Source organism: Balaenoptera acutorostrata, chromosome 7 (genome assembly GCF_949987535.1).
Source record: "Balaenoptera acutorostrata chromosome 7, mBalAcu1.1, whole genome shotgun sequence".
Lineage (NCBI taxonomy): Eukaryota > Metazoa > Chordata > Mammalia > Artiodactyla > Balaenopteridae > Balaenoptera > Balaenoptera acutorostrata.
In genome coordinates, this window is record NC_080070.1 from 11518834 (window position 1) to 11590045 (window position 71212).

Consider the following 71212-nt stretch of genomic DNA (forward strand, 5'->3'; position numbering starts at 1 on the left):
AACTCCATCACCAGATTTTTACCACAAGAAATGTAAAAGGAATTCCTTTAACATGGAAAATGATACCAGATGGAAATCTCTTATTTCCAAAGGAATGAATGCTTACTAATGGTAAATATGTAAGTAAATGTAAAATACTATTTTTTTATTTTTTAAATTTTTTTAAGAAATAATTGACTGTTGAAAGCAAAAATAATAACAATGTATCATGGGTTTTATAACATGTAGAAGGGAAAGGTATGACAACAATAGTACAAAGAATGGGAAGGAAAACCGAAATAAACTGTTGTAAGATTCTTATATTTTTGTGAAATGGTATGATGTCACTTGAAGGTAAATTGTGATAAATTAGACATGTATCCCAAAAGTCCTAAAGCAATCACTAAAAAAGTCAATAAACATTATAAATCAATGTTATTGTTCATAAGCCAGCAAATGAGATAAAACTGAATCATAAAAATACCTGATTACTCAAAAATAAGGCATAGGGCTTCCCTGGTGGCGCAGTGGTTGAGAATCTGCCTGCTAATGCAGGAGACACGGGTTCGAGCCCTGGTCTGGGAAGATCCCACATGCCACGGAGCAGCTGGGCCCGTGAGCCACAGCTGCTGAGCCTGCGCGTCTGGAGCCTGTGCCCCGCAACGGGAGGGGCCGCGATAGTGAAAGGCCCGCGCACCGCGATGAAGAGCGGTCCCCGCACCGCGATGAAGAGTGGCCCCCACTTGCCGCAACTAGAGAAAGCCCTCGCACGAACCGAAGACCCAGCACAGCCAAAAATAAATAAATAAATAAATAAATAAATAAATAAATAAATAAATAAATAAATAAAAATAAGGCATAAAAAGAGGAAAAGAGGAACCAAGAACATAGGTGATGAATAGAAAACAGTAGCAAGAGGATAGATTTAAACCCAACCATATCAATAATCATTACATGTGAATGATATATTATGTGTAAGTGGTCTGAACACTTAAACAATTTAAGGCAGAGACTCATATTGGATTAAAAAAACCAAGATCCACCTATATGCTGTCTACAAGAAACCCACTCTAAATATAAGGTTGTTTGTGCTCACCTCTGAAGACTGCACCAGCCCTAACAAGCTGCAGCTCTGAAAAGTCATGCTTTTCCTCTGAAAAGTCATGGCCTCTGGTGAATATGGACTTTACCAAAGAGGCATGCCAAGTTTCACTGTGTTCTTTACAGCAAGCACTAAAATGCCACATTTTATCCCTGGCTTCTGGCTTCCTCAGTTCTCAAAACGGTCAACACTTGCAGGAAGCATTCCAACTTAACGACCTTATCAAATCCTGTTAGACATCAGGTTATGAATTACCAGAAACTGTAATTTGTGCCATGAATCTGATAATCCTCTTTTTCCCCCCTTCCAACTAAAAAATCCATACTTTTATTCATTCATTCATCAGCCAAATAGTTAACATGTAAAAGGCAGCCACTTTGCCAGATCTGTATACACAGGTATATATTGGTGAAACAAACCACTGTAGTTTCAGTACCCATGGAGCTTAAAATATAGTAGAGGAGACAGTCTGTAAATGAAAATATAAGTACATGTTGTGTTAAGAGTAGTAATAAAAACAAAGAGAAAATATTAGGAGGTGGGTGTTAAGTCGAAAATGTGGCCAGAGGACTCCTCCTTGAGAAATAACACTTAAACCAAGAGCTGGGTAGGAGCTAGCCATAAGAACCACCAAGAGAGAGGTTCCGGGCACAGGAACAGCATATGTAAAGACCCTGAGGCAGAAGAACGGAATATGTTTAAGATGCTTGAAGGACAAGAACAGTCACCTGAGATGAAGCAGAAATGGTAAACTGGAACCAGATCATGCAGGGCTACGGTAAGATGTTTTCATTTTCCTCTAAGTACAATGGACAGTCATTAAAGCATATAAATAGCAGAGTGACACACATGACAATTTCCATTTTAAGACTATCTCCCTAGCCAGCCTGTGGAGAATGGATTACAATGGGACAGGAGTAGAAACAGGGAGATAAGTTTAGGAAGCTGTCACTAAAGAACAGGCAGGAGAGGAGAGGGGCTTGGGCCAGAGTGGTGATGACCGAGAGAAGTTAAAGGATTTGAGATGTATTTCGGAGGTTGAACTGGCTGGAATATTCTGGCACCTTATATGTAAGCTGTGAGGGAGAGTGCAGAATCAAGGATGATTCCAGCTGGGTGGCTGAAACAAAAAGAGGGAGGCCTGGGGGTGTTACAAGTTTTGGGGTGGGAATCAGAAGTTCAGTTTGAGAATGAGGTTAAGTTTAAAAACTCTGAAAGCCATCAGTGCTTGCCCGTGCTCATGAGCCCAAACCAACTGGGCCTTGGAGCAGCACCTCTGAGAGTTCAGATCAGAAATTATATCTCCCAACTAAAGAAGATGGATCTAATATTGCCTGGTGCGTCTCTAATTCCAAATATGGCTTTCCCCACCTCTGTTGCTTTATTCTCCCTCTCCTTGGGACTGCTCTGAATGACAGCCTCACTGAATTCAGGTGGCCCAGGCAAGGCCCACGCTTCCTTGGGTCAATTTAATAACACACATAGCGCCCCAGTTATAAGATAGAGACAATGAAAAGCCTTTTGCAAGCTGAAGACTCGTCTATCAGCCCACACGGTTGCTCCTTTGTCTTTCCAGCAAGCTGCATGACAGGTTTTGCCAGCCTAATTATTTCTCGGTTAATCAATCTAGTCTTCTATCATTTCATCTCTCTGCCCCATTTAAATGCATGCCTGATATTTCACCATCCCCTCCTGCATGCAAAGGAAGTTGCTGCTAGCTTCTAACCTGCACTACCGATCTTGCCCTTGATCGACATCAGGAGAAAGGAGACATTTCAAGACAAGGGCAGCTCACCTTCAATTCCAAAGAGCTGGAATTGTCACTCTAATGTGGGTGGACTTTAAAGTTTGGTGCCCCAAAGCACAGAGGAGCCTGCTGACCACGACATAGCCCCACCTTTCACACTATTCACTGGACCTGGAGGGGATGGTACCTGGGTCACAGGGTGCCAGACGCACAGGCTCAAAGGCTTCAAAGCCCACGAGGACATGAGTCCATGTCCTAAAAGCACCCATAGAACGGTGAGGACCACACCCTGGCCAGAAGGCAGAGCTCTCTTCCTGCACGATGAGGGCTCCTGGCAGAGCACTTTCTCCTGGGAGCCACGACCCTACACCTGAACACCAGAAAAGTCAGTCAAGCCACTGGCAGAGGTGTAGCCCCAGGCCAGCAAAGGAGGAAAAACACCTTGTTCCGGGGATCTTCTAACTCTCACTAGACCTGCCCGGTTGGCCAGTCAAGCTTAGGACCTCAGAATTTCAGGCCCCTCCTTGATGAGGCACTTTAATTGTACACTTGCCAGCCTGGCTGCCTATTTCTGTGCAATGAACAACTTCGTGGCTCCTCATGGGTTTGGGACTATAAAGAACCACAGGTCAGATCAATCACCAACTGGGAGAGAGTTTTTTTTTAAAGTCTGTAAGAGGAAAAAAAAAAAAAAAGAATTAGAAGCTTTACTTCAAATTTGCTTTTTAATTAAAAAAAAATGTAGACCTTCAAATTAAAAGTTTTTGCCAACAGGTGGAGAATAGTTAAATTACACTATGGTCACGCAATAAGTTCCTAAGATGGAAAAAAAAAATAAAGGACTCTGCTTTCCACAGTACGTTGTGCAGGGAGGAATGCTCAAAATTATATATGGAGTACAATTACAATCATGTAGAACATATATGAAACACAGTAATGGCAGAAATACTGTAAGGAAGGGTACCAAACTGTCTACAACTGATACCGTTTGATGGAAAATTGTACTGTTTTCTTTTCTAATCATTCTGTATTTACCAATATTTTCCTGATAAATCTGCATTCCTATTAAGAGAGACAGAGTTATTTTACTTTTAAAACAAATTAGACATAAATTTTTCTGCTTGCCTGTCTACAGCCCGCTTAAAGAAATAGATATAATTTAAATCTAAATGTTTTAAAATCACGGTCAACACAAGGTTAAGGGTGCTACGCTACACGAAATCTTATTTCTGTCAATTACACTTAACTGAGTCCAGGAAAACGAAACTTGTGGTCAAAACACTGGGATTTATATATATATAGATAGATATATACACACACACACACATGTCTATGTATATATGTACGTGTATGTATGTACACATGTATGTTTTTTACTTTTAATTTTGAGATAACTGTAGTTTCACGCGAAGTGTTAAGAAATCATACAGAGAGATCTCATATACGCTTCCCCCCGTGGAAACGTCTTGTATCGCACCAGGAAACTGATATTGGCACAATCCACAGACCTTATTCAGATTTCACCAGTTTGACACACACTCATTTGTGTGTGTGTACGTATATGCACTTGACCCTTGAACAACGCAGAGGTCGGGGGCACCAGCCCTCTGCACAGTCGAAAATCCATGGATAACTTACAGCTGGCCTCTGTATCTGTGGCTCTTCCCTATCTGAGGCTTCACCTCTGTGGATTCAACCAACTATGGATAATGCGGTTCTACGGTATTTACTATTTAAAAAAATCCGCACACATGTGGACCTGTGCGGTTCAAACCCATGTTGTTCAAGGGTCAACTCTGTTTAGTCCTATGCAATTTTATCTTACATGTAGACTCACGCGACCACCCCCACGGTCAAGGCTCAGAACGGCTCCATCACTGTTGCTCCCTTGTACAGGCATAGCCATAGCCACCTCCCGCCCCACGCTGCTCGCTAACTCCTGGCAATGGTGATCCACTTCCGGTCAACGCACAATCATTGATCCCCATGTGCAAACCACCATGCCAAGCCCTGGAGGATCTTTTTTTTTTTTTTTTTTACTTTTTAAAACTACTTTATTGAGTTATGACTGACATTTGAAACACCATACGTATGGAATGCATACAACTCTATGAGTTTGGGGATAAATATATGACCATGAAACCATCACTATCATCAAGGCCGTTAACATTTCCATCACCTCCCAAAGTTCCCTCGCACCCCTTTATCATTATTATTGTGTGTAGGATAAGAACACTTAATATAAGATCTACCCTGTAGCCAATTTTATATATACAATACACAGTTAGCTCCAAGCACCAGGCTGTACATTAGATCTCCAGAACTTATCCTGCATAACTGAAACTTTGTACCTTTTTCTTTTTTCACACACACACACACACACACACAGTATTTTATTTTTACAAGAGATAAATAGACCGACACCAAGCATTGTAAATGGATGACCACAACAAAAGCAACAATGATTGCAATTACCAAACACGAAACACACTCATACTATGTCATCATATTGACATTCAGTTCCCTGGAGGATCTTGATGCAAATATAAATGACATAAACAGGAAAGCCTAGTGGTTAGGAGTATGGCCGGGAACCAGACCAACCGGGTTCAGATCTTGGGTGTGCCACCTGCCAGCTGTGTGATCTCTGGCAAAGCACTTAAGCTCTCTGTGTCACAGCTTCTTCTTCGATAAAACGGGGCTAACAATAGAACCTTATAGGGTTGTCGTGAGGATTCAATGAGTTGATGTTTGTAGAGCAAGTAGAAAGTGCCTGGCGTGAACCGATGTATGTTAACACATGTAAGAGCTCACCAGCCGGTGGAGAACATACAGAGCTCTCATCAGGTCAGCCTGTGTTAGGTGATGTAGTAGCAAGGTACACACGGCACGGTGGGAGGATACGGGAAGGAGTAGTTCCTCCTGGCGGTGGAAAGCTAGGATAGGCTTCACAGGAGAGAGATTATTGGGGTTGGGCTTTCAACTATGAGTAAGACTTTAACAGAAATAAAAGGGAAGGGATGATGTTCCGGGCCTACAAAACGATGTGCTCTGTGGTCCTGAGGCATGAGAAGGTGAGGGCCATTCTGAGAGAGGACCACAAGATTAGGACGAGAGGAGACCATGAGGAGACCAGACGAGGGTGTGTGAGTTGGGTGAGAGGAGGAGGAGGAACAGCAGCCCCAGATGAAGAATGAGGGAAGGCCGGGCTGGGTTTTGAGGGGGTCTTGAATGCCGGGCTATAGTTAGCATTACAGCTTTGCAATCCTGGAGAAGACCAGAACAGAGCAGAAAGAAGATAGTCTGTCTCCAGAGCATAGGTACATCAGGAGGGGATTTGAATGGAAGGGAAAGTACTTTGTAAATTACAAAACACAAGCAAGAGTGATTTATTAGGAGGACGGCCTGATTAAAAACTAGCAGCAGCAACTACGTTGCTTAGACACGGTCACTATTCTTGTTAGATGCATAAAATCTCGGGAGTCTGGGGCACGGGGATTAGAAGTGACCAGGCTCACGCATGCCAGAACCTGTTTTCTCCCCGCCAGGGCAGCTTCTGCTCTAGCCAGGTGTTCTCAATGCCCGTCACCTCCAACCAGCCTTTCCCGGGGTTTCCAAACGAAGCAGCTCTGCAGAAACTTTGGCAACTCCCCGTGTCTCCCCTGTCACTGGCACCCTCAGCTCTGTCACGGTGAGCCCACGGCGTTTATCTGATCATCCGGCCAAGGGCCTCCTTCGGGCTCAGGACATCCTGGTCCCCGAACCTGTGATGAGCTCCGGTTTCCCTTTGCCCTCCCCTGCCTTGGAGGGTGCTTCTCCTCCTGGTTGTTTCCCGGGGCCTTTACCTCCCGTGTTTGCTGGGAAGGTGATCTCCCGACCCAGGGCCCATTCAGATTTCTGCCTTTCACAACCATATTCTTGCCTCTGGTCCCAGGATTTCCAAATTTATTAAAAAAAAATATTAATTATACCCTTTAGTAGTATCAGACCTGTTCTTTTTTGTTGTCATTCTCCTATCCATGAGAAGAAAAAGATGTTGGAATAAATGGCTCTTGCTAAGAGGGTGGAAGTGGTGGTTTATAGTTTGGCTCTGAAAACTAAGGACAAGCTCCTCCCCTCCATGCACCAACCCCCCCCAAAAAAATCCTTCCCTCTAAACAAGGTTGGTATATGAACATGCCTGAAGATCATGAAGATGCCATGTACCAAGTCTTAGAAATAAATATTTCCAAGTACCCCTAAAACAGTATCTTTTTACCCTCCCGGTAAGAGCAGCCTCCCTTCCCTATCTGAAAGACAGCACTCTCCACAGCTATATCCTAAGTACAATCCCTTTTCAACCGAACGCGTCAAGACACTATCCCAAGCCTTCTTGGACCAAATTCACTTGCAGCCATTAAATCAAATTTTCATGTAAATAAAGAAAACGATATCATTTGTAAAAAAAAAAAAAAAACCCACAAAACAACAAGGCAAGAATATCAAGACTGAGGAAGGGAGGAAAGAAAGAGAGAGAGAAAGAAAAAGAAAGCTTCGATTTCCCTAATGTCATAGCCCACGCCCAACAAATTCAATTATTTATGTGTTTAGAAAATGCCAACATCTTCAATTCCTTAAGTCTCAGAGCAAACTCTTTTATACGGTTAGACTCTGTATCTTTCAAAGTTTTGTGTAAGGGTGGTGTCCAGTCTATGGGTGATTTGAGTCTTTGCTTTTCTGACCTTCACCCAGGCAGAGGGCAAAGAGACGGTGAGAGGAAATACAACATAAGTGATGGCAGGGAAGGATGATTTATTCTTAATTTAATGAGATAGGATAACCTATTAAGAAATTAATTGTGACCCGCTTTCACTGCAGCAGACACCTCAGTAAAGGACAACAGGTCATCTCCTTCCCCCACCATCCACTGTCCCTATTTCCATCCCCCGGGATGGTTCTAGTTGACTTTGTTTTTGCAGGTCTACGAGTGTCTCCAACTCTAACGTGAATAAAAATCACCTGAGGGGCTTGTTACACTTTCAGGATGCTTCTCTGGACATACTAATTAAAATTTCTGGGAATGGGGCCTGGAAGCCACATTTTAAACAAATTCCCTAGGAAATTCTGATCCAGGGGAAAAACACTAGGTCAAAAGAGACATTAAAATTGGAATACTTGGGTGTGGGAAGCAGGCGAGCTGAGGCTTCAGAGGAAAGGACCAGACCTCAGAAGGCTCCTCTCCTGGTTAGGGAGCTTGGTTTTTATCACACAGGCAGGCAAGGGCCACTTCAGGGTTTAAGCAGGGCTGTGACAAGGTAAGAATGCCTCTCCCTTAAACTTCAGCTCAAAGCTCATGTGTCACCCTCTCCAAGAAGGCCTTTCCTGCCCCACCCCCAATCCGAGCCCAGCAGAGCTTCCTACTCCTCCGTGCATCCTTCTAACTCACCACCGACCTCCTTGTACGGACACTGTCCATTTACTTGTGTCACTGTTCTAATCCCCTCTCTGCCAGTAAGCTTCTGCAGGCAGGAAGTGACTCTCGCACAGTGCCTGGCACACGGCAGGTGTCCTGTAAATGTTTAATCAAGCGGACCGTTGCATTCCATTTACCACCATGTCACCACCAAACGACGGTTTCACAAAGAAAGCGACTTCACTGCCCCCCATTCCTTGCTCACATGGCCTAGAATGCTTCCTTTCTAGCTGAAACTGGGCCCTATTTTTAAATCCCTCATTTATTAGAGGATATTAGTCTTATAGGAGTCAGAATGAAACACCAGATGCCTGGAATTTTGGTCATGTTGTCACGGAGTTAACTCGTTTATAATTTTTATATTTCAGAAAGAACTCGTAATTCTCCAAAGTTCACGTGTGTAGGCCAAACCCCTGAAAGGAATTTAAGGCACAGGAAAACGTACCAGTAGGTGATTACAGCACGAAAGCACGTGGTGTCCAGAGTCTTTTAAATCCTAAAAGCAAAACACCTGATTTCTATTCTGGACCACCCCCCCTCCCCCCAAACCTCCAGCACCAAGCATCTGTTTCAATCCGGCCAGCACCTCCCACTCAAGGGCAGATGGAAGAAAGAGGCCATGAGATTTTAAATCCTGAAATTATGTTATAAAGCAGACAAGAAACATTCCAGGAACTGGGAGTCGTAAAGGTCACACCTGTGAGATCTCCCTTACGAGACGCCCCTTCATTCTCAGCCAGAAAAATTGATATCAAGTGGGTGGAAACATGAGACAAAACTTTGACGAGCTAGTACTTTCTCCCGGCTTACCTGCGGCCTCCCGTGCGCGTGCAACGGTGTCGCATTCAAGAGGTGTCCACTTCACCCTGCAGCCTGGGTTCTTCCAGCTCGCTTTCATCCTCGAGGACAGCTCCGTGCTCCACGGACCTTCCCATCGGCACGGGGGGGTCTTGAGGGCTCAGTAATCCTGAAGCTTGGGGAAACCTCAATGATGCAGCTGGGAGACGGGCAACCCTTGTTAAGGGTTTGGGGCTCCCTTGATAAGTGGCTCCCCAAGTCGCCTTCCACAGTTCACAAGGAAGGACTCCGTCTCCAAGGCCAAAGGCGCCACCAAGCCCATTGCCCAGTCCGGCCCAGGGAGCTGCCCCCCCTCCCCCAGCCGAACGCCCTGGCCCTCCAGGCCGAGCCTCCCGACCGCGACCCCGGAGGCGGGCTCTCGCCCACGCCCCGCGTGCAGCCCCCACCCACCGGGGAGGGGCCGCCTACGCGGAGCCCGCACCTGCCCCGGCTCGGGCCTCGGCGGGGGCGGGAAGCGGCGTGGCCCCCGGGCCTCGCCAGCCGCAGCTGCCCCACGCACCGCCCTCCCGAGTGGGCCTCGCCGGCGGCGGGGTGGGGACGCGGGCCCCCCCCACCCCCACCCCGGCTCGCAGCTCCGCACACCTGTCCGCGCGCGAGGCTTCATTAGGCGGCGCGCAAGCAGCCCGGCGGCCGCGTGCCGGAGTCCAGGCCATGGAGCCCAGCCCGGAGCCGCGGGGTGAGTGCGCGGGGGCCTGAGGGGCTGGGGCCCAGCGGCAGGCCGAGGGTGGGTGCTGGAGGGGAGCTGAGAGGGGCTGGAGGGGGCAGGGGGCCAGGGAGCCCACGACGCCGCGGCCCCCGTCCTTGGCGTTCGGATCTCCAAGAATGAAGAGAAGAAAAGCAGGGCCGCGATTCTTCTGCTCTAGGTTCCCACACCCGTCACCTTTCTAACCGGGGCCTATCACCCGGATACGTCGCATTTATTGAGTACCTACTGTGTACCGGGCTTGCTAGGCTACAAGCGCTCCTAAAATGCTGTAAAACCCGTCTGTCCCTCCTTCCCCATTTCACCATCCAGACTCGCCGCTTCGTGCCGCCATGAAGGCCTGCAAACCCCCTTCACCAGCTTGTACCCTAGGAAACAATCTGACAAAGCGAGCGCCTTAGCCCATGACCTACATCTTTCTTACACGTTGTTAGAAAGTCGTTCCTTAAGACCTTCTATCTCACGCAACTTTCATTAAAAAAAACCCTTGCTCCTAGTCCCCAGTGGGCATCCACTTAAAAATAGTCCAGTTTAGTTAGAAATGATAAAGCAGCTCCTTGAGCTGAGACGGCTTGGGATCTGGAGGTTATGAATAAGTTGGGAGGGGAATGGGGGCGGGGTTGGTGACCCCAGGAAGGACTCCGTCTAGTGATCAAGAGCACTGCGCCGTGTGAGCTTGGGCAAATCACTCAACTTTCTCATCCACATTTCTTCCTGTTAGAATGCGCTTTAAATATGCCTTCCTCACAAGGATTAAATGCATGCTGGAGTAATCTTTGAAAGGTGCCTAGCACAATGCCTGGGACATGGTAAACTCCTGATGAATCAGTCATAGCTCAGAGAAGGACAGACACGCTTGGAGGATGAGTGACAGGAGCTTTCAGTGCCAGCCAGGTCACTCTTCCTTACCTGTAAAAGGAGGGCGTCCACCTGGGCCCGAGGCCCCTGAGTGAGGTTCTGCTTTGCAGGGAGGGGATGGGGGTGTGTATGAGGGAGAGGAGGGTGGCCGAGGACAGAGTGGGTTCTGTGGGAGGTCAGGGTGGACTTTCCTGTTAGCTCCTTTGATGTCCTTGCCTGGGCTGCTGGAGACCACTCGGTCCCGCCGTGTCCCTGCTGACGCCTGTGTCTGCCGCAGGAACGAGGTCCAGTCTGAGAAAACAGCACGGTCTCCATGGATTTCTCTCTCTCTTCCCAGCCCACCCCAACATTTGTCCCCTAGACACCCCTGAATAGATGCCTGTCCCTCAAAGTCACATTCCAGGTCTCGGGGAGAAAACAGGGAACTCACAGAGAGTAAGTTCCCCCCAAATTAGGATTGCACCCCTACTGTCTAGGTACGCGAGCTCAGGCCCTTCATGGCTGCATCTATTTGCTTTTGCTTTTCCAAGTTGTGGGATAATCTAATTTGATCCTCACAGTCGCCGAGTTAGGAAGGTACGCCTGGAATGATTACCCTATTTGATAAGTGGACAAATGAAAGCTTCAGATCAAACAGAACACCCGCTGCAGACCAGGAAGCAGCGCGTCCTCCTGGTCTAGGCTCTTCCTTCTCCCGAGCTAAGGTCAGGGGGTGCCGGCTCTCCACAGGTCAGGAGGGCGGAGACAAGCCCCCGGCTGCCAGGCTGGAGGAGGAGGAGGAACCCCTGCAGAGTTCAGCCCCCCACACTCAGGAAGCCCCAAGTGAGGACGTGCCCCTCTCCTGCGCTGCTCCCGGGGACAAGCAGCCAGCAGAGGCCCCTGGAGAAGTAGCTGGGGCCGGTGCTGGGAGAGTCTGCCAGCGCCAGGGCTCAGGGGCCGTCCGCAAAGACAGAACCCTGGGCCCGCCTAGACCCCAGCCTCCGGGGGAAGGGCACCCCTTCCCGGCGAGAGAGGGGAAGCTGGGCAAGAGGCCCTACTCTCCAGCCGCCGGTAAGCAGAAGAAGCCTAACGCTGTGGGTCCGGACTCCACGGCCTCTCCCAGTGTCGCTAACCCAGCCCGGGCCACGTACAACCCAGTGCCTTGTGGGTCAGGCCGGGGCTCCTGCCATCTGGCCAACCTCCTCAGCACGTTGGCCCAGAACACCCAAAACACAGACCAGAAGAAGTCCCCGGAAGTCACCTGCCAGGGCCGGAAGAAGACGCGAACTCTGTACCGCTCGGGTAAGTCCCTGAAGGTGAGTGGAAACCTAGGGGGCCTGGCGTCACCTCTGGGAAAGCTGGGCTCAACAGAGAATGCAGCAGCCCCAGGAGAGAGGAGTGTGGTTTGTTTGTACATCACCTTGGCTGGGTCCTCTCTTGACCTGTGCAGGCCATGACCTCTGACCTCAGAGGGAAAGGTTGGGTTTTCTCATCAGAATATGAAATTGGGCCCAGGGTAGAAAGCGGCAGGAAAGTAAACACCACACAGTTCCCTGCCACAAAGCCTGAGAGAGAGGAGGCCCCAGCCCAATGGGGAACTTAGTCGCAGGGCTCTGGGGAGGCCCTCGGGTTGGGGACAGCGGTCCCATCTGGAGGGCATCTGTTTTTCTCCTCTGCTCCCGCATCGCTGGTGTTCATCCTCAAGCCAGTGTCTTCTTCTTCCAGACCAGCTGGAGGAGCTAGAAAGGCTCTTCCAAGAAGACCACTATCCAGACAGCGATAAGCGCCGGGAGATTGCCCAGACGGTGGGAGTCACCCCCCAACGCATCATGGTAAAGGGCACTGGCCCTCGGTCTCGGGGCGGGGGGAGAACCCACGCGCCGGCACTCTGGGAGAGCCAAACAAGTGCTCAGCACCTCCCGGACAGGGGCTGGGGTGAGGCCTCAGACGGGGCTGTGCTCTTGCCTGTTTCCACACCGCCACAGCCTTAGAATATGAGAAGAGGAAAGTGCCTCCGAGGCCATCTCGCTGAGCCTTTCCCTGCCAATCTGGGTGGTGCAGTGACCTCCTACAGTCACGGAGACATCATGGGACAGCAGGACTGAGCCTCAGGCTCTACCCTGTTTCTCAAGCTCTTCGGGGGTCGCTCCGCTACAGGTGTGGTTCCAGAATCGCCGGGCAAAGTGGCGAAAAGTGGAGAAAGTGGCTGGGCAGGAGGGCAAGGACGCGGCTGGCGGCCCTGCCCTCAGCCCCACCGGCAACCAGTGCAGGTAAGACCCTCTCCTCTTCCTGGCCCGTCCCCGGGGGCAGGAACTGGGGGCTAAGCTGGGATCCTGGGCTCTAGGGGGAGAAGGGACTGAGAGGCTGGGTATAGGGAGGTGTTGGCTAATAGTTAGAGGGATTTTGACTGCGTGGGGTTGGCAAGTTGCCCAGTGCCTTGTAGGAGGCACAGTTTGGAAATCTGGGTCCCTTTCCCTACACTGAAGCCCCAGTCTGAATCCAGGGACTGCCCGAGCTACAGTCTTCACTCGTCTCCCTCCAGCTCTGCAGCCGGACCGCCACCTGCTGTGCCCGCGGACCGGGAGCCTGGGACCTTCGCTCAGGAGTCCCCGCTGGACCCCCTTCCAGGTGAGCTGACCACCTTCCGAGGGTTGTCTGGGGAATACAGCGGTGCGGAAGACGGCAGAGTCGAAGGGCTGTTTCTTGAAAGACCTGGGAGTGGCCGGAGCTCCCCACGGTTTTGTTCAGGGGGACCCGGGCTTTGTGCACTTGGGCCACACCCAGCGCTGCCAAGGCTGCCCCCCACTTTCGTACTCTTACAACCCCCCCTTTGACCTCTGTTCCTAGAGCCCCCCATGCTGCTGACTTCTGACCAGACTCTGGCCCCGACCCAACAGAGTGAGGGTGCCCAGAGGGTGGACGTGACCCCACCACTCTTCAGCCCCCCACCTGTCCGAAGAGCCAACCTTCCTTTCCCCCTCGGCCCCGTGCACACCTCCCAGCTGATGTCTTTGCTGCTGGATACCCCAGGCAACGAGAGCAGCCGCAAGGATGGCCCTTGTGGGCCGTGGGGGACAAGGTACGCAACCTAATGGCGGTGGTACTTGACTTATCCTGGGGGAGGTACAGGAGGAGGAAAGATAGACGGAGCTTGGGAGGGGGGAGGGTAACTGAGAGAAGCAAGGAGTAGTAAATGTGATGAGGATTGGGGTGCGAAGGATCTAGGACATCACAGCAGTAGCGCAGGTGCGAGGATGAGACGCTAGAGCAGGAGGAGAGAGAACAGGCGGCGGCGGGTCTGGGGTCGTGGAGGTGGGGAGGGGAGCCTCGCTGCGCGGTAGGAATGGGGCCGCCACCTGAGCCGCACCAAATACTCCTCTGTCTCTCTCAGCGTCACGCCACCCCCCGCCTGCTCGTACTTGGAGGAGCTGGAACCCCAGGAATACCAACCTGGCAGCCAGCCAGGACCGTTCCAGTTCTCCCAGGCTCCACAGACCCAGCTTTTCCAACACCCCCAGCCCCAGTTTCCATACCTGCACCCCTTCCCCTTCCACATGCCCAGCTCCCTGACCCCTCCACTGCTGGAAGACTCTCTGTCTACACTGTCCTGTGGGGTTGGCACACCCCAGGGCCACTTCCCAGGCCCTCCATCAGGGCAGATCCTGCTGCAGCCACCTGCCGGGAACATGGGTGAGTCGGGGCTGGGAGAGAAAGGGGCCTTTGGTGACTGAGGATGGTGAGAAGGGAGAGAACCTCATGAGCTGGGGGAAGGCACGGGGGTGAGTGAATCACTGTTACTTAAAGAAAGACCGCTTGTCTTTACGAAGCTCTTCTTCCTCAAGTTTCTTGGAGGTTTCAGAGCAGAGTAAGAATCAGCAAGAGAGCTTTGGAGTGAGGAAAAGCAAAGTTTAAAAGTCCAGCTCAGCTGTTGGCTCTCCTGAGGTTCCTGGACTCTGAAACGGGGATAATATTCCCATTTCTTAGAGGGCTTGGTCTGGATTAGGAACAACATGCGTGGAATACTTGGCACAGGATAGATGGTAGCTGATGTGAGTATCCGATGGGCCACCTGGACCCTGAAATCCTGGAAGTGACCATCTTAGGAGGACTCAGTTCCAGCAGAAGGGGAAGAAGAGATGCTGGTTCCCAGTCTCCTGCCTGCGTGAGAGGGCACCCACTCGGCCTGACCCACGGTCCACTTTGTGTCACTGTTACCCAACCGTAGGACCTCGAGACAGGAGCCTGCCTGGTCCTGCGGGGAGACTCGCTCCAGGGTCCTAACCCGTGTTTCTCTAGAGCAGGGAGGCGACTCTGTCACAGAACACGTTGAACGTGGTGGGTACCCGTCATCCTACTTACTCATTGTTGTGCTTTTTGATCCCACAGGTACAGTCCCCTGGAATGACCCCTGCCTGCCAGACCTGCCCTTCCCCAGTTCCTTCTGTCCGCAAGCTCTGGGGGGCCCCCCGGGAGGGGACGGCTACTTCCTGGATCTGTTTGCGGCCCCCTGTGCTCAGGCTTCGAGCAGGCAGCCTTCTCCAGGCCTCGCCCGGCTGCCTGAAGGGACCAGGCCCGGAGCTGAGCCCCTACTCAGCAAGGCCCAAGAGGAGCTGCCTGCCGCCGCCGTGGAGCTGCCCTCAGCCCCTGAGGAGGGCCGAGAGGAAGACCAGACCAGCCACGGCCCCTAGTGCTACGGCCGCGGAGCGAAGAGGCCACCCTGCTGGGGAGGGTTGGGACGCCCCAGAGTAGACGGCGGTTGAAGTGCTCGTTAGGAGAGACTGGACTCTACGGATGGGGGTGGAGGTAGCGCGTTTCCCCCCTCTGTGGGCTCATCTTGCTGGACGCTGATTGATTTGAGAAAGAAGAGGCCTGGCCCTTCCCTTTCCCCACACCTCTGGATGGTGGCCCTGAAGAAAGAGGGTGGCCTGTATCGCCTCCGAAGTTTGTATCAGTTTGTGTTGTTTCCTTTCCTTGCTACATGGGTGAGCCACAGTGTCCAGTGTAAGCAGTAAACTGGTCTACTCTTGGGTTTCTCTCTGTGATGATGTGTCTGTCTCCCCTCTCACGCCAGTGCAGACCGCCGTGCTCGTCCCTGCTTTCCACTCAGCTGACCAGCTGCGTCCTGGGCGGCCCAGGCGAGGCCCCCGTGGGGCAGGATCACGTGGAGCCTGGCACCCTCCCGTCTCCTGCCTCTTGGACTTCATCTCTGCTCCTGCCATTAAACCGTGTTCTAGTCCCAAACCCAGAACTGAGCCTGAGCAAACCTGAGCCCCGGCCCTTCTCTGGAATTAGGGCCCTGCAGTGGTAGGATTACCGAGAGAAGCTCAAGGCTATTTAGGTTAAGCCTCTAGAATTGTGAACCATGACTTTTATATTCCCAGTGGTTTTTTTTTTCTGGAGTGGGGGGGGCGGGGGGGGGGAATGAGGGGTGGGAGGACCAAGAAGAGGATGCTTATATATATATATATATATATATATATATTTATATTTATATTTATATTTATATATATCTTTATATATATTTATAGACACAAATTTAGCACCCACATCTGATGACCCTGCAGTGCCCAAATACCTAGAATTTGAGGGCCGTTGATTCAAACCACCTCACTGTGCATTGGACGAGTGTACATCGGGTGCCATTCTGGACCTCCAAGGCTACGATCATTGGAAAATACTCAATTTTTTTTTTTAAACATGTATTACAAGCAATTATTAACTTAAATCCATCATACTAGTTCTAGCATCATGGCTCATGAGAACTGAAAAGGAAAAATATTTAGAAATGGAGAACTGTCTTAGCTACACAAACGCATGTCCGGGTATCTGTGTAGGGTTTTAAAGACCAACAGTATTTAGTAGCTTTGCACTAGTATTCTACTGCCACACAAGGATCCTAATAGCTGGGCTTCAGTAGCCTTAATTTAGGGATTGCAACATATACACTGAAATAGTAAGTGTCTTATATTGTGATGTAGTTAGGTCTTTTAAAATATACATCTCTCTTTTGTTCTCACATTTTGTCTCATGATGCCCATGAAATGAGCAGCTTAAAAACAGACATAAGGGGAAAAGATTCTTCTATGTAAGGGGTAAAAAACAACTGTTCAATTCCATGCTATTTTTCCTCTCTTGCCATCAGTCACCACAACATACTGCTGCTTTCAAAGCCCTACAAGGAGGCTGGATATTTTTTCCTCCAGATCTTAACTGATTGAGGTTCCTGCCACTCAGATAAGTAACGCCTTGTATGGATAGCAAAACAGTAGATATCTAAAGCCAAGAATTTAAGGGTGATGGGCTTTAAGATCTGTGCTTATATGCAACAATTAGATTTAAAGTGTTAGGCAATCCAATAGTATACTGAAAACAAAATGAGTTAATTGAGAATTGAGAATGAATGATAGACCAAACAAAGAGAAAATGGTGAAAACTTCTTAGAAGCATAGAATCCTAAGCTGACAAGTCCAACCACCTGGCAAATGCAGGAATGATCTCTATACCACTACTGATGGAGGATCATTCGGTCTTGATTTTCTAGGGGGGCTGCAAAGGAGGGGGCGGCTAGCTCCTTTACACAAGAGCCTACAGAATGTTTGAAAGCTTTAATTATAATGAAGTTCTTTCTTCTACTAGGAGGAAGTCAATATTGTTTAACTGATCTGAGTTTTGCTTTCCACGTGCTACAAAGAATAAACCTAATATCACAAAATCTGAGGACTGTATGTCATTCCTCAGAGCCCTGGCCTGAAGTGGCCCAGTCTCACTCTTTACCACCTTAAATTCCTCTCTTTGAATGAATATGAGTTTGTGGATGTTCCTTTTAAGAGTGGTGCCCATGGGACAGGATCGAAAACTCAGAGATAAACTCATGCACCTATAGTCAATTAACCTACGACAAAGGAGGCAAGAATATACAATGGAGAAAAGATAGTCTTTTCAATAAGTGGTGCTGGGAAAACTGGACAGCTACATGTAAAAGAATGAAATTTGAACACTCCCTAACACCATACACAAAAATAAACTCAAAATGGGGACTTCCCTGGTGGTCCAATGGTTAAGAATCTAACTTCCAATGCAGGGGACGTGGGTTTGATCCCTGGTCAAGGAACTAAGATCCCACATGCCATGAGGCAACTAAGCCCACGTGCTCTAGAGCCTGTGCACCACAACTAGAGAGCCCGAGTGCCACAACTACTGAGCCCCTGTGCTCTGGAGCCCGCGTGCCACAACTAGAGAGAAGCTCGTGCTGTGCAAAAAAGATCCTGCATGCCGCAGCAAATACCCAATGCAGCCAAATAAATAAATTTTAAAAAATAAACTCAAAATGGATTTAAGACATAAATGTAAGGCCGAATACTGGAAAACTCTTAGAGGAAAACAGGCAGAACACTGACATAAAAAGCAATATCTTTTTGAATCCACCTCCTAGAGTGATGAAAATAAAAACAAAAATAAAACAGAACCTAATTAAACTCAAAAGCTTTTGCACAGCAAAGGAAACCATAAACAAAACGAAAAGACAACCCACAGAATGGGAGAAACTATTTGCAAACAAAGCAACTGACAAGGGGCTAATCTCTAAAACATACAGACAGCTCATGCAGCTCTATATCAAAAACACAAACAACCCAATCAGAAAATGGGCAGTGGGAATGTAAATTGATACAGCCACTATGGAGAACAGTATGGAGGTTCCTTAAAAAACTAAAAATAGAACTACCATACGACCCAGCAATCCCACTACTGGGCATATAGCCTGAGAAAACCATAATTCAAAAAGAGTCATGTACCACAATGTTCATTGCAGCTCTATTTACAATAGCCAGGACATGGAAGCAACCTAAGTGTCCATCGACAGATGAATGGATAAAGAAGATGTGGTACATATATACAATGGAATATTACTCAGCCATAAAAAGAAATGAAATTGAGTTATTTGTAGTGAGATGGATAGACCTAGAGTCTGTCATACAGAGTGAAGTAAGTCAGAAAGAGAAAAACAAATACCGTATGCTAACACATATATATGAAATCTAAAAAAAAAAAAAAGGTCATGAAGAACTTAGGGGCAGGACGGGAATAAAGATGCAGACCTACTAGAGAATGGACTTGAGGACATGGGGAGGGGGAAGGGTAAGCTGGGACAAAGTGAGAGAGTGGCATGGACATATATACACTACCAGATGTAAAACCTATTACTAATGGGAAGCAGCTGCATAGCACAGGGAGATCAGCTCGGTGCTTTGTGACCAGCTAGAGGGGTGGGATAGGGAGGGTGGGAGGGAGGGAGATGCAAGAGGGAGAGGATATGGGGATATATATGTATACGTATAGCTGATTCACTTTGTTATATAGCAGAAACTAACACACCATTGTAAAGCAATTATACTCCAATAAAGATGTTAAAAAAAAAAAGGCAGAGGATCTAAATAGACATTTCTCCAAAGAAGACTTAGAGTTGGCCAAAAAGTACATGAAAAGATGCTCAACATCACTAATTATTAGAGAAATGCAAATCAAAACTACAATGAGGTATCACCTCACACCAGTCAGAATGGCCATCATTAAAAAGTCTACAAACAATAAATGCTGGAGAGGGTGTGGAGAAAAGGGAACCCTCTTGCACTGTTGGTGGGAATGTAAATTCATACAGCCACTATGGAGAACAGTATGGAGGTTCCAGCAATCCCACTCCTGGGCATATATCTGGAGAAAACCATAATGCGAAAAGATACATGCACCCCAGCGTTCACTGCAGCACTATTTACAATAGCCAAGATATGGAAGCAACCTAAATGTCCATCAACGAGGAATGGATAAAGATGTTGTACCTATATACAATGGAATATTACTCAGCCATAAAAAAGAATGAAATAATGCCATTTGCAGCAACATGGATGGACCTAGAGATTGTCATACTAAGTGAAATAAGTCAGACAGAGAAAGACAAATATATGATATCACTTACAGGTGGAATCTAAAAAAATGATACAAATGAACTTATTTACAAAACAGTCTCACAGACTTTAAAAAAAAACATGGTTACAAAAGGGTAAAGATGGGGGGAGTGATAAATTAGGAGTTTGGGATTAACGTATGCACACTACTATATATAAAATAGGTAATCAACAAGGACCTACTGTATAGCACAAGGAACTCTACTCAGTATTCTGTAATAACCTATATGGGAAAAGAATATGAAGAAGAATGGATATATATATATGTATAACTGAATCACGCAGCTGTACACCTAAAAGTAACACAACATTGTAAATCAACCATACTCCAATATGATTAAAAAAAAAAAAAAAAGAATGGAGCCAGAACTGAACCTTACTTGGAGTTCTAGTCAATTGCATTGTGCAGTATGACTGTTTACCTCCATCAAATAGGACTTTCTCTTCAATTAATGTTGTCTGGAGAGAAATTGGCCTTTATTTATTTTTTTAGCCAGTTCATATTCTTGATCCAAGACAAACTTTTTGTCAACTATGACCCCCTAGGTCATTTTAATAGAAGCTGTTTTAAAGCCGTTCTCTCTCATTTTGTATTTGTAGAGTTGACATTTTGAATCTAAATATACAAACATTTATATTGCTTGTTTAGTTTCATTTGGTTAATTTTAACCCATTATTGACACTGTTAAGACGGTTTGGAGTCCTTATATAGATTAGCCATATTTTTGCAATTTTTTTCTCCCTGTAAGTTTGTTCAGTATGTTTTATGAATTTTATGAGCAAGTCATTCAAAATTAGTAAACAGGATACAAGCAAGTACAGAACATTTTGACGTAACTCCTTGAAAATATTAATGAGCACTTTTTTGTGTAGAGAGTGAAACTAGCTAAAATCCTCCATCACTATATTATCATCCAGGGCCATCCTTTGCCGTTTACAGGATTTTGGAAAAGGATTTTGGGAAAAAAAAAAAAAAAACTTTGTTGTGTGACTCACTAAAATCAAAACATATTCTCTTTATAGCACTCTAATAATTTAATGTTCTTGGAAACCTAACAACATAATAAATAAGATTCATTTGGCATGGCTCATTCATAAGGAACACCTATTGTCTTTTATGATTATTTTAATCTAAATGTTCACAAACCATCTTTCAATCATCTCTTCCAGTAATTTATGAGAATTTTACATTAAATTTATTCTCCTTTAGTTTCTACAAATCATCTCTTTGAAAATTAGGACAACTGCCTCTTTTAAATCTTAGAGATCCTCTCCTGTTCTGCTCTGGAAGAAATATAGAATTAAATATAATCTATAATTAAATATAAATCAGCTATAAGACTCCTGTTTGGGTTTTGAGACCATCCTGTGTTTTTTGTCCAACGCTTTTAATTTCTAGAATGTTGTCCTTTCTGGAGAAGACAGACGAAAATAAGAGTCATATATTGTCGGTATTATATGTTGACATTATAATGTGTTCCTTGAGAAGTACATTTATCTGTTCTTCCTGTTCCAAGTTTGGTTTTATTATTATCATTGCTAGTCTTACCGTTAGTATTGGTCTTTAGCATGTTTTGCAGCACTGAGTTTCTGGGTTCCACACTTTGAGATATTACCCTTGAAATTCTAGGATGTTCCTCCTTTTAACTTGTACATCTTTTCAGCCCTTTTAAAATCTGAGCTTGTAGCCACAGTGTTACCTTTTGGATGACTTCTTCCATTGCTCATAATAATTACCTGGGATTAGACCCGCCGAATGTCATAGCTCCACATGCCTCTGAGCCAACCCCATTTGGAAGGATCTTGAGCTAGAATTAGCTATAGCTCTTGTTTTGGATTTGGTGGGAGTGAGGGAGCAGACACTGCATGCTGGAGGGCCATGGTCAGGCGACTTCTCTCCTTAAATCACAGGGCACGCACATTTCAGCACTCCTCCCACATCACCCTCCCCCCGTGCCCCCTCCCCCCAGTCCCCATCCTCTTGATGCGATCACCCTCCAACAGTGCACCAGTGTGCAGTTGGCGGGAGCAGAATCCTTCCTTGCAGAGTCCAGAAAAAAACCCCTTCTACGCCTCCAACTTAAGCTTGCACTCTCAGAAGTTTTCCACTAGATGGCGGTCCAACACCACTTTAATTGTGGCCTTAAAGTATTCTGGTTGTTTACAATAAGAAAGCCCATAATAATTCTTTCTCTCAAATGCCCTAGAGCCACTGAGATCAGGTTCAAAGACATTAAAGTCCTTGGGTTGAAGCTTAGTTTGCCAGATAAAATATAGAGTGTTCAGTTAAATTTGAACTGCAGATAAACAACAAATAATGTTTTTAGTGTAAGTATGCTTCCTGCAATATGGGGGTGCATTGTATTTTTATTTGCTAACTTTGGCAGCCCTAGTTGCAGCACTTTGCTAGGGACAGCTACATCCACCATATCTTCGCACTTCAAACAGATTGTCCAGGAGCCAGGAATTGGGCTCTGCATCTCTACTCAGCTTTCTTGCATTTCAGGCTCTGAACAGTCCTGTTCATTTAGTATTTTCCTCCCTCCTGCCATTATAACCCTCCATTCAGGCTCCACACTTGTCTAAAAAAATGCTCTGAAATCTGTTGGAATCCTATTATATTTTCTGTTCCTGTTAGCCACATTATTAATTAGTTACTTATATATTTCTGAGATAGTCCATTAGAATGTATTTTGAAATGCATATTTTAACGTCATTTGCGCTGACAGAACACAGAAAAACAGGCTGCAAAAGACAATTTGGCTTTTGTTGATTCCACTCCAAGTCTTAAATGGTCTTGATTGATTGAGAGTAAGTCTGATTTCCTGGAAGTGAAGAATCTCCTTCATTCACCCAGAAGTGGTATCATTTTAGGGCCCAGGGAAAGTCTGGGTTATTTAGCATTCTTATATTTGTAGTTTAGTTTATAATGTTCTTTCAAAAATACCCTCTCATTTGAGTTTCATAACAAAGTCCTGAGAAATGAAGGCAGACACTCATTCCATCATTCAGTGGGGATTTACAGGCAGCAACAGCACTGGGTGAACACAAAGATAAATAAAATGTCTTTCCAGGTTTCAGGGAACTCACAGTCTTGCTGGGGAGTCAGACAACACAAATGACCAGTTACACTGCAGGAGGGTGACCAGCCATGAGAACAAGGTGTGACATATGTCTAAAAGTTGCAGCAGCCATGTCTGCTAGGGCTAAGACAGCTTCAGAGTCCAGGGCATTACTCATAAAGGAGAGTAGAATTTGGATAAGCAGAGAAGGGAGGAAAGAGTATTTCAGGCAAAACGCATAGTGAGTGGAAGGCCATTGAGACTGGAAAGATGATTAGGGAGAAGGTCGGAGTGTCTGGATTTGTATGTAGAGAGGCCAGTGGAGGGACTGTGGCCATTGAGGCTAGTAAGGGACAGAGGGAAAGGCCCCATATTCCAGGCTAAGATGCTTGAGCTGTATTCTTTGGGTGATTAGAGAGGCACTGGCATTTTTAACTCAAGCATATGACTTGCCCAAATTCGGGTTTCAGAAAGACAAATGGAGCACAAGATTGGAGGGCTTAGAGAGGAGATGCAGGGAGACCAGACAAGGCTATTGAGTTAGTCTAAGTGAGAGATGATGAGAGGCTAGAGAAAAGTAAAGAATGAAGAGGGCCAGATCTGAGAAATATTTAAGAGTCAGGATCATTATGAGAAAAAACTAGCTGAAAGGAATCAGAGAGTAAGGGAAGAGGACAAAGACTTCGGTAATTTAAAAATGCTGTTAATTGAGAAAGGAAATAATGGGGATGGAGCAAATATGGGGAAAGGGAGGCCGTTTAGTTTGTGTGTGTTGAGGCTTTACTTCCTGTGTTCATCTGGATGGACATGTCTAGGGAGACAAATATGGAGCTAGGGTCTGTGAGAGAGGTGAGGACTAGAGGTTACCACTGGGCTTCTTCAGCACAGAAAATGCTAGTTGAGGTCAAGAGACCATACAAAATGGCTCAGACAGAGAGCATGTAGAACGAAGGAAGTGGTCTTAGGATGGACTCAGGGAAACACCAACAAAGGAAAGAAGTGTGAGGCAAAAGAAAAGGTGGCATTGAAATTGATAAGGAATGGCTGAGTAGAGGTGGAAAGAGCTGGAAGAGGCGCTGGATGGGGAAAGATCAAAAGTCCAGCTGGGTCAGTAGGCCTGGAGAGGAGGTTGGACAAATAATTGTGCACATTAGATCTCATTATCCCAATTTATGAGGCTTCAATGATTTCCTAAGAATGCCTTAACTGAGAGGTCTTTTGAGTTTATTTTCCACTTCACCAAATGCAGATATAGGTCTTGCTTCCTGAATGTCAATATATCACGTAAAAAGCTGCAAGATCCTTAATACGTAAGAGGCTATCAATGATAGCCAGTTTTGTGTATGTTTTATGAGACCAAAGGAGGAACTGAAATAGCTTACTTACTTTACTCAGAAACTGGTCCTCAAAACACTAATGATGGTGATAACCATTTATTTAGCATTTATTGTGTATCTAGCTCTTTAATAGGGAATTTCATTTTACAACAACCCTATAAGGTATTATTCATTTGACAGGTGGAAATCTGAGACGCAAGAGAGGTTTACGTATTTGTCCGAAGTTGCAAAATAAATTTTGGACAGGATGTCAACTATGTCAGGAGGTGCCAACTTCAAGAAGCAAAGTATTTTGCTTTAGAGGGAGATAAGAAAGAAGGTCAGAAGGTGGGCGTAAGTGTGATAAAACAATGGGTGTGATCTAGATTAGATTTAGAATAAAATCCCTCCAGAGACCCTCAGTCTGTGTTTAAATAACTTCAACACTCAGTACCGTTTGATTTAAAAAGAAGGAGGGACATCGTTGTGAGATGTAAGAGGGAGAAGAGAACACTGGTAAAAGGGAAGAGGAAGCTGCATATTCCAAAGATGGAAAGGGAATTGGAATGCATGAAAGGAACAGGCCTGGAGGGGAGCAAAGTGTCTACAAGGGGCCACGTGAGAAGAGGGAGGTGAGACTGGATGGCTAGGGTGGGTCCAGGCTTATTACCTGGTAGCTTAATGAGAGGTGTAAAGAGAATACAGTCAAATCTGAGGTCGTTACAATGCACTCTTCCAAAAAGATGGGAGTACAGAGACCAGTGGGGACATCATGCCAGTGTCCCCGAATGGGGTGTTGAGACTAAAATAGTGGTAGGGGAACAAGAGGGAAGCCATCAATGAGAGTGATGCTAGGAGGAAAACAACAGAATGTGATTGTCTGGGTAGGAAGGAGAGAATGTCAAATTGACCTCCGGTTATAGAGCCCAGGCATCTAGGAGAATGATTTATAAAACATGGAGCTGGCTTCTGCCTCAGCCTTATAGCTTCTGCATCTTCATGTGTAGCTTTCACATTTTGTTTCTTAGCCTCATTACTCTGGTCAAGTTGCCTCAGCTACATTCATCCATGCACAGTTTTATTGTCTGAGAATGGAATTTCCGACCACACAGATTCCATGGTCCTTTCTGGCGTACTTTCGCCCCATTGCTGCTGTGTCATCCTTTCCGTCTGATTCTACCCAGGGCACCCTTCTCTCCAGCTTGGCACCCTTGTCCCAATCCATATTCCTGTAGCCGCCAGGGGTGCAATCTGTTATTCAGAGCCCCCCCCCCCCGAGCCACAACAAGCATTGAATCTCCCCAAGTGTCCCAATGTGCCCACTTCTTTATTTTACCTTCTTGCCCATTATTCATTTTGGTTTGACTTTTCTGTCACTTCCTATAACTCTTTGTTATTTGGATCAGTGAAATCAGGTACATTTTCAATACCCAGTGAACTGAAATGTCTCCCCAGAATCAATTTAAAGGACTTACTGTCAAATGTTTGAAAAAATATTTTATACATCATTTTCTTTGATTTCCAACTGGAAAGCTCCTTCATCTTTTTTTCCCCTTTTATTTGTCAATGCCCGTATCATTTGATTTCAAGGAGGAAGCCCCGTCTCTCTGCATAGATTCCGTCTTCTATTAAAGATCCTTTTGTCCCTTCCTCCCCTAAAGCTGAACACACAGATACACACACACGCGCGCCTGAGACTCTCCAGTTCTTAGGGCCCTGCTGTGTAAGGATGATGAATGGCTGCAAAAACCACTCCTTATCTTTCTTTCCAGTCTGTTGCCTGGCCAAGCTCAATCCAATCACTAAAATCTGCTTCTTAATCATTCCACAAGTCTGACCACCGGCTCCTCTCACTTTCTCAAAAAATCACCTGCCTCCACACGTTCTGTTTACTCAATCTCTGCATTTTATGGCAAGCCACCCTCAGCCCTTTGTGAGCAGCACAAGCTCAGCAGATCATGTGCTTAAATCCCAGAGGTAACGAGCAGGCAGTTGCGATTTGCAGTTTACGACTCACGGGCTGTGTGGCCTTCTGCCAATCATGTCCCCTCACCAGGCTCCACTGTGACAGGGAAGGGGTCAGACACAAAGATCTTTAGGGTTCTTTCCACTCCAACAGTGGATGATTGTCTCATCCCCACAGGTTTGCCTCAATAAGGAAACGCTCTAGAACTGGCTGGATGAGGCTCACCCACGGATCCCTCGTTTTCTTCTGCGTTTTCCTTTTCTCCCTGAGGCTGCTTCTGTGATGGCTGAAGTCTCTTGCTGGATTCGTGACTCTTGTGGACTCTCCCATGGTCTCCCACGGTCAGTCGCCCTCAGGCACTTTTCCCAGCAGAGTCTGAACTTTCTCCCTGGAGCCCTGTGGCCTGTGAGCAGATTTAGAGCCTCCATCTCACGCAGTGCAAACTGACCCAGCTCCTGCTCTACTCCTGGCTTTCCATCTGCATTGTTCAGAGATAATTGCCTCTCTGAATCGCTCAGGTGAACTGCCAGGAAAATATCTGTCTGCCCATTGGTGCTCCTGGGGAACTCTGTGGGCCAGACTCAGGCCCCTCCCTGTAGCAGGCTCTAGCCCTCAGGGCCCTGACTCATGCACCAAGCAGCTGGGATCTGTAGTCACTCCCTCTGAGCTCCCTCACCAGCTTGGAAAAAGTTTACAGCTCACACCAACCCAGCTCCTTTCCTTCACAAGCTCCCACTCACCTGTACTCCCTGAGTCTTCTTTGTGCCGTAGCCTCGCTTTGGGGACCTTCCCTGAGAATTCTGCAGACTGAAGGCATGCTTTGCTTCTTCCTCTTCCAAGGAAGAGGATAGTGAAATTTCCACTCCGTAATTGTCATTGAAAATGGGTGGGTTGGAAGAAATGTGTCAAAAGCCATTAAGTATAGAGAATGTTCTCAGTCCATTTGAATCATGACTAAGTCTGGCACCTGTTTCCCTTTAGCTCATTTGCTTGTAACCTTTGGTCCCCTGGCACACCTGATTTCAGAGTTAGAAGATTACATTAAACAACAGGCTTTGAGCTGCTGTAATCATGCAGCTCCTGAGTCATGTTAATAGCAAGGTAAGGCTCTAAGGTAACTGAACTCTGTGAGTGATAGGGCCAAGTCACCACCACCAAAAGGTATTTACGCAGAGGTTTGGAAAACCGAGCACAAACATGCACAAGTCTCAGTGATGTGTCTCGGGGTAGGTGGGTGAGGAACGATTGTGTCTATAAAGGGCCACCGTACCAAAATATTGCATTTCTAATTTGACCTCATTAACAAGAAGAGGTTATGATAAGGGCACTAAATACCTTAAAGCACGCAGACAATTATGGGTAGAGCAACATGGGGTCCAAAAGGATGTTGGGTTTATTTCAGGGGGATAAATATGTATGTAAAAGAAGGAGAGCCTGTGAATGTAATTTCTTTACATTTTCAAAGACTTTTAAACAACTTCTATCCCAAAGGCTAATTAAAAAAAAAAAGAATCAGTCATCCTAGGACCAAAATCCATTTTACCTCGTGTCGTGGATATAGAAGTTGTTTAAGAGAAAACAAAATTAGGGAGAATAAACACATCTCAAACTGTGAGCCTTCCGGATACTAACATGCAAGCTGATCTTATTAAAGTCATTATAAATGACATTTTATAAATGACAGAGCAAGTACTGCACAGTAAAAATCTTAAGATCACAGTTAACTCTAAGTGAAAAGTTGATGGTGAAAATAAACTTTACAAAGTAGTACTCTAAGTTGTGATTAGGTAAAAGTAACAGATGGAAATTCAATGTGGTCAAGGGCCCAAAGGAAGTGATTCAGCACATATCTATAGGATTTTAAGCTCCAAGCTTGTTACAATTCAGCAAAGGAGCAATAAAAAGGACTGTGGTTTGTCTCCTGAAGACATTATTCCTACCTGGTTTAGCTCAAAAAAACCAACAAAATACTATATATTCATATATGCCTCAAATACAGTCTGTCCAAAAGGTGTTCGTTAATGGTTGTTTTCACAATTTCTCATGAGAAACTGCTACGTTTCTAACACACTGATGCCAAGCAGGATTAAAGAAAAAATTGAGTTAAATTCTGGAAATCTGAAGAAGGAAGGAACAATAAGTAGAACTGTGCCCAACTTTCTGAAACCTAAAGTATAAAAAAATTAGTAATTCAATTCAAGAAAGATTACTCATACCTAAGCTTTTGTTGTTGTTGTTGTTTTTAAAACCAAGGATCTAAAGACAAGTTGAAGCCAATTGTCTCTTAATTTCCCAGATTAGGTGAGAATAACCTGATTAAACAAATATATATTAAATTCCTAAAGACAGTTTCAGTCTTACAGAAGTCAGCTCTAAAGGTGCTCAGAAAGTCTTAGCAACTTCAAGCAAGGAAGTAATCATTCAACTAAAAAATTTTTTTACACGTGTATCATTCAGACGTTGATATTTTACCTCTCTGGGAAAATAAGGGAGAGTTCACCTGGAAAATATAAGGTTGGATATGGCTCTGTTTGAGCCATATGGCCAGTGTTCAAATACTGGTGTGAACAAAAAATTTGGATTATAATTACTGTTATTGCTATTAAGAAGAATCAGTTGTTAGTTTACTTATAATACATACATATTAATATATCATATATTAATAATAAAAAGCTAGCTTTATGAAAAGAGTGAAAAATCTCAATCGAACTTCTCTAAAGTCATCCCTATTTTCGATTTTTTTAGCAGTGTCAGCCTGTTTAGGATAAATTAATATTAACCCAAACTTAATTACTATAGTGATAACTTTTCTAAAGATTAAGCAAGCTAACTTACATTTGAGGATGGATTAAAAACAAAGTGTCTTATCAGAAGTGATATTATTGTGTCATATCATCATTAATTGGGTATAGGACAAAGTTTACCATATTATTCTTACCTTTGTACAAAGCTGCAATGCAAGGCTACTTTCGAGGCCCCCTAAAGATAAACCAGAGTGGTGGAATGTCCAGGGAAGAAGCACAATGAGCCCACTTAAAAGATGATGTTACCACCGCTGTATGAGGGCTCAACATGAGAAAAAAAGGTAAAGGGTGATGTTCTTCAACTGAGAAAGGCAACCTGAGGGGAGACAGAGAATCATATATCATAGAGTTGGATGGGAGTCTGGAGGCTACTTGGTTCGATCTTGCATTTTACATTTAAGGAAACGGAGACGTGGACAAGCTGCATCGTGGCCAGGCGGTGACAGGAGTTTAGGTCTCCTGACTTGGATTCTCAGACTCTTTCCTAGAATCTAGGATTCTAGGATTCTACCCCATGCTGCTTCTCACAAAGAGGATGAAACAGTGGTAATGATACCTTCACAATAACTCAAGTCAAAATATAAACTCATGAATGGTCAGAGTAGGATTTCCAAATCTACCTAAACTAGCTTAGACCTTAACTTGTGGGTGCAGTAAAAAAGAAGCTTTGAATGGGGTTTTCATCACCCATCAACTCACTTTAATTCCTTACACAACCTCTGAGGCCATAACAAGCAGAAAAACTGCCCAAACTCTCAGGAGTCAAAGAAAGAGTCGACCACTACCATAACCCAGGCACCATCGTGGTCTTTCATGACACCTAAATCAAATAGCCTGGAATCCTCATAGGATTCCACGTTCTGAACCTTGTTCAGGGGTCTGGGGAGAAAACACTCGGAGAAGTGCCAAGTTTATTAGAGTGAGAGAGTATCACCCTCACATAGCCACCGATGGATCCCAGAGACGCAGGCACTGACCTCGCCCTGATAATTATGGGATATCTCTAGGGTTGGAAGATACCTTAAAAGGTCACCAGGTTAACCCTCCCAACTGATGTGTTCATCCCCCTTAAACAGCTCCCTCCAACGGGCTGAGGTCAGATTCTCTTTAACACATGGCCATGATGGAAACTCTGGTCACTGGAATTGGTACTCTGGAAGCAGAGAACGTTTAAGTACCACAGGGTAGTAGAAGTAAAGTTCCTTGGCTTAGGCCCGATTGGTCCCTTTTCCTATGAGAAAAGGTTCCCAGAGTCCAGTGCAAAGTCCCTGAAAATCCCCCCACCAAGCACAAAGCACAAAAAAAGGAGGCCTGGGACTAGCGACTGGCAGCTCGGTGCTGTCCTTGGGTTTCAGAAGGTCTAGTTCCTGGTGCACAGAAGGCCTCTGTTGCCAGATTCCGGGGCCAGGCCTGTCCAGGAACACCTTGTCTTTAAGCTCAGGGGATTCCTCCCAGAAAACAGCTAGGTCTCCTGTTCCACCAGCTGTAGTCTGGCAGTCTTGACTCGGTGGGCTTCCTTCAGGTTCCGTGCACGGACCTCTGGGTTGGAAATGAACTCCACTTGCTGTACAGGGAACCAGCCTTGCTCCCCATCGGAGAGTCTCACGCCCTCCAGCCAGCCTGTGGGCACAAGGTGGGTGGGAAGAAGAATTACCTGGAAAAGACCCGCAACAATTTCCCCCAGACCTCCTTCCCAGAAATTCTTCCGAACTGTAAGGCTGAAAGGACTGGAGAGGCCGCAGCACGGGAAATCCAGCCGCCCCGTGCACCCACCCTGGCTGCTGTAGGTCTGGCACAGTCTACAGCCGCCTGCTCCTGAACCTTCTCCACTCTTACCGCTTGCACTGTGTTCTCCCCAAATACATGTTGAAGTTCTAAGCCCAAGTCACTCAGAATGTGGTCTTATTTGGGAATAAGGTTGTTGCAGATGTAATTGGTAAAGTTAAGATGAGGTCATACTTGAGTAATGTGTGCCATTAGTCCAATATAATTGGTATCTTTATAAAAAGAGGGAAATTTGGACACATATACACACACACACACACACACACACACACACAGAAGGAAGAGATAGAGCTTGGAGTGATGCTGCCACAAGCCAAGGAAGCTGGGGCCACCAGAAGCTGGAAGAAGCAAGGAGGGACCTTCCCCTAGGGTCTTCAGAGGGAGCATGGCCCTGCCAGCACTTTGATTTTGGACGTCTAGTCTCCAGAACTATGAGAGAATACATTTCTATTGTTTTAAGCCACCCAACTTGTGCTACTTTGTTAGAGCAGCCCTAGGAAATGAAGACATCCACCCATAGTGTCCCACCTTCAATGCCCAGCCTGCTCCTCATGGATTCTCCCTCTTACCATCACTGCTTTGCTGAGTCACCATCACCACGTCTGCCTTCTCTAGTGCCAACTCATCATTCTCGCGGGGTTTGTAGGCTCGAAGGCACTGTACTTGTGGTGACTCTTTGGAAGAGAAGAGTGTGAGAGAGGTTAGGAAAGGCAGGCGACTAGAACATGAGAAAGGACTTGCAGGGGGAGCTTGGGAGGACTTGGGAGAGAGAAAGTTTGGGCTGTTGAAAGTTACACACAAGAAAGACAATTGGAAAAGTCTTCATCTTCTACCAGGGAACAAAATGGTTGATAAGGAAATAGAAATGCCAGACTTGAAATGAATCAAAAATTCTATTTCCCCAGTGAAGATGGAGAAATAGGTTGTGACCACCTTTTAGTGACTCATTATTACAAATAATTGATATTCTGTTAAAGATCCATCTTCCCACTGAAACCTTCCCTGATTCTTTAGTCCTCAATGGATTCTAAACTCCTTTAAAACTGACTGTTTATGGCAAACCATTTATCTTTTACCTAATTGTTTCATGTTTGTGTTCTGCCTCTCCAACTAATTTGCAAATTCTGAGTCTGTGACTCATTCTTCATTCTCTTCATGGTACAAGATGTGGGACTAGAAGAGACTTATCCAGTGGGGTTCCAGGTATGATCTAAGCAAGGCACTGAACACCCTTCCTCATCTATAAATGACTGAGTTGATCATGGAAATTCTGGATTTTTTGTATTTCTATATCTTCGTGAACGAGGAGAAATTTCCACAGTTTTGAAGCTCCGAATAAGATGTCCCGGAGTATGCCTGACCCACAGCCTTCTATCGTACATGGGTTTATGGCTCTTTCTACTCTACCACACTGCACTGGCTCTCTTAGAAAATAAATAGAACACTGCATTGTTATCTGTACTTGTATTTCCAAAGCTCATCCATATCTGCCATTCACAAGATCACAGTGAAGGAGGAAGAATTATCTCACCTTCCTTACCTACTGGGGAACTGAAGCCCAGCAGACGGATTGCGCACTGAGCAGAACTCCGTTTACAGCCTGGCTCTCCTACTTCCTTTTACAAAGTCCCCTGTATCTGTTTGTTCTTTTGAGTCACTAAAGGCTCAGTGCTCCTTTGAATTCAGTTCCTCTCGGATATGAATTAGAGAATCTTTGCTGGAGGACAGCTGTGGGGCTTACATGAGACCGAGAAGCCCATTCTTAGCATGAATGCAGACACTTCCTAACGTGTGTGCCTGTGGTTGCCCGTGAGCATCTGGAAGCCTGGGCTAAAGGCAGTGTCTCAGGTCATCCTGTACAGGAGGGGTTGTGGTCAGGACAAATCTACTGTGTTGCTATCCTCCCCAACCCCTACTCCAGATGGACTCTCTCCCCCTCTTTCCCCAAGACCTTCAAGTCAGTAAAATCTAAATATCTATCTAATCTACAGATATTTTAAAAGAGCAAACTATTGCCCAAGGCAAGGAATGTATGGTGCTGGGGAGGAGGCACTGCCCTGGTGATGAGCAACTTTAAGCAGATGCATCTCAGGTATTTAAGTTCCAGTGACCAGCCCTCCACTCTGAAATTCTGGACAAAAGTAATAAATAGAAGCCTCCCTGAGTTACTGCCCAGCGTCCTAAGCTCCTGCATCTAAAGGAGACGTCTGACCCCACCATTTTTCTCTCCCTCTTAGACCTTCACTCACCATAACACTCCAGAAGGTCCAACTCCTCTCTTGGCATGGCCAAGGCTGAGATCCAGCGAAGCTTTTCACTTCTAGAAAACAAAGCAGGGTCACTGCTTCAACTTCAGCTCTGGGGGGTATAGGACAGGGGCCAATGATAGGGAAGGGAAGGGACCGTGGGAAAGACTTGTCTAGTTCAAAAAGTTGTCTAGTTCAATGATATCCAGGACAAAAGTCAATGGGACTCCACTTGGATGGAAATTTGACAGGATCATGAACTATATGTTCATGTGTCTTGTCATCCTTTATCTTTCCCCCTCTCTTTCCAAGCTTATCTTCTTAATGGCATCTTGCATCTTTCAAGTAGGGGCATAAAGTCAACTGTCAATTATACACATGTAGATTTTCCATTTTGGGAAGTGTACTAAGCAAAATGTTCATCTCAGTTGAGATTCCCGCTATCACTTTGCATACTTTTTGACACTCTTCTGCCTACCTTCCTTCAATCAAATATCTCAGAGATGAAAATTATTCTGTAATCATGATTAGATCAGGGAGATATATCTACTATTGTTTTGGTCATGTAATATAATCCAAGCCTAATTTTGTAATTATCTGAAGGTTTTTGTATTATCTTAGCCTCTGCTTCCAAACATCCTGGAGTAATTGAGAGCTGACACTATTACTGCTCCAGGAAGATGCTGCCCAAAGTGCTAGACAAAGAACATGAGTCTGTATCTGATCACTTGACTTAGGTGACGTTTTGCACCTGTACCAGCCCCTCTGTTCCATAAGTGAGGGCAGGTATTATTGATCCTACCCTGAAGTGTCTTCTAAGGGACAGAAGTGCAAAGTGTCTACAACATGAGGATGTTCAGACCACGAAGTATCTTGTCAAACTTTTTAAAGAAGAGATTTCTTAAATCTTTTATAACAGCAATAATAGCTACAATTGTTCATTAAGGTAGGTACTGTGTACCAGATTTTATAGGTATTATTTTTAATACTCTTCACAGTGTTTATATGTGTGAATGTATTTTATTATTAATAATATTAAAAAGATGAGCAAATCAAAATTCTCAATACTATGGATTTCTGCTCAGCAGAGCACTAGGTTGGAAGGTGGGAGCAAAGAAAGCTGAAGGCACCCCAGTGCTTATCTTTTTCATGTCTTATTCACATATATGCCCCCCCAGCCTTGGGCACTGAGGAATTTCTGGCTTATACACATTCAGTTGCGGACGTCAGTAATCCAATTACAGACTTTGTCCTTCTTAGCATAATAGACGCTAAGCCTTGGTAGTGACAGCGACTTTACACCCTCTCCCACCCAGTCTCCTGTAAGTCATTTATTAGCTCGAGGAGTTTGGGTTCAGGATGCTTTATAGATGCTCCCCAATCCAGAATGGACTAAGCAGTACCGTGGCCGTTTTCTGGACACATTCTCTGCCTTGGTCCCACTTCCTTGCCAGGCTGCCCTCCCTCCCTTCCCCCAGCTCCCCTGCCCAGCCCCATCTCACTGAGTCTCGGTGCGGAAGAGGAACTCGGCCTGGGAGCCCTGCGCGTTGTCCCGCAGGAAGAGTCGGAAGAGGTTTTTGTGAGGTCCATGCAGCTTCATTTCACACTTTTCCCCGCGGACGGAGGAGAAGGGAGCATGGTCAAATACCAGGAAGCGGCTACCCCTGCAAAAGACAAGGCTTTTCAGCCTGACTCTAGGGTTATCATACTTCCTCCACCCTCTTATCTTGCCAATTCAAAATCCCTGGCCTTAGCATCTGCAGCCTGCAAATTCTCATAAAAACCATAAGATGGTGTCAACTTGCTCCTAGGAGAGATTTGTCAATGGCTTGGCAAAGCACATATCCAGTGCAACAGATGCTCTACCACTTTACAGAGTTGAAGAAACAGAGCCAATATAAAGTTTCTAAGGCCCTCAGGACCAAAGAGTTAGGATCTGGAAGTGGCTAAGTATGGATGCTAGGCTAGTAGGCTGAGCCCAGCCCAAAGAAAGCACCAATAGACTGATGTGAAAATGTGATAAGCTAATTTGCTGCATTTTGCTGTGTGTCTATAACATGGTCCAGGTCCTGCCAGGTGATCTCGGGACATAATTCGGTGGGATCCCCTTTTTTGTTTTGGACCATTTTCCTCCTCTCTGGGTCATGACCTGGACTCCGTGGGGTGAGCCACTGAGAAGGGCTCCTCTATAGGAACATGACCCTTCCCTGTCCCTTTAGTCCTTCCCTCCCGCCTCCTCCCATTTTCCCCTTGTGCTCTGGCCCCCCATTCCAGTCACTGACTCTCGGGGCCGAGACAGCAGCAGACAGTCATTGAAGAGGTGCAGGTGGACCGGGCGTGCGTTCAGCTTCCTCCGCAGCCCTGGGGAGATGCTGAACTCCAGGGCCGTCAGCTCCCCACTCTTCACCAGCCAGCGTGACTGTGAAATGAGTGGGAATATCTACAGAGCAGGGAAGAGAAAGAAGATGGTGTCACAGACAGGACAAGCATGAGGCTTTCTCCCAGGCCTGCCCTCCTCACCATGCCTCTTCCTCATAAGTCCCACCCCTGACAATCATCTCTTTCACATCTTCCTTCTTGCTCATAACCCATCCACTTAAACTCTGTTTCTCTCGGAACCGTCTGACTACCATTGTCTACTGCTGCGTGGCTCCCATGTCCCCAGCTCAGGCAAATGGAAGGCGCCTATGGTCCATCCCAGGAGAGTGACTACATGAGAAAGCTCAGCCCTAGAAGCCGGACCTGAAGAAGAGATGGGAGAACCCAACTGGGGCATGTGAACAAACAAAGCAGAGAACAGTATGATATGTCTCTTAGAAGTTAAAAGTTTAGGGTGGTTCTGACATCTGGTCCTTCTTCAATTATAACCAGAGACAGGAGAGGAGCAGTCGGAATCAGATGTGGGGATGAGAATAAAGAGAACTAGGTGGGGTCTGCCTAGAGCTGGAGTTTGGGTAGTGATAAGGGTATTGAACAATGATTAATATGTAGATAAGGGATTTTCCCTCTCTTCTTGGGAGGTAAGGATGGTATCTGTTCTGAGCTGAAATTTGAATGTGGAATGTCTATTTTAAATTTGTATTTGGATGAGAGATTTTGGCTCTATATTTGGATTCAATTTTATATTGCTTTGGTTAGACTAGACGGAGACGTAATAAAATACTGAATAATTCAAGTACCAAAAATATATCTTTATAAAGGCTTACATTGATAAGTTCTCTCTCATCTGCCCAGTTCCCAAAGGCACTCTCTCCCCCTCAGGTAACCACTGTCCTTTATTTCTTATGTATCTTTCCAGAGTTTCTTTCTGTATACACAAGCAAATGCATATACAGATTTTTACCCTACTTTTTCACCAAAGGTAAGATACTATATAATACACATAGTGCTGCATTTCCCCTTTTTCACTTAACAATATATCATGGAGATTGAAGTAGGCATTTGGGTACCCCAGAAACAGGGTAGAACAGAAGGTGTGCAGAGGTGAGGTTAGAGACTGGGATACCGTGAGCAAGATGCTTCTGTGATAGAAGGTGACCTGTGGGATCTGCTTCCCGGCAGGGTGGGGACCCAAGGGACTAACTTACTCTGCACTCAAACTCGATCTTCTGGCTCAGGTAGATCAGCTCCTCTGTCCGTCGCATCCGCTGGACGTTATTATTGCAGTCTCGGATCAGCTGCATGTTCAGCAGGGTGAAGAGAGAGGAAGAGATCCCTGTTAGAGACTTTGGCTTTGTGTCCCCTGCAAGAAATCTGGAAACTGGTTGTGACAGCTTTAGTCTTTCCACCAGCCTGGAAATGAGCCAATACAGCAAGACGCTGAAGCTCTAGGACTATGGTATACTTTGTAGAGACCTGACAGAACATTGCTGGGCTGCGTGAAAGTAAGATTTAATCTGGGGATTGTGGTAGGAGAGCATACTCCCTTGGCATGGAGTGTCCTTGAGGCTGTGGGGTGTGAATGCTTGGAGGTTTGGTGGGTGCAGTGAGGTAGCTGAGCAATCCCATTACCAGGGGCCTGTACTTTCTGGAGTCATGGGCCGGGGCAGGGGAAGAGTTCTCTGTGAAGGACAATCGCGGGGTCCAAGTAGGGGTGGTAGCTGCCTACCTCCTCCAGGGCGTGGTGTGCCTTTGTGGCCTCTGCTTCCTCTGAGGAGCCAGGCTGTGTTCTCTTCAGAATGTTCTACAGAACAAACCGTAGGCGGGAGCCAGATGGAAAGAAGGGATGGGCAAACAGGAAGAGGTGATTGAGGGTGGGTGAATGGAGAAGTTCAGGAACAAAATTTTAGCAGCAAACATTTCTGAGAAAGGAGAGTGGGGGTGGTGATACGGGAGACGGCTCACACTGTCCACAGGGGGTGGGAGAGTGGCAGGAGAACGGACAGTCCTTTGGATTCAGGGGGTGGGCTGAGGTGGGATCTGCATTACCTGTAGCAGCAGCTTGAGACGGGTGATGCGCTGGAAGGGCAGAATGAGAAAGGACTTGAGGGAAAGGCGTTGGCAGATGGGGTCACTCTCCAGCTTCTCCAGGACCTCTCGGAAACTGCTGTTGCTATTCCTGTGTGGGCAGGGAGCCTTGGGTGAGGAGGGGTTGGTGAGTATTGGGGGACACAGTGAAGGCGTGGGGAGTGGGGGCTCCGTGGAACGCCTGTAGGTTGGGAAAGAATGGTGGGGTCCAACGTACAGGAGCCCCAGATGTGATGGCTGAGGGCGTCTGATCTGGAAGCGGGGTGGGGCTTGAGATCACAGAGCAGGCACAAGAACATGTGCTCTTGGGGTAGCCCTCTGGGCTGGGTATTGGGGGTCTGGTGCAAGGTCATCGCAGGGCCCACGTAGGGACGGGATGGGGATCAGGTCTCACAGCAGGCTTTGGAAGGTGCGTTCCTGGTAGGTCTGGTTGGTGACATAAGGCAGGTAGACCCGGCGGAAGTTGGCAGCATGGCTCAGGACCACATCACACACTTGGAAGGTGAAGATGTTGCCCTCAAAGTTCTCTTCCAGGTCTGAAAGGAACCTGTACAGGATTAAAACAAGTCTCATCAGACTTGTGGGTCTCAAGTGAGGAGTTGGCTGACCCCTGCTATAGCTTGAGCTTGTTACTTCTTCCCTCCATTAGTCAATAACTTCTATTGACTGTCCTTAGCTCTGTGCCGCTTGCCATGTACTAGAGTTCTCTCCAAGGCTGCTGCTCATTTGCCCCTGATCTAACTCTCTGGTCCTAATATCCCATTTCTTGTTCTTTTCATCCTGTTCTGGTTTTCTGACCTTCGGATGTTTCCCACCTCATCTCCAATGCTCTGCATGCCCACAGCACATCCAAAACCTCAACCCAGGAAGCATTTCTCATTCGTTTATCCATTACTGTTCCCAACCACCCACTCACATTCTCCTCTCTTTGCTCTCTCTATGCCTGTAGCCACTGGGAATCATGGAGGGAGCAATGAGAGGGTTCTGAAAAAGGAAAAAGCCAATGAGAGGTTTACAGACTAAAGAGAGTGAGGCTGAGTGAGTGGTATTTGGGAGAAGGGGAAGCTCACATGGTGCTGACGTCACGCACATCCTGTAAACGAGAGAAGAGCCATTGATGATCCTGGTTGGAAAGGGTGGCCCGGAGCTGCTCTGAATGTTGGAAATGATCCACGGCTATATGTAGACTGCGCAGGTAGGAGGCCTCTGACACAATCAGCTCAAATTTGGCCTAGGAGATTAGGGAGGAGGAAGGCTAATTAAAAACATTTATTGAATCCCTGATGTATGTTAGCCACTGTGTAATATTTCAGGGGTAGAGCGGTTAACAAGACGGATCCTTTTAGAGTTCACAGTCAACACCAGAATCCAACCTGATATCAGGGAGGAGAGAGAAAGAACCTTTGAAGCTGAGGGAAAAACATGTGCAAACCCTCAAAGGTGGAAGAGAAAAAGATGCTTTCAAGAAACTCAAATAAACTGAGTATCCTTGGAACCAAGTGTACCAAAGTAGTGGCCGGAGATGAAGCTGGAGAGGCAGAGAGGAGGTCTGGAGGATTATGTAAAGTAGGCAAAATAGCTTAGACTTAAGACAGTGGGGAAATGAAAAGAGGCTTTATGTATGGGACTAACTTGATCTAATTTGTTTTCTATCATATAAAGATATTTCTGAGCACAGTATGAAGAAAAGATTAGAGGGGGCAAGAGAGCCATGTTAGGGAACCGTCATAGTAATTCCAGAGGAGAGATGAAAGTCTAAATAGCCATGGGGATGGGGAGAGGTAAGCCAATTTCATAATTATATAGGAGAGAGATTTGGAAGGGCTTGTTTATTTGCTAGAAATAGGGGCTGAAAGAACAGAAAGAGTCACAGCTAATGCCTCAGTTTTTGAGTTTGGTAACTGGGTGAATGACAGAGTTCCTTACTGAACTAGAGAACTCTGGAAGAGGAACAGATTTAGGGGATGAAGGTAATCTGAGGTTTGAGGAGCAATGAAAGGAAGCAGGATGTTTGAGAAGGAGATGGTGCAATTGTGGTTTAATGGAAACAGCCCAGTTATTGGGAAGTTCCAGCAGGAGACACAATGACTCACAGCCCTATTCTCTAGCTGGCCTGGTCATGCTCTTCATCCAAGTATGCAGCTTCAAGACAGATGCACGGACAGGAAAGAGAAAGAACACACACACACCGTGGTGATGACTTGGATAACTAATGACATGGCCTGAGGCCGCTCACACACGACAACACTGAACCAGGACACTGAAGGTTCATTTGCGCCCTGGCTCTAACATTCGCTGAGTATATCACTTTGGGTGGCTCATGTAACCTCTCTGAACCTCAGTTTTCCTATCTGTATAGATATAGTGACCCTCTCCTCACAAAGATGTTGTGACAGTCAAAAGAAATGGAGTCAGTGAAAGCACTTTTTCCCAGAAGTGCTAATTCAGGAAAGGAACATATGTGTTCCTATAAGTATAGAGGCTTTTCTTCTCAGAAACGTGAGACCAGGCCTGGCCTAGGAGCCCTGGTGGACTTCCTTGAATTCTGGAGTTGGTGAAAGAGAGCTAGGGTTCATATCATCTGCCCACTGTTTGGGCCATAAATATGGGCAGACAGTGATTTTCTAAATATCTTCCATATGCTTTAAAAGTTGAGGTCAGCACAAGGCCCCCAAGTGTGAGCTTCAAAAAACCTAAAAATGTATACCTGTTCAGCTTGGTAAAAGCACTGTTTATCCATAAGTCCTTACAGCCAAAATTTTACTCCTTCCCACTTCTGAAAGAGGGAGGATATGGCACCAATGTGTATCAAACTATACACCAGATACCATGCTAAAAGCTAAATATGTGTTGTTTCATTTAAACCACACAGCAACCCTGAAAAGTAGTCATTATTATCCTTGATTTTTAGATGAGTAAACTGAGATTTAGTGAAGTTATATATCTTGCTTAAGGTTACACAGCTAGTAAATGGTGATCCAGGATTTAAACCCAGGTCAGCCTGATTTGAAATTAAAGTAGTAAATGTTTTGTATACAGTGTTAGGAAATGTTTAATCTCATTATTTTACAAGTAGCTGTCCAGTTTTCCCAGACTTATGAAGAGACTATCTCTACTCTGTTACATTGATCTATGTGTCTGCTTTTGTGCCAATACCATACCATTTTGATTAGTGTACCTTCATAGTATAGTCTGAAATCAGGGAGCATGATACCTCCAGCTTTGTTTTTTTTTCTCAAGATTCCTTTGCAATTTGGGGTCTTTTGTGGTTCTGTATAAATGTTAGGGTTATTTGTTCTAGTTCTATGAAAAATATAATGGGTATTTTGATAGGGATTGCATTAAATATCAACTCAAAATGACTTAAAGGTCTAAATGTAAGACCAGAAACCATAAAACTCCTAGAAAACATAGGCAGAACACTCTTTGACATAAATTGTAGCAGTATTTTTTTTTGCTCTGTCTCCTAAGGCAAAATAAACAAAGGCAAAATTTTTTTAAATGGGACTTAATTAAACTTAAAAGCTTTTGCATAGCGAAGGAAACCATTGACAAACAAAAAGACAACCTATTGCAAATGATATGACCGATAACGGTTTAATACCTAAAGTATATAAACAGCTCATAAAACTCAATATCAAAAAAGCAAACAACCTGACTAAAAAATGGACAGAAGAACTGAATAGACATTTTTCCAAAGAAGATATACAGATAGCAAACAGGCACATGAAAAAATGCTCAACATTGCTAATCATCAGAGATATGGAAATCAAAACTATAATAAGGTATCACCTCACACCTGGCAAAAGGCTATCATCAAAATGTCTACAAATAACAAATACTGGCAAGGATGTGGAGAAAGAAAAGGGAACCCTAGTACACCACTGGTGGGATTATAAATTAGTGTAGCCACTATGGAAAACAGTATGGCAGTTCCTCAAAAAACTAAAAATAGAACTACCATATGATTCAGGAATTCCACCCCTGGGTGTATATCAAAGAAAATGAAAACACTAATTCAAAAAGACTCATGCACCCCAACGTTCATACCAGCATTATTTACAAGAGCCAAGAGACTGAAGCATTATTTACAAGAGCCAAGATAATGAAGCAAACTAAGTGTCCATCAACAGAGGAATGGATAAAGAAGATGTGGTATATATATATATATATATATATATATATATATATATACACACACTGGAATATTACTTGGCCACAAAAATAATGAAATTATGCCATTTTCAACAACATGGATGGACCTAGAGAGTATTATGCTTAGTGAAATAAGTCAGAAAGAGAAAGACAAATATTCTATGTTATCACTTGTATGTGGAATCTAAAAATAAAACAAACAAATGTATATAACAAAACAGAAACAGACTCGCAGATATAAGAACAAACTAGGGTCACCAGTGAGGACACAGAAGAGGGGAGGGGCAAGATAGGGGTATGGGATTAAGAGGTACAAACTACTACGTATAAAATAAATAAGCAACCAGGATATACTGTACAGTACAAGGAAATATAGCCATTATTTTATAATAACTTTAAATAAAAAATATAAAAATATTGAACCACTATGTTGCACATCTGAAACTAATATAATATTGTAAATCAACTATACTTCAGTAAAAAAAAAAAAAAGTGGTAGACATTTTTTGATTGATTACTATGTACTAGGAACTTATCTTTTTTAAAATATTTTTTTAATTGAAGTGTAGTTGATTTACAGTGTTTCAAGTGTACAGCAGTGATTCAGTTGTACATATATATATATATATATATATATATATATATATATATACACACACATGCACATACAGGTATATACACATATGTACGCATACACACACATATATATATTCTTTTACAGATTCTTTTCCATTATAGGTTATTACAAGATATTGAATATAGTTCCCTGTACTATACAGTAGGTCCTTGTTGTTTATCTATTTTATATATAGTAGTGTGCATCTGTTAATCACAAGCTCTTAATTTATCCTCTCTCCCACCCTGGGTAACCATAAATTTGTTTTCTATGTCTGTGAGTCTATTTGTATACATATACCACATCTTCTTTAGCCATTCATCTGTTGATGGACAGTTAGGTTGCTTCCATGTCTTGGCTATTATAAATAGTACTGCTGCGAAGAGGAACTTACCTTTTTTTGATTCTCCCAGTAGCTCTTTGCAACCCAGTTTTACAAATGAGGAAACAGAAACTTAGAAAGATCAAGTAATTTGGCCAAAGTTAAATAGCTAGCAAATATTAAAGTGGGCTTCACATCCAGGTCATTTAAGCCAGAACCTAAATACTTAAACATTGTTCCATAATGCCTTTCCATTGTGCCATATTGTCTTGCCAGGAAGAAAGGTTTTAACCCATATTTTAGATTGATTATTAAGATACGCTCTCCATGTAAAACACATTAATGGTAGTGACTTAACATCAGACCAACAGCCTTTCCTATAGTCTTGCTATTGGAAGTAAGGACCAAGCAGAGACTGATGGTCATTCAAAAGCCTCTAGAAGACCAAAATCACAGGACAGTTGCAAGGTCCACTCTTCAAGGGACCCAACAAAAAGCCCCTGCATCCTCCTTGGTTGAAGAGGAAAACTTTAGTGCAGACCGAAACCCTGGTTGAAGAAGGAAATTTTAGTCTAGCCTGAAGCTAGACTAACTAGAATAACTAGATTAACTCCACACGCCTCCCAACAAACTCAGGGGCATCATGGTCTCTTTGTATGAGCTCAAACCAGTAACAGGGAGGAGTTAATGGGCAATGGCATGAGGAGGTAGAGAGGAGGGAGAGTGGGGACATTCAGAAAGCAGTTCAATGGGGATGACCCACTGTCATGGTGTGCACATGTGCGTGGTGAATACGTGTGTGTGGGGAGTACGTGGTAGGGACAGCCCGCTCGAGGTGGTGGTGGGGAGTAGGAGATAAGGACGAGAGCAGTGAGACTTTGCTTTCCCTCCTGCAGCCTCTTCCCCTGGCCCACCCTGCCCTGCTATGTACCTCCTGGAGTTTTTGGTCGTCGTGGGTCATGGAGAGCAGCACGGTGCTATTGCGCACCACGGGGATCTCCTGCCAGAGGGAGCCACTGGAGGCCATGGAGAGGCGCTGCAGGTAGGACTCGGAGGAGACCAAGGCCTTTCGGGGCTGCCGGGGGGAGGCGGGCTCCGGTGCCTCTGTCAGGCTGTCCAGCCGCTGCTGGCTCTGGATCTCCTTGTTCAGAAACACATCGCTGTACTCCTGGTAAAGCAGCTGAGCTACAGGGGTGAAGAAGCATGGGAGAGGGAGAGAATTAGGGAGCCGCGGAGTTGAGGCACAGAAACAGAAGCCACCAAGCTGCTTCTGGCTCTCCTGGCATCTCTCTCTCTCTACAGATATCCCCGCCCCACTGCTGCTGGCCAGGAACCCCTCTCCAGTCTTGGGCAGAACACTCGTGTGGGTCCACGGTTCTGTTTCAAGGTACTCACAGGAATTGATGAGCTTGGAGCAACGTCTTGAAAAGCCTCCCATCACCTCCTTTGGCTTTTTCTCCCTGTGGAGTCAAGAAGGGCTCTGTGGTGCTTGCTGGCCTTCAGACACGGAGAAGCCCCAGGTGACTACAGATAAGACAGTCTCTAACCACTGAATGTCAGGGCCAAATCCCCTGGAGAGGCAAGTTGTAGCCTGACCCACTTTTGGGTAGTTTGAAGCTTTTTTGGATGTCAAGCTTTTTTTATGGGGGTGGGGTTTAGTTCATGGGGTCAAATGGCCTATAGGGATGGGAGATTTGGACTCAGTTGATAGAAGCAGATAGATAAAAAATCTCCCTACCCTGGAAACCTGGTGTCTGTCTCTTCCCCTCCTTAACCCTGGAAAAGACAGGGTCCCAGAACCTTTGTCAACTAATGAAAATCTCAGTATCCTAAGGAAAAAGAGTAAAACCGTATTCATTAGGAGAGAGGGTGACTCACCGAAAAACAATGGCGTCTGAAAGGCTAGGGGATTTTTCCACGGCTGGACCTCCTGTGTTGGAAAATGGAAATGGGTAAAGTAACTGAGACTTCAGAAGGGGCATTCAGAGAGAGCCAAAGAACATAAGATCTAGAGTGGGAGATGCAGGCATCGGTGTGGGGCGTGGGGGGTGGCAGGTGGGTAGCAGGGCTCAACTGGGAATCTGTGAGAGAGGAAAGTGCCAAAGTCGAAAGCATTTGAAGACAATGGTACCAGGTCTGTCCGCGTCCCTCGTGTCAGAATATGAACTGGACAAGTAGAAGATGCCTTCTCTTCTACTGGAAGGACATCAAGCAGGTGTTTGTAACTGGAAAGTAGTGGCGGAGTGAGGGGGGGAGGTCCGGAACAATCTTGGGAAAAAGAGATACACAATAAAAGCACACCATGGTTGGGTGATGGATGGAGATAGAGGGGAAGGAGAAGAAGGGGCATCGCCATGAACTCAGAGGGGGTCTCCAGGACTTTCCTCTGCCCGGGGGTTGTGTATGCGGGTGAGCGAAGCCAGCGGAGAGATCAGCGGGGGGCTGGGGGACAGAAGATGGATGAGGAGGGAAGAGCTGGGGAGCGCTTGGTCCGACACGGATGTCACCGTGGTCCTGGCTCCTCACTCACCTGAAGGGCCCTCGGGCAGGATGGAGGGTCTGCGCAGGCCCTGCCGATGCCAGTGCTTGTGCTTACTCGACCCCTCACTAGGGACCACTGCCTGTCCCCTGCTGCCCTCCGCTGGTCTCCCTGGGTCCCGTCTGTGAGGCCAGCTGGATGCCTTCTCCAGATGGGGATGGCCGGGTTTTTCTGGCTGCCTTGCTCGGCCTAGATCCGACCTCCTCAGGCCACTGGCTCCTTTTTGGGGGGCTGTTCTTCTCAAAGATCTTCTGGCAGAGACCTCAGACTCTTTTGAGGTGGGTCCCTGGACCTCCAGAGTCCAGCGGGTGGTCAGGAAAGAGGGATTTACAAGAGCTGTCATGTTACTGAAAGCCATGCCAGGGGGCACTTCACTCTTACTCCTACTGGCGGGAACCAAAGAGTCTGTCGATCTGCCCGTGGCCGGAGGCCAGGAGACACGTCCCACAGAATGGGGAGTGGAGATGGTCCACTCTTGACAAACTGGCCTGGTCCTGGCCTCACCCCCTGAATTCCCGAGTCCCCCCTGAGTGCAACTGCTCCTCTCCCTGGACTTTGGGGGTAACGGTGGTGGTTCAGTAGGAGGAGTCACGATAGGGACCGGGGGGAGAGGCTTGTAGATCCTTGAGCTCCTCGAAGAAGAAACAGGAGAAGGTTGTGGCTGAGGCAAACCGGGAGTTGGGGGCAATGGCTTGTTGTATCGTTGCCTGGGAGAGAAAGAGGTCTGAGTATGGTAGGGGGTGTCCGGAGTGGAAGGCAGGGGTCGGTGCTGCCTTGCCACAAGGGGGTCAGGAACTCGGGGCAGTGGGCCTTTGGGGTGGCCGTGTAGCCCTAAACCTAGGGCCAGCGGCGGAGGATGGCTATACCGTCTCAGCGTGGGGACCACGGCAGAGCGATGGCCGTCTCCCTCCGCCGTAGAGTGGACGCGCCTCTTCTCTGGGGGAGGAGGGGGTGGAGGCTCACGGATCCTCATATCTACGGAGACAGTGGGTGGGGAAGAGCCACGGGCAGGAGATCCTGGGGCGAACGCTGAGGGATGTGTGGAGGCCCACGGCTGACTGCTTTGGGGGCTGCCAGGCCTTGCTGGATTTGAGGCAAATTCCTGAGAGTCCTGCCCTGGAGTGGGTAGTGAACTTGAGGATTCTGGAATGATGGTGCAGTCCCTTCCGCTTTTCCTGCCCCTTCTTGGGATCACAGAGCCATAGATGGCAGGTTTGGGGGGTCTCTGGGGCAACTCTGAGTGGGAGAAGGAGAGTGATATTCCCTCCAGGTCCGGAGTCGGCTCTGTGCCGTGAGAGCCCGGCAAGGAGTTGCCCCTCAGGTGCTGGGCCGCCCCAGTGCGGATGCCTGGAGGACCGTGAGGGCTGGCCTGGCCTGCGGAGGGGAAGCCGTGGCGCGCGGCTGCAGCGCTCTCAGAAGCCCCACAGGGAGGCGGGCTGTCGGCCGGTCGAGAGGCTCTGGAGGTTTCTGGAGAACATGCAGCAACCGAGGGCTCCCTCCTGGGGAAGGCGACTTGGGGGCCGGCAGAGGAGGCAGTCATGCCGGGGGAGACTTCGGGAGGGCTGGGAGAAGCTGACACTGCTGTCCTTGGAGGGGTCGCAGAGACCCCCTCCCCTCCCCGGCTGGATGCTGTCCCCTTCCCCAGCTCAGAGCCCACTTGCTGGTTGTACTGAGCTGTTTCTTGGTCAGGCGACTCCGCGGCAGGAAAGGAATGAGGTAAAGAAATGAGCTGCTGGGACCATCCTACCAGCTCCAGGGTAGGAGCTCCAGGGGACGGTTCCTCGGCCCTAGGCTCCGCCTGAGTCCCGGGGATCCTGGCTGTGGGACAACAGGCATCTGGAAACAAGTCGTGAGGAGAAGAGACCTCAGGGGCCACCAGAGCCAGTGCGGCAGGGACATCATGCTTTCCTCCTTCCTCTGTACGCCTCTCTCCTCCCCCTCCCCCCGGGGTGTCCCCATGCCCACCACCAGGCTCCTCCTCGCTTGACCCTACCTTCTCCTCCTGCCCCTCTACTGGCATCACTTTCCCCTGTAGACCCTGATCTTCTTGCTTCCCGGTGACTCTCACTGATTTCCCCACTAAGCTCTGATTCTCCTCGTACAGAGCCTCCACCCTACTCTCCTCTGGCCCCGTCAACTCGCCGCTCTTCTGTTCCCCTCGTTCTAGATCTCCGTGGCCCTGGGTCCTCCAGTCCCACTCACCACAACTCAGACCTCCCAATTCCCCGCTACGGCCCTTGCTTTCTCCTTGTTCTGCAAGCATCACATCATCTTGGCTCTGCTGCTCTTTTTGTCTCTGTTCTTCCTCCGTACCGCAAACCTGTTCTCCCATCTGCACCCGCTCCCCTGAAAGCCCATCAGAACAAACATCCCCGCGCGGAGTTCCCGCCCCCTGAAGTCTCTCTCCCCCTTGCCCCTCTCCCTCCAGCTCCTCGGCCTTCTGGAGACACACGGCCCCTTCTCTCTCTGGACTTCCCTGCCTGGCAGGTCCACTTTCTGAGTCCTGTGGCTGGTTGGTCTCTGCAGGGCGCTCTTCACAGCAAGGCCCACATCTGGTCTGGGCAGAGGTGTCTGGGGAAGGTTCCTCCTCTTCTTCGGCTTGTCCGGTTTCCAATATCAAAGAACTGAGTTCTGGTCTAAATTCCACCTCCATGCTGCTACCCAGTTCACTGGATACTGAGGCCGTGTCTAGATATTCACCCTGGTTGGGGCAGGCCCAGAGCTCTGGGGGAGCTGGCGGCCTTGCCTGTCTATCTGCTGGGCGCTGGGGCCCTGCCTCCTGGTGCTCTGGAGTGTGACAGGCCTCAGCCATCAGGTTTTCCTGGTTGGTCTCCACATCTGCAGAGGCCGCGATGGGAAAAGAGGTCATGCTCTCAGTTGCACAGTCATTCACACCCCTTACGTGTCTCTGCTGGGTGTCCAAGAGCGTGTGTCTCCCTGCCCACTGATAGGATGGGTCCTCGCCCTCTTCAGCTTCAGGCTCCAAGGCAGGGGTCTGCCGGCTTCTCATGGGAGCTGCCAGGATAACACTGAATTCCACTCTGGCAGGAACGGGAGTCGAGGCTCCGTGTTGGGGCTCCTCAGCCTCCATCAGGGCTGAATCCTAAAGAGGAATAAGAGACAAACTTTCTATCCCCTCTTCTGCTTTTATGTATCAGAGGGACAGACCATAAAGAACAAGTGTGTGATGATTTCTTTGGTTCCATTTACTGTCATTCTTTGAGACAAAAAGTACTTCACAAAATAAGCAACAGCCTCTATAAAACTTGTCACTGATTTATTCATTTAGTAAATATTTACCAAGTGACCCTTTCAGTAGTGAACAAGGCAAACAAAGACTGTGTCCTCATGGAGGCTGCAGTCTTGTGGGAGACACAGATGATAAACAATTAAATTAGAGCACAAGACCGTTGTCAAAGAGCACCAAGTATTCCCAGTGGTCATTACCCTCTAGATTGTATTATGTCATAGTGTCTCCCTGTCTACTCTCTGGGCACCAAGAGTGACTCAGTTCCATATAACTCCCAGACACTGTGAGTGACACACTCTAGATCTAAGAGCCCAGAGAAGCAGTGTCTGGAGGGGGATCGTCCACCTAAGCTGCTGAGGGGATTAAAACAGGTCTGGCCATTACGGCCAGTGTCTGAGGTACTACAGCATCGTGTAATCTCCTTTATAGAGGGTCTGGATTTCACTCATCTTATTTCCCACAGTGTCTGGCAGAGCCTGTAACTAATTAACAAAAAAATTGTTTTTCAATTATAGAGGCAGCTGTTGTAAAGCAGAATGATAACTAGACTTAATAGATGAGAACCAGAGCAGATCCAATGGGTACCCACTTCAATGAGGTCCATCAAACTGTGTACCCCTCACTATCTTACTCTCCCCTTCTCTCCACCAACCGTGTGAACTCTTCTCATTACTGCCCACGTTATTGACCTTCCACCTCTCTTTCCCACTTTGCAAAGAATTTACACACCAGCAGAGAGGAACTGCTTCAGTTTCTTGCAATTCAGAGAGACCCACACTTCACTGTGTCCACCTTGCCCCTCTGACAATGCAAGAGCATCCCTCCTCTCTAAGTGCCCCCTTCTTTAGCCTGCCTTTTCAGGACCCGATGCTATGGATTATCTCGTCCTTTCACAACTTCACCTTCTTTGTTGGAAGCATCCCACCAGAATTTAAGCATGTTCATGTCTTTCTCGTCTTTCCAGTGTGTAAATGGAATTCTTCACATCTGCTGTCTTCATATCCTCACATCTCACCTACCTCTAGCTGAGCTTCAATAGCACCACTCTGCCCATCTCTCCTACAACCTTAACTTGTTAACTCCAAACAAGACTCTATGGACGCTTATTTTGGTGGTTCTTGCCAGCATTTGACACTACACTGGACACAAATTTGACATTAGAAATACTCTTTCTTGTTATTTGTGAGACTAAATTTTCCTGCTGTAACCCCTTAAGTGTTCCCCAATCCTCTAACTCAGTTACCGTGCTCCTCTTTGTAGCACTTATCAACCAGAGTTCACTTTACTTCTCCTTTGTAGCATTTACACAATTATAATTATATAGTTACGTGCGTATTTTGATTTATCATCTATCTCAAACAATAGGCGGTAAGCTTCACGAGATCAAGAACAATATCTGTGTTGCTCAACTGTCTACACCTAATACACAATACCTGGCCCAGACTAAGCCCTCAATAAATATTTTTCCATCACAGAATAAAATTCCTGGCCCGCATTCCCCATATCTAATCAGTCACCAAGTCCTATGGACCCCGCCTCCTAAGTATCCCTCAAGTCTGTCCACTTCTCTCCATCTCCGCTGCTACAGCCTGGTCCACCCTGCTGCCCTTTCGTACCCAGGCCACTGCACATGGGGCACAGCTGGCCGCTGGCCTCCACACGGCTTCTCTTCCCCTATTTCCAAGGCATTCTCTCCCCAGCACCTGAGTGATCCTTAAAAGCCCCACTTCTAGTTTAAATTCTTCAGTAGCCTCTTACTGCCATTGGGATGAAACCCAAATATCCATTGTGGGTTACATGCCCTCCACAACCTGGCCTCTGCCTTCCTCTCCAGCGGACTCATCCCCTGTCAACACCTGTCGGTTCTCAGTCCCCTCGGCTCACCTCCCTCTCTCACCTGTAGGCCTTCACATGTGCTGCTTCTCTACTTGGAATCCTACTCTCCTGCCCAGAGAACCCTTTACTTCTTCTCACACTCATGGCACTTGTAGTTACAAATTTAGTGTCTATTTTCTAGGTTAAACCATGAACTTCATGAGAACACAGACATTGCCGTATTTAACTGCTCAATCCCCTCTGCCTGGGGCTTACCTGTCCCTCAACAAAGATTCACTGCATGGATAAATGAAGAAAGGAAGAACACAGAGTTAAAAGAGTGCTGTCCAAATTTTACTTCTACTTTTTTTTGCATCTTGATAATTTTCACACAGTTGTAGAAATCATGGAATTTATTTGAACATTCATTTTCTTATCTTTAGAAAGGGGATAATACACTCGTTTTCCAAGGACTTCTAATAAAGATTAAACATGACAATGTAAAAAATTAAAAAGTGCATTATTAACACTGATGGTAATAGAAATGTTAGGGATTGTAAGTATTGTTGGAGACAGAGAAAGAGAGAAAGTGTAGGAGAGAAATACAGGATTTCTGAGCTGGAAGGACTTTTAGAGACACATAGAAAACTGCGCCTAATTTACAGATGAGGAAACTGAACTCAGGTAACCTACACACTTGCTCAAGCTTCCTAAGCAAATGCACAGGTGAACTCAAACCAGGGCCTCCTGACTTCAGTCTACCATAAGCAACCAGAAGTCCAGCTGTAAGAAAGCTGGCCAGTCACTAGTCCAGAGAAGACGCTGGGGGCTTACAGAACTCACAGCTGCACCTGGACTCACACCTTTCCTGTCTGGTCTAGGCTTAAAGCCCCAAATGCCTGCTGTCCTGGAATAGTGCACGTGCATACACACTTGCATAAACATACATACATACACACGCACACTAAACCACCCTTGCAGGGACTTCCCTGCTGGTGCAGTAGTTGGGAGTCCGCCTGCCAATACAGGGGACACGGGTTTGAGCCCTGGTCCAGGAGGATCCCACATGCCACGGAGCAACTAAGCCCGTGTGCTGCAACTGCTGAGCCTGTGCTCTACAGCCCAAGAGCCACAACTACTGAGCTTACGTGCCACAACTACTGAAGCCCACACGCCACAACTACTGAAGCCTACACGCCTAGAGCCCGTGCTCCACAACAAGAGTAGCCCCTGCAATGAGAAGCCTGCGCACCGCAGCGAAGAGTGGCCCCTGCTCACCGCAACTGGAGAAAGCCTGTGCGCAGCAGCGAAGACCCAACGTGGCCAAAATAAAAATAAATAAATAAATAAAATAAAAACAAACCACTCTTGCAGGTTCTACGCAGGAGAGCCTGACATCACCACATGGGTACTTCCCTAGCCACCCTGCAGCTGTAGTATGTGACAAGCTCCCGGTCACCTCATAGACACAGATACCCATCTCTATGGGGTAAAGGGCCGTGTCTAACACAAGCGTAATGTGTAGAAGGGCTTTTACGTCCTTTTCCAGTTAATTGACACAGTGTGTGATTTGCCCCCTACATCCAGCCCTAAGTACAAAACACTATAATCACTACAGATGATACTGTGACGTGACGTGACCCTGTTTTCCCAACCACACGTTAAATAATATACTTGCTCACCGTAAACACTTTCTGAAACTTGGCTCCCACCTGCCTAAGGAGACCTTGTGATTAAACCTGTAGCCTCCCCTCACTGGCACGTGTACTGTCCCGGCCCTATACTCGTAGACACTCTCATGTCCTTAAAACGAGCAGCCTCTAAACACACAAGCGTATTTCTGCTATATTCAGGTTACATCTACAGACAGCATGTGCTGCGCGAACATCTTCAGTTCCACTCTAGTGACACAATGTGTGTCTGTCTCCTGCAACCCCACTGACACTATTTCTAACATTATCTTTACCCCTTTGGAAATACTGGTGGTCACCGGCTCAGCCCCCATGTCCCTGTACTTGGTTCTGTCCTATAATCCTATGACAATCGGGCATTACAAGTCTAGAACGTGACAAAGGTAAAAGAAATCTGTAAAACATGGTTTTGCTCACATAAGGGCATCAGGAGAGAGATTTGCTTTGCACTTCCCACTTTGTAAGAGCCACCTCCTCATCGCCTTCTGCACTGGGGGTGAATGACCATTTCTATCTGAGCACAGGCCAAGTCAGAGCCTGGCACCAGGGCGATCAGGCCTCCCTCCAGACCAGGGTCATTTTTGCATCTGCTGCCCCTGTTCACATGCGACTTCTTTCAAGACAAAGCTCCAAGTCACCCCATTGACACAGCGTGTGATAGAATTCAATAGTCCCCTTAGAGCCCCCAATACCTTAGCTCTTGTCCATTTCAAGTCACCAGACATCAATTTGTATTTCAAAGATATCTCTCCTCCTTATCTCCCACCCCCATTACACTGCTTCTTCTTCAATCCAGTGTCAAGTGCCATGTGTACTTTTGAGGACCATGCTTCCTGGATTGTCTAGCAGTGTCAGTTTCAAATATTCTGACTTACACCACAAATCACTGAGATACTCCTGAGGTTACAACACTTCTGCATTTACACTGTATCGCCTATATGCTATTTTAGGAAAATACCCACCAAATCAAAAGAGATGTTCTCATTTTGATTTCAAAAATAAGATCACCACGTAGATGGAGGCCGCTATTCACTGTTTCACATTATTGCCCTCAGTGCTACAAAGACATCAAAATAAGAGTAGCCTTCTGGACCACTAACTGCTAAGACCTGTGTTCTACCCAGTTTAGGAAAGCCCCATCATCCAAGTGAAAACTGTAATAAACACCTCTATCTACCCCTAATGTCTGAAAATATCACATCGTCCACTGCCTTGTAGCCCTGATGGGCTCACACAGACCATCATTAGTGGCAACGCTGAAATATACCCCACAAGCCCACCGGTGGCCCTGGTGCCGTCCACACAGATGTGAGTGTGAGTGACCCGCTTGTGTCCTTAACATAGACCCTGACGGTCACCTTGTTCTGGTCCACCTTGTAGACGCTACACATGACCAGCTCCTGTTCACTCCACAGACATGGTGAGTGACTCACCCCTGTCTACACCAGATTCTGTAAGTCATCTGTTTGGGTTTACACCACTTGAGTGACACTTGAGTAACACTGATCCTGTTCTTGTCATACCACATAGTGACTGACCACACCAGACACCATGAATGACATGTTCCTGTCTATCCCACAGACACTGTGCTTCATGCAGCCACAGGCAACCCCAGAGAGACCGCGCTGTGGACAGCCAGCCATACGCTCTAGGGACCCCTAATCTATAAAGACTCTTGACTATATTTAGAATCACCGTATCCTTTTGATAAGAGGGGTTCCTTCCCCCACAGCCTGACTTCTCTCTCTTCCCCACCAAGACAATGACAGACCTTCCTCCTGCCGGACAGTCTCACTCAGAATTGACACCCCACATCCTTTCCCCTCCCCAGCCCCCCAAGAATCCCCTCAATGGACATGGCTCCAGTTTCAGGCCCACAGATTGGTTAACAAATGACCCCCATTTTGCCAGGGCCCAGGTGCAGATAAACCAGGAAGTCTGAACAAGGGGCCACATCAGGAGCTGTTTAGCCACGAGCTGAGATTTCTGGGGTAGCCAAGGATGCAAGACCCAGGACTGCGGTGGGGGAGCAAATGGGGGAAGAAGCCAGAAAAGAAAGTCACTCTCCCTCCCTTGTCTGTCGGACACACCTTTCCCTCTCAATCTGACAAGAGTCCCAGCCAGAGTTCACTCCTCACCCCTTGGGAGACAGGAGGGCAAATCTGTCTTGGGAATCCCAGATCCAGGAAGGAGAGCAGGGGCTGAGATCTGAGAATCCAGTGGCACCCAGCGGGATGGGCTGTCCTAGGACAGTCTTGCTGGAGGGAGGTTATGAATGGTGCTCTAGACCTCAGCAGGGTGTTCCAGCACCCCAACTCTGAAGAGCTCTCTTCCCACTTCCCCAAGTTCTGAATGCGATGTTGTGATCAACAATGAAGCTTTGGAAGCACTCCCCGTACGTGGGGAAACCGGGTGGAGGGCAGGGCAGGAGCCGTTGTTGTTTACAGGTTAAAGCACCTCGGCTAACAGGGAAGAGCTATGTACTTAGACATACACAGTATGCGAACCCATAGGAAGATAAGGGAAGGAAGGCCCAGGCCTGGTTAAGAAAAAGGGAGACAACAGAACATCTCCAGGGAGGGAGTACGTCCACAAAGGGAATCTCAGTGATTCCTTATTATAGGGGTTAGCTTTCCCCAGGGCCTAGCCTTTGAAGAAAGAGCCCTCATTACCGGCCCGCGGAACACCTAGGGGCAGGGTGCCCATTTGCAAGGCGGGGACCAGGCTGGAAGCAAATTTTTCCAGGCAAGAACCTTTCGCCCAGCTTCCCTCCTCTTCCAGACCAAGGTACTCGGTCCTACACCCCGGGCTCTGCCTATCTGCCCAGCCCCCCCTCTCCGGAGCCTGCGTCCCGGCACCCAGCCGCGGCAGGTCCCAAGGTGAAGGCCTAGATTCCGGCCCTTCCCGCCACTCCCTGACCTCCGCCGGGGCTCGACAGCCGCCCGCCCGGAGACGGGAGCCGCGGGGGAGGAGGGCACCCACCTGGGAAGTGTCACATGCTGTCCTGGCCCAAGAGTCCCCTCGGGTCCCCGGCGCCGGCCGGCAGTCCCCAGCGCAGGCCCCGGCCGCCCAGCCGCCCCGCCCGGCCGGGAGGGAGGGATCTGCTTCTCTTCGGAAGTTTCAGGTGAGGAAACCAGGGACACACCTTCCTGGAGGAGGGCCGGGGCCCGTCCGCGCCGCAGCCTCATTGGTGTGAAGGGAGCGCCCGCGTCAGAGCTGGGAAGTGCCGGCCGGGCCGGGAGGGGAGCGCGGGGCCGGCGGGACCGCGGCCGGCGGGGGCCACCCGAGGGCGCGGGGCTAGCAGAGCGGAGAGCGGGGCCTCTCCTGGGCCCGGCTAGGTCTCTCAGACCTGCCTGGGAGTTCCTTCTCCCCAGTATTTCCTCAGGTCTTTACCTGAGCCGGACCCATGCTGATCTTTTTTCTGTTGATGTTCATCTCTCGGCCAGTCTGTGTCTCTGAACTTCTGAGTTTCTGTGTCCGTCTGTATTTGCATGTGTATCATCAGGCCTCCATGTTAATTTGGCTTCCTGGATGGCTACCTGTCTCTCCCTTTATGAGGACGGGTGTATCCTGCTCCTTCTCCACCTTTCTCCCTGCCCCGGCCCCTCCCTCTTCTCCTTCCTCTCCCTCTGACTCCCTAAGAGGGCGTCTCTTAGGGCCTGGGAACGTGCATCTCTAAAGCAGCGTGTCCAGGTCTTTCCTCCATGCGTTATCTGAGTTCAGTCTCCCAAGGTGTGTGTTCCTCCGGCATTCTTCCCAGGACTTGCGTGTGTTTGTATGTAAGTATCTAAGCCTACGTCTCAGGCCTGTGTGTTTTCTCACGCCTATATTTTTTTTTTCTGATATTTTCAGGGAAACCTTGTGTTCTCTTGGTCTCTGAGTCCAAGGCTGAGTGGGTCAATCTTTATGCCTCTCTGTAGACTTCAAAGAATGCCAAAATATTCTACGCTGCAGACACACACACACACACACACACACACACACACACACACACACACAGAGTAAAAATCCCTTACGTAGGGGACAGAGATTTTTGGTATGTTCATTTCAGTTAGATCAGCCCCCAGCCTCACTCGTTACTCCAGTCAAGTAGACTCTTAAGGGGCTTTCTGGCTGTTTTGCTCTTAGGACTGCCATGATCTATAAGCCCAAACAGCTATTCGGTTAGACGATTTCCAGATTACTGTGCCCATTGGCTGCTGCACTGATCCCAGCTGAGTAGGCTGGAACAGTACTTGGAAGGGGGCTTTAGGATAGAATGTCATTACGGCAGAATGGTTTCTTTTCCAATAGGGTCCTGAAGCAAGTCTATATTCAAAGAATGCACTACTTGGGCTATAGTACTCCAAGGAGTTAAGCCCTAAATAGTCCAGCAGGCTTTAGCCTACTCTGAGCTGCTATGTAAGGTGTGGGAAGCCATGGGGAAAACCAGAACTAGGAGTTCAGGTTTGTAAGGGCAGGCCTCACACATGCCATTAGCTCAGCAAGAGGATAAGAATGGGGAGTGCAGTAAGTCAAAAAGTTTAAGCTAGAACTGTCTATTTCTCAGTTGGGAGAGAGAATTCAGTCCAGGGTGTGAGAGAGCCCTTGACTTCTAATGGCTGAGCAAAGTAAGCAAACTCTTGATCTTTGGGCAGAACTGACCGATCTCTGCTGTTTCATACTGCCTCCTGGTAGTGGGCACTGTGGTCAGAGGTGCTGGAACTGCTTTCTAAACCATCCTGGCTATTCTTTCTGCTCCACTGTGGCTTCCCTTGGTTCTCCCTCTAGCCCTTTGTTTTCTCTGAATGTCAAGTCTCATAGACTTGACCTCCTCTTGTTCTGTGAGCTCTGACCTATCAGCGTTTTTGTTTTTTTAAGTCACCGCCCTTGATTCAATGATCTTGGGGTCATTGAGAGTTAGGCATACAAAGCTTGACCTGACTTTTCAACTAGTAGTGACATGTAGGAAAGTTAAAACTTACCGCTTAGGGAGTTGATCCTTCCCACGGAGCGCCCCTGTCTGCAGGGTGTTTGCATGTGCGAACCATCTAGCGCCCCAGCCTTCTCTTGCCTTCACTTTGCACACTGGCGTTCTCTTTTTTCTTCTTTTCCATTTCTTGATGCTTGCTCTTGGTGAGTGGGCTTCTTAATCAGGCCTGTCATCCTATAACAAGATCTTGATATCTTATTTGGGCCATTTCCTCTATAAAGACCAGAGAGGAGAGAGAATGATACAGTAGAAAGAGGATGGGATTTAGATTCAGATGGGGTGCTTTGGGTCAATTTGAATCCCACCCTCACCACTTACTTAATGCAAAAATCTGGCATATTAACTTCCTGTGCTTCATCTTCATCTTTCTAGGCTTCATTATCCTACTGTCTTAAGTGGGGATAATATTTAATAATCCCTGCCTCACTGGGTTGTTGTGGTGAGTCAGCAAGGTAATATATAGAATCACCTTAGTACAAGTGTAGAAGGTGATTGATATGGTCTCCTTTCGTAACAGTGCCTGATAGTTCTGTATGTTGAATGAATAAATTTACAATATCAAGGTGATAAGAGATGGGAAAGGTAAACCAATTCAAAGTAAAGTTATTTTTAAAATGAGAGCTGTATTCAATGGGGGAAAAAAGTAAAAGGTTCTCGTTTTGGGGGACATGTTAATTGGAGACAGTGCCTTTGAGATGCAGCCATGATGGAGGAAGGACAGAGAACTGTCCTGTGTAGTTCTAGGTATTGGGAGCAAAGGGATTACAGTGACCTTCTTTGAAGCAGGAACTCATCAGCGTTCTCCCTGGGGCTGTCACTGCCCTGACCAGATTTCATCATCCCATGTTATTGGCTGTGTGGCCTCCCACTTAGTTAACTGACCCTCAGCGGATCCAGCACTAGTTCTTTGAATAGTGCTCTGGCCTTTCTGATTCTGCTTTTTACCTGATCCCGTGACCCACCTTTGAACCTTTTTGAAGTGATTTTGAACTCAGTTCTTTTCTTAACTTGGCCAACCATGGTCTGTCTCTCTTTCTCCTTTAAATCCACCCTGACTTGGCCAGTGTGGTTCTTAACTATCCTGTTCTATTCTGATGAACATATTTTTCTTTCTCATCCTTGGTTTCCCTTTATGTCTTTCCTTGATTTCCCTTTATTTCTTTTCTCAACCTTTGTACATTGGCGCTAGCCTACATGTAATGCTGTTCAAGGTATAAATAGTAATTGCCTCATTCTTTTTTTCATTTGTTTACTTAATATTCATTTTTAGAAGTCAATATACAAAAACCAACTCTCTGCCCCCAAAGAGCTCTCAATCCAACTGAGGAGAGAAACAAGTAGCAAATAATGCTAGCAGAGTGTGATGAGCATTATGCTGATATCTACACAAAGTGTGATGAATAAAAGAGAGAGCACTGCTTGGGGAGCAAGAGAAGGCTTCAAGGATAAGGTGATGCTTGAGTTGACTTGTCTTTAAAAAGTACACTGTTGGGCTTCCCTGGTGGCGCAGTGGTTGAGAATCTGCCTGCTAATGCAGGGGACACGGGTTCGAGCCCTGGCCTGGGAGGATCCCACATGCCACGGAGCAGCTGGGCCCGTGAGCCACAATTGCTGAGCCTGCGCGTCTGGAGCCTGTGCCCCGTGACGGGAGGGGCCGCGATAGAGAAAGGCCCGCGCACCGTGATGAAGAGCGGTCCCCGCACCGCGATGAAGAGTGGCCCCCGCTTGCCGCAACTGGAGAAAGCCCTCGCACGAACCGAAGACCCAACACAGCCAAAAATAAAATAAATAAATAAATAAATAAATAAATAAGAAAATCCTTTAAAAAAAAAAAAAAAAAAGTACACTGTTACATGGTGGAGAGGAGGCTAGAGTTAAGGCATACCAACAGTGGGAACGGAATATGCAAAACAGAAGCATAAGCACATTCTGTTCAGGGAAGAACAAATAGTGGGCTTAACATGAAGTATGGTAAAGAAATGGCAGAGGAAAAAAAAGAAAAAAGAAGTGGTAACTATGTAAGGTGATGGATGTTAATTAGCTTGATTGTGGTGATCATTTCATAATGTATATGTATATTGAAACATCAAGTTGTACACCTTAAATATATACAATTTTTATTTGTCAATTATCCTCAGTAAAACTGAACAAAATCCTTTAGAGGAGCCGCATCTCTGGAAGCATAAAGTCCAAACTCAGTAGCATGTATGGCCTTCAAGACGTTTCACGGCCTGACTTCACACTCTCCCCAGGTCTCTGGAGGCTCATAGTTCTTGAAATTTCTCCTATAGGTATATTTTTAACTTGGGCACATATATCATAGGAAAATATATATGCCTCTGCATCTTATTCAATTAAACCTCTTCAAAACATCTGGGAAATAGTGTCTGAGAATGACCACATCTTTCCACAGAATGGTTACAGCCATGGAGAGTGCCAACAGTTGTAAAGTGACAGCAGGATCCTATCCCGTATTGCAGTAAGCAATCCCTGGAAGTGCTATTATTTGTATTGTCTTACTTTTTTTGAGTGTTTCATTTGGGGATGTTTCAGAAGTTCTCCCATCCCCAAATCTTGGAAGATAAGGATGGAGATAAAGATGGTGATGATCCCTGTTGGCAAAGAGACTAAAACCAATGAAGTCCATTTAGTGGAGTTCTGGCTCTATCGCAGTGGTTCCCAAACCTGGCAAATCAGCAAAATATTTAGAGAAGATTTTTTTCTTTGTTATTATTCGTTGGTTTGTTTTTAAGTGTCCCATGTGATTATGATGAGAAGCCAGATTTGGGACTCTTGATATAAAAGCAATGGTTCTTTACCAGAGGCTTTTATCATAATCACCTGATAAGTTTTATGAATTGACTGTTGCCCCAAATCTATGGAGTTTCAATGGCATGGGGTCAAGCAGAACTATTGGAAAATGACTCCTTGCTGGTTTGGATGCATGATGATAATGGAGACTCTCTGATCTACAGCAATGGTTTTAAAACAGTTTTTATCTGACTTTCTATCAATAAAAATATTTCAACAAGTATCCCCAATATGTGTTTTATTCACTTGTAAACAATATACATGTACTTCTTTATATTAATGCGAAACAGACATTTAAAATAATGAGATGAAAACAAATATAATGAAAAGTTCTAATATTTTCATCCCATTCTCCCAGTAGATCCACTGAGCATCCTGTTGTGTGGACCCCTGATAGAAAGAATGGGATCAGTGTTTCCTTAACTGGACCTCAACTCTTATTTAGATTTTATCATCTCCTGTAGCTGTCTAGAAGCAGAATCACCCCTGCCCAACCCAAGTAAGATACTCTCACTCAATTATTTCATTCATTCAGTAATCCAACATATATTTCTTGTGTTCCCATTATGTGAAAGGCATTGAAAGAGAGGCTGGGGATATCGTGGTCCACGTGGTCCTTATAATGTCAGCTTATATTATGACAACACATAAACATTAAACAAATGATTACTTAATAATTATGTTATGATAATTTTAATGGGTACAAAAAGTATATATGTTTAACCTAAGAGAATAACTTTATCTGGAGAGTTGGAGAAATCAAGTTTGGAAGTAATATTTCAGCTGAACTCTGAAGGATGAATACAAATGAACTAGGAAAAGAGGATGGGAAATAGGGTTTCAGGAGGAGGTAAAGGATTTGAAAACCCTGAGGCAGGAAAGTCATGGGTTCATTTAAGGAACTGAACAAAAGCTAGAGTGTTTCAGATCTAGGGGTCAGGGTGGAGGGAGGGACATAGGCACAAAATGAAACTGATGATGTGAGTGGAGACCAGAAATTACGGGGGCCTAGTTGACCACATTAAGGATTTGAGTCTTTATCCTGAGGGCAAGGGAAGCCATTGAAGGATCTAAAGCAGGGAGGTGACAGGGCTAGATGTGCATCTCAAAATGATCACTTAAGACTATAATAAATTATCTATAATCTTTCCCTTCTTATCTTTTGATTGTATTTAGAAACCTCTTCTTTTCCATTGCCCTCAGCTTACACTTTCCCTATTCCTACTTTCTGCAAACTCTTACACAGCCTTCAAGATCCCACAGTGAGGTTACTTCCTTGGTGAAGCCTTCCCGCTGCTCTAGTCCAAACTTCCTCACCATTTGGAGCTAATCCCCATAACGGCACTTCCTAGGTTTTATTATAATTGACCTGCTTACTTTCTCTTTGGGGAGGGCAGGTGCAGAAAGGTGGATTGATGACAATCTTCATGGCGCACTGTCGTCTCTGGTTCCTTTGGTTTGTTCAAGTTTCCTCCTTTGTTCTGCTCACTTACTCCTTTTGTACTATTAAAAAAAACCTCTGAATTGTTTGCATGGGCATATTTTAAATTTAATTTACATAAATGCTGCTGTGCTATCAATCTTATGATTTTCACTTTTCCAATCAGAATGAATTTTGAAGGTCTAGTCATTTTTTTGTGTGAACCCTTATCCCTTCTACTTTTATTTTCCTTTTGCCTGATTTTCTTCTTCTATCCTACTTTAATTCTATCTTATGTGTGAATATGTATGTGCAAATATATATTTATGAGCCATATTATATTCTTTTCGGTATGAGAAGTACACACACAGAGATACATACTGATATATACATAAATGTTTATACCAGCTCATACATTGGCAGGAAGAGGGAGTTAGGGTCCCAAGAATTCCTCTGATGGGGGCTTAAAGTCAAATATTTCTTCTATCATTTATATATATATGTATTTTATTTTTTTCTCTTATTTAGGAGAAGCTGGAAAAGTGCATTATGTCTTTTGTGTGTGTGTATTTTGGCTTTTTTAGACTAAAATCTCATCATATTATTGAAAGAAAAAGTTGGGTCTTTGTGTATTGCCTCTCCTTCTGATGGCCATGATAAAAGGCAAAAACTGATAACCACGTGCTGGTTATTTTGAACACAGAGATGATCTTAGTTCTGAACTTATTAGTTAAACACTGTCTTTCCCTTGTGCTGGTAGAAAGTCATTGGCCTTATTCCTAATCTCAAGCCCTTGATATCTAATTCTGGAAGTATCTTGTTCCACCTCTCAAAGTCCCCAGGGATTGTCCTTAGGTCAAGTGTACCTCTTCCACCCTAATCCATATTATCCCATTCTTCTTCCAAATGCAGCCACAACTCCCACAGCTGCGCAGCAGGTTTTCGGTCCTGCTCCTGAGAGCAGGCCCAGAGTACCCTGGTGTCACCGTGCCCCGAGAGGTCGTGGCAGCAAAGGGAGGGGGAGTGACCAGCCATGTACTGCCGTGTCACAGTTTTGATTGCCAAGGCACGGAACAGGAGACAGAAAAACGGAGACAAGAATAAAGATGAACAGAGAGAGAGAGATGCCATTCACTTCAGCAGAAACATCGTTCTAGTTCCTTACGATACAAATATTCCTGCTTCCGTGGCTCCCTCAAGACAGGGATACTGGAGCCGTTAAAGACATAGAACCAAAATATTTAAAAGAGTTAGGAGGACAGTTCAAACCTATCCTTTTTTGATGTTCAAAGAGCTCCAGAGAGGTTGTGATTTAAATGATCAGACCCCGGGCTTCCCTGGTGGCGCAGTGGTTGAGAATTCATCTGCCAATACAGGGGACACGGGTTCGAGCCCTGGTCTGGGAAGATCCCACATGCCGCGGAGCAACTGGGCCCGTGAGCCACAACTACTGAGCCTGCGCGTCTGGAGCCTGTGCTCCGCAACAAGAGAGGCCATGATAGTGAGAGGCCCGCGCACCACGATGAAGAGTGGCCCCCGCTCGCCCCAACTAGAGAAAGCCCTCGCACAGAAACGAGGACCCAACACAGCCATAAATAAATAAATAAACAAACACATAAATAAATAAATATAAATAAATAAATTAAAAAAAAAAAAGATCAGACCCCTAGCTCCTAGGTAGTGGCCACGTGGGGTTAGCATCGTCTTGATTGCTCAGGCTACCAAGGGTGCTGAGGGCTTACTTTAGATCGTCTGTGTTCGTGACACCATGACTGCGTAAACTCAAGGTAGGGTGCTCATTGCTGTGGGATATGCAATGGCAATGCTGACATGGACTCTGTCCCTGAAGAATTTGGAAAATGTAGATGCAAGTGATAATATTCTAAAGCAGGCTCTGATCAGCCTAAAGAGAGGTAAACATCAATGCCGGGGAAAGGTAAAGGAAAGTGTGATTAAAGTGGAAAGGAAAGCCTCCCCTGAAGAGGTGAGTCTTGAGCTGCCCCTGGGTAGAAAGTGTGGGCGGGTGTGGGAGATACATTCCCATGACGGCTGACGCTCTGCGCCACTCCTTAATAGCCAGGTTCCATTCCTGACACATGCCTGACAGTGGTAAGAGCACATTTTGGAGAAGGAGTGGGCAGCAAGGTGAGCATGAAGCCTTGAGACATCAACTCGGGTATGTGTGGAGGCGGTGGAACCATTATCACCTGAAATAACCTTCACCCTCATGGCCCACCTCAACCTCCACCAGAACGTTTTTGCACAAAGTGCTTCTTTGAAAGATTCATCCACAAATTTGGTCCCCAGTCAAAGTGTATTTTGGATTTCTAGTTTCTGAAGGAAATGTGAGTTTTCTGCTTGGCAGAAGCTATAGCACCATCTTGTGGAAGTAAATGCTTTAGGTCACAAGCCTTTTTGTTCTGAAAAGAGTAGTCGTCTTTGCAAAAATCAATCTTGAAATGCGTTCTTGGCTCTAAATCATGCTTGGAACACACAATTTACAAGTAACAAAAGGTTTCTCATAGATTCTAAATCTTGATGGCTGAGTTAGCAGCTCTCAATCAGTGACAGCTTTCTTATTTTCAGAAAAATCCCATACACTTCGGATCCAATATTCTCTCACTTTAGGATTATTTCTTTTAGGCTCTGTGTCCTCAGGTTTGGGTTTTAACCATGTCCCAAGGGATCCCATCTTCTTTGAAGTAGCAAAGCAACTCTAAATCCCCAGTGAAAATAAAGGAAAATAAAGGAAGAAACACTGGCTGTCATGGCTCTTTTCAGAGGAGTTGGGAAAAGGAGGTCCTTTATATTTAAGGAGCTAAAACACTGTAATGGGGAGCTCAGGGAAAAATTCATACCTTCCAGGAACTTACAGAATCATTTTCTAGAAATTTTATTGGGTCCACTAAAAAAAAAATCCCTGGGAATATAGATTGTTTCATTGAATTAGATTTTTAGTAGTTAAAAATGGCTCAAACGTCTAACATTCAAAAGTTTTCATTCACATTCTCTTTCTCCTGCTTGTCCCAAGAGGTAGATTTACCACAGTGTTGGTGAAGCTTAAGCTTCAGAGCTCCTACCAAGGGCCGCTTCCAAGGCCAGAACTAACTTTATAGTCATAAATTCACATTCTTTTCCTTAAAGAAGCTGCCCAAAGTTTTATAAGCTTCAGCCTAGTTATGCTGTTGCTTCTCATCACCATCCCAGTTTCCACCCTCTCTCTTTGGTTTCTTATGTATCCCTCCAGAATTATTTTACGTACATATGAGCACATACAGATATAGATTATCCACACCTCCTTCCGTTATACTTGCTTTTCTCAATGTAACTTGGGAACTTTCTACATAAGATATAGAAGAACATCCATATTGTTTTTTGTTTGTTTGTTGCTAACTTCATGACATTCCACTGCACAGAGGTACTGCCCTTTACTCAATCAGCCCCCACTAGTGGGACTTAGTGTGCATTTATCTTACTTGGTATTGTTTTTGCCGTTTTCTTGTCTCCTGGAGGGTTTCAGAGACTTAGATGGTAGCTAAAAATCTTCGGTGGCCACCGGTTTCAGAAGAGGTAAGGATTAAAATAGGTGAAATTGGCAGGAGGAGTGCCAGCCTTGTTAGGTATCTAGGACTGTAAGTCTTATCAAAACAGGTCCCCTAGTACCTACTATTCACAACCTAGCATGAATATGTGCATCTGCATGCTTATTTATGACTGTGAAACAAAGGATGGTTCTGCTAAATAAATTCTGAGTATCTGAAGGCAAGAGGAAGAGATAATTGTAAGACTAGGGTGCCTCTAAAATCATACTGGGTAGGTGTTGACTTCACAAAAGGACAAATAGCCCATGAGGTCAGTAATACTCTATCAGTGACATTGCTGCAGCCCACAGAAAGATTCCCATTGCACACACAATAACAATTTGTTCTGCTAGATCTGACGGAGAAGGGTCAGATAACCCAGGCATGGAGCGCTGGATGTCTGCTGCACACCGGAAGATTCAGTCACTTACTATCTTGACTCTTTACCGACTTCAGCCACTATTTCCTTTCTGCTCCTCCAGTTCAATACAAACAACATGGGACTATCATTTTGGATAACTGGAAATCCAGCCTTTTTACCCTCTCCACCATCTTAAAGTATCAGCTGTCCAATCTCCTATTACGTCCTACTTTCTGGGAAGAAAGGATCACATACCTGTCTAACAGGTTACCCCAAATCTAACCCTTTGCCCAGTTATAACTTTTGTTCAGACAATCTTCTTTGGCTCTTCCCTAATATCTGCCTTCCTTAGAACTGAACTGTAGTGGGTTTTAGTTAAAGAGAGCACGTTTCAAATCCTCTATCTGTTTTACAAGGAGTCAGGTAAAATATACATAGAGAAAGTAGGGGAGGAGTAAAGAAAGAAGGTGAGAGAAGAGAAATGATGAATCTCTATGCTGTAGTACTAAAAATAATGTTCAGTACTTTTCAGCTTAAAAATTGTTGACATGTATATTACCATTTTGAAACTCCCAGCACCCCTTTGGAGCAGATAGGGTGGGTGGCATCTTATCATCATTTTACACATGGGGAAGCAAACCAAAGCAGAAAGACTGATCATGACATACCTGAACTCAGGTCCCTGGGATCCCCTCCTATCCAGAGACTTGATGATCAGGGCTGACACTGGCTGGGTCCCTCAGGAAGGGATCTGGGGAGTGTTAGCAGTTCAGAATATCTCTGCTGTAGTGGGGCCTAAAGGATTTGTCTTGAAGCTTTATTTGGATTGTATTTCACATAAAATTGAACACAAATCCATCGTATGTATCAGTGGGAGGGCTGCTGCGGAGGATCTGGGAGGGGGCTCAGGTCTCTCTATTCCACTCCTTAGTACCACCAATTCTCTCGAGTTTCACTGTTGTCTTGAAGAGCCAGAGAGCTAGGGAGCTCAGAGCCTCTGATTACTTGTGGCAGAGACTGCTAGATGTTTAACACAACTGTTTCCTATTATTCCTGGGAAATAACATATATAGGCCACATATCCCAGATTTCCTTGTGGTTTTGTATGACCATGTGACCAAGTGTTAGCCAATGAGATGTCAGCAGAAGTGCCAATCACTTTTAGGCCAGGCCCACTAAAGCCTCCGTGCTTTTCCTCCTTCCAGCACACATGAAAACCTTGGGAACCACATGAACATGGTGACAGATCCACAAGGTCTGAGGACCATGGGTCTCTGAATCACCAGTTGATGGCTAACTGCTTACTGGTTGGGAACTCCTTCTCTGAACAAGAAAAAAAAATTGTATTATGTTGAAAAAAATACCTTGGTACAATTTAAAACAGTCTAACAAAATCCTAAATGATATTAATCTTTGATTATTTTGTCCTGGGTTTAACTATAGTGTGTGAGCAAATGTGTGCTGATATGTATTTAAGAGCCAGAAGGTCAAGAGGAGATCAGAATAAGGTAACCTAAATGAACTTTTTCTTTTCCTTTTTTATAAATTTATTTATTTATTTATTTTTGGCTGTGTTGGGTCTTCGTTTCTGTGCGAGGGCTTTCTCTAGTTGCGGCGAGCGGGGGCCACTCTTCATCGCGGTGCGCGGGCCTCTCACTATCGCGGCCTCTCTTGTTGCGGAGCACAGGCTCCAGACACGCAGGCTCCAGACGCGCAGGCTCCAGACGCGCAGGCTCAGTAGTTGTGGCTCACGGGCCCAGTTGCTCCGCGGCATGTGGGATCTTCCCAGACCAGGGCTCGAACCCATGTCCCCTGCATTGGCAGGCGGACTCTCAACCACTGCGCCACCAGGGAAGCCCTCTTTTCCTTTTTTAAATGGCAGTACTGACCCTTGTTTACTTTAAAATTTTCTAAAAATGCAGTATTATTGTTTGCAGTACCCTTTCCATTTTGAGTCATCTTCTTAAGCCTTTAATGTTTATCATTTTGAATATTTTCCTGTACCTTAATATATGTCTGCACACACATACAAACACATGCACACACACACACACACACACATAGGTTTTTCTCTATAGGAATGAGAAAGTACTATATCAATGTGACTTTTTTTTCCCTCACTTACTAGAATCTTCCAAATATTACATAGATAAAACTTGTTTATTATAATAGTTGCAGAATATTCCAGAATACAGATTTATAATGTTTTATTTAACAACCCCACTATTGAAGGATATTAGGTTATTTGTGACATTTTGCTATTGCAAATGTTTCAATTTAAAATAAATTTACACATACATATTTTTTACATATATATGTGAATATTTCTATAGGATGTGTTCCTAGAATTGGAATTGCTGCATCAAAGGTATGCACATTTTAATTTTGGAAGAGATATTCCCAAATAACCATGAAATCAATATATATTTCCACCAAGACTGTAAGGAAATTCTTATTTGCCCACATGCTCAGCCATGCTAGAAAGTATCAGTCTTTTTATTTTTGTCCACTTGAGGGGCAAAAAATGGTATCTCATGCTTTAAAATTAATTTCTCTCATCACTAGAGGGTCTGTGCATCTCTCATCATGTTCATTTGTGGCTTTTACTTGTTCTACTGTGTGGGGTTCATTTGTCTCTACTATATCTAGGAATTTTTGCTCAGTTAAAAAACTGGTTTTTGTATGACTATTTTTTTCATTATACATCTATTGAAACTCTGTTAGCTATATTTTTATCTTTTTCTTAAAATGGATTTTCAGAATATTCAGGCTGATTTTTTTGAGTCTTACTTAACTATAGGCAGAAAAATTTCCAGAAGTCCTGGCTACAGAGAGGAAGTATGCTTAGTGATTATGGGTGTGGTCTTTGGTGTCAGGCTGACCTGGATTAGAACCTAGGTTGTGTCATACACTTTCCTGTAACCACAGGAAATTTCTTATCATCTCTATGCCTCCATTTCTTCTTTTTAAAAATGACTTCAGTAAAAGTACTAGACTCATAGAATTGTCATGAAGCTTAGACAAGATAATAATGCACGTGTCTCACAACAATGCCTGAAACTTAGGTGCTCAATAAATATTAGATAGTAAATTATTATTTATAATGTGGGCAGTAGAGATACAGAATTAGATGTTTAAGTTTTATTCCAGGTCCTAGAACCTACCCCAGTGAAGTTACTCTTAACAAGCTCCAAGAAGGCTAATAAAACTTAACTTTTCTTAGAGTGGGCATTTCACCTTATGTTTCAGCCAGCCTTATGGAATTCCTATTTCCTGGAGCACTAAAATATTCAATTCATTTATTAATTCAGCCGGTACTCTTGTGTTCCTACCATGTTTAAAGACCAAGATATTCGATTATTTTAAGAATCCATTTGATTTTCTCTGCCTGGAACTTATTCTATATTCCTTTGGAAAAAGTGAAAATCCAAATTCCAGTAAAATGTGAGGAAACCAACAGACAGAACATTAGAAAATTAAGAAAGAACCTTAAAGATTGTCTAGTTCAACTTCTCATTTTATAGATGAGGAAACTGTAAGCCAGAGGAGTTAAACAACTTTCTAAGGTCATATAGTGATTTAGTGGGGGAATTGGGATGGGAACCCAGGTATCCCAAATCTAAGCCAGCACTCTGTTGACTGAATCATGCTGTGCTCAAGGATCCACCTCTTCTTTTGACCCAACATGATTTCAAAAATTAGAAACAAACAAAGAGAAGCACAGGTTAAAAAAAGACTAAAATGAGTCAAAGCTCTTCAAAGTTTGTCAAGAAAGCAGGAAGTATAAGACACTTCCCTGCTGGTTGGGAAAACATAGCTACATTTTCACCCAGTGGGACAGCATTCCAATTCTCCTTTCATTTGTTTTTGCCCCCCTTGCAACAACCCATATTTAACAATGATACTCTACATTCACAGTAAATGGTAAACAACAATCCTACAGGTCTGTGGTTGGTAATCCCTTGTCCACATGCCAAAGATGCTACAGGTGCCAATATCAGGCAGCAAGTGAACCTGCTGCCACACATGGATTCCCGTTCCTATCATTTCTGGGAGCTTCTACCCATAACTGTCTCCACCCTCTTGCCAGGATTTTTTGCTTTTTGTTTTTTATAAATTTATTTATTTATTTTTGGCTGTGTTTGGTCTTCGTTGCTGCACACGGGCTTTCTCTAGTTGTGGCGAATGTGGGCTACTCTTCATCACGGTGCGCGGGCTTTTCATTGTGGTGGCTTCTCTTGTTGTGGAGCACCGGCTCTAGGCACGCGGGCTTCAGTAGTTGTAGCACGCGGGCTTCAGTAGTTGTAGCACGCGGGCTTCAGTAGTTGTAGCACATGGGCTCAGTAGTTGTGGTGCATGGGCTTAGTTCCTCTGCGGCATGTGGGATCTTCCAAGATCCCAACGCAAGACTCTTTCTTGCGTTGTTTTCAGTTTTGCTGTCCTGCTAGTTGAGAGGCTCCTCCTCCGTCCCTGACCCTTGGAGTCACAGCCCTTTCTTGCTACCTCACTCTCATTTTCATGCCACTATAAAGTGAAACTGCTTTCTTCAGCAAATTTAAGTACTATTTCTATGTGGAGCTCAAGGCCTATCTTTGGCTGGACGTTGAAAGTGTTTTCTTCTCTCCTCTTCCTTCTCCTGAAACATCACAATCTTTTTTGATTTTTATATATTGGTTGTGTCTTGGTAATTAGATTGCCTTTGTTTGATCCTGGACTAGGTACTTATTACCTATGAGGCTTTGGTTAAGTTACTTAATCTCTTTGTGCTTCTGTTTTCTCATAGGGCTGTTACAAAGATTTGAAAAGCTAATACTTATAAGATGCTTAGAATAGTGCCCCACCATAGTGACTACTCAGTAAATATGTGTGCACACGTGCACATGCATGTGTATGAACACGTGAGTGATATATGTGAAAACAGAGATGTCCTAGTTCTGGGTCTTAACACCATGCTCAGGTCTAAACCAAACCTCTAATTTCAATGAGAACAGCCTCTGTTCCCACCCTCTCTGTGCTGCTCCAAAACTCTGAACATCTTTAGTGACCATGCCCACAGGACTCACTGACCAGGACCAGAAGCCTTCAATAAGAAATAGCTGGGGGGGTTTCCCTGGTGGCGCAGTGGTTGAGAATCTGCCTGCCAATGCAGGGGACACGGGTTCGAGCCCTGGTCTGGGAAGATCCCACATGCCACGGAGCAACTAGGCCCGTGAGCCACAACTACTGAGCCTGCGCATCTGGAGCCTGTGCTCCGCAACAAGAGAGGCCGCGATAGTGAGAGGCCCGCGCACCGCGATGAAGAGTGGCCCCCGCTTGCCGCAACTAGAGAAAGCCCTTGCACAGAAACGAAGACCCAACACAGCCATAAATAAAAAAATAAAAAATAAAAAAGTAAAAAATAAAAATATCATTCCATTTAAAAAAAAAAAAAAAAAAAGAAATAGCTGGCTCTCCCAGCCTCATTGTGGCATATATTAGACTGAGCAGGAACCCACACTCTCCTAACATATCTTATGTTGGGATAGGTTAGCCTTATTCTTAATTTAATAACATTGATAGTGATGTACTACATTGTCCTGTTAAGTAGAAAAGGCTTGGGAGTCAGATTGTTGGGGTATGAGTCTCACATTTGCCATCTGCTTCATATTGGCATCTATAAAATGGGATGATAATGAGAAATGGATTTGTTATGATGATGAAATGTGGTGATCTCTGTAAACTAGCTATCAATGTGCAATGGGTGGCACGGAGTAATTAATAGTACTATTAACTATTATTATTATTAACACCCCTTTTCCCATTCAGTTGCCTCTGCTTAGGGCTTTCCATTCATACCCAGCGATTGAAAGTTGGGCTGTAGCACTTGCTAACTCCTCCTAAGTGAAGAGTGTATGTTTATTCAGAGAGAATCATAGATATTTTTCTTGAGAAGATGAAAAGAGTTTGGAAACAAGTGGCCATCAAAAGCCCAGGGCAGACTGGACAGTAGATTTTGTTGGGTAATTCCCTGGGATGCCAGCTGAATGTGTGTGGACTCACTCTCTGATCTCAGAAATTGTAAGACAGATGATAGGATTTAATCAACAAAATCAATTTCCCCTAAGCCTAAGTAGGCATTTAGGTGCATTTACTATTTGTAAGAGGATTTACAATTGAGAGGAAACATCCGAATGTGGGGTAAAAATGGACAAAGTTATTAATGGATTCTGGGTCTCTACCTGTAGCTACAGTATTTTAAAAAATTGTTATTGATGGGGCTACATCAGTAATGCCTGCCATTCTGCACACACCTGATGAAGTCAGAGGTAGAGTGTCTATTTTAACCTTCTGGGCCCCTTAGTAGTGGATGGAATAAATTTTTACCTCTAGATAGTCTTAATGCACCAAGCAGTTAA

At 45.7% G+C, this 71212-nt stretch overlaps 2 protein-coding genes across 2 annotated transcripts; one reads left to right on the forward strand and one right to left on the reverse strand.

Annotated features, from left to right (window-relative positions):
* Nucleotides 1–9789: 9789 nt before the first annotated feature.
* Nucleotides 9790–15366, forward strand: NOBOX (NOBOX oogenesis homeobox). Its single transcript, XM_057549497.1, has 6 exons — nucleotides 9790–9814; nucleotides 11429–11980; nucleotides 12404–12510; nucleotides 12836–12948; nucleotides 14070–14368; nucleotides 15065–15366. The coding sequence occupies exons 1-6, from the start codon at nucleotides 9790–9792 to the stop codon at nucleotides 15364–15366; spliced, it is 1398 nt and encodes a 465-aa protein (XP_057405480.1).
* A 13309-nt stretch (nucleotides 15367–28675) lies between these two features.
* Nucleotides 28676–54782, reverse strand: ARHGEF5 (Rho guanine nucleotide exchange factor 5). Its single transcript, XM_057549490.1, has 15 exons — nucleotides 54655–54782; nucleotides 44908–48019; nucleotides 44256–44307; nucleotides 43773–43837; nucleotides 43309–43562; nucleotides 38355–38515; nucleotides 37679–37831; nucleotides 37246–37375; nucleotides 36926–37000; nucleotides 36405–36494; nucleotides 35100–35257; nucleotides 34320–34481; nucleotides 32821–32891; nucleotides 31141–31245; nucleotides 28676–30406 (listed from the first exon to the last, which is right to left on the reverse strand). The coding sequence occupies exons 2-15, from the start codon at nucleotides 48005–48007 to the stop codon at nucleotides 30249–30251; spliced, it is 4734 nt and encodes a 1577-aa protein (XP_057405473.1). The 5' UTR covers nucleotides 48008–48019; nucleotides 54655–54782; the 3' UTR covers nucleotides 28676–30248.
* Between the last annotated feature and the right edge of the window lie 16430 nt (nucleotides 54783–71212).

What these genes read in the sequence shown, in the direction of transcription:
- ARHGEF5 (XM_057549490.1), bottom strand. Translation starts at nt 48,007, where the DNA reads ATGGAGGCTGAGGAGCCCCAACACGGAGCCTCGACTCCCGTTCCTGCC. An exon ending in ACGACCAAAAACTCCAGGAG is followed by an intron (nt 38,516 to 43,308) that starts GTACATAGCAGG and finishes CTAATCTCCTAG; the next exon opens with GCCAAATTTGAGCTGATTGT. An exon ending in CGCACCTTCCAAAGCCTGCT is followed by an intron (nt 37,376 to 37,678) that starts GTGAGACCTGAT and finishes CTGCCCACACAG; the next exon opens with GAATAGCAACAGCAGTTTCC.
- NOBOX (XM_057549497.1), top strand. Translation starts at nt 9,790, where the DNA reads ATGGAGCCCAGCCCGGAGCCGCGGG. An exon ending in GCGAACTCTGTACCGCTCGG is followed by an intron (nt 11,981 to 12,403) that starts GTAAGTCCCTGA and finishes TTCTTCTTCCAG; the next exon opens with ACCAGCTGGAGGAGCTAGAA. An exon ending in CCCACCGGCAACCAGTGCAG is followed by an intron (nt 12,949 to 14,069) that starts GTAAGACCCTCT and finishes TGTCTCTCTCAG; the next exon opens with CGTCACGCCACCCCCCGCCT.